The following is a 68,712-nucleotide window of genomic DNA, read 5'->3' as shown; positions in this document are numbered from 1 at the left end:
GAATACACCCAACAACATTCTTATCTATTTTTTGTGTGAGTACTCACTGCTTATAAGCATTTTTGAAAACCTTAAAGAATATGAAAAAAGCCGGGCGGTGGTGGCGCACACCTTTAATCCAAGCACTCAGGAGGCAGGGGCAGGCAGATCTCTATGAGTTCAAAGCCAACCTGGTCTACAAGAGCTAGTTCCAGGACAGACTCCAAAACTACACAGAAACCCTATCTCGACAAAAAAAAAAAATGAAAAAAACATAAAATATCCTTCCAAGCATGATTTATCTTTACAAAGGAGAGAGATGTCTAATATTCAAATCGTGTGCAGAGGAAGGGAGACAGCGCCAGGAAAGAGATAACCAGGAAAGGAGATGCAAGCTACAAATTCCTTACTGAAACTGAGTTGCTATTGAAGCAATGCAGGCTTTTATGAGACGGTATTAGCTTAATAATGTTCCTTCAAAGATATAGTTTATAACCCAAGTTTCTCTAATTCTCTTCAGCATTTGGCCAGATTTTCCCCTTTCATGAGAATTATTTTATCAGCTACTTAGTGATATATGAAAAAGAAACTGTTGGAATATTTTAAATTATATATGGGAATTGATTTTCAGGCCAGGGTGTTGTTCCTATGCTGGCCAGCAGAGGGCTCTGCCTGTTTTAGGTAATCATCTACCCAAGACAATGCCTTCACCTTCTTGATGCCACAACACGCTGAATTCAGGAAAACCACTGTGGAGAGGGTCCCTTCTGCATGTGGTCCTCAACTGAAGACATCATTTCTGGCCACAACTTACTGTTCCAAACTTCCTTATATATGACTCAGCTGAAGAGGACTAGAAATTGAAATTTGCTCTGAGATGAGAACCAGTATTACATGGTAAACAGTTCTTATAAGCACCAAGGTTTGTACTTTGGTTCCCACCAAGAAAAGAAGTAGAGAAGATAAGAAAAATACAGTCAGTTCTTAACGACTTAGCTAACTGTTTAGCTCTTCAAATACATTTAAAAAGGAATCAGTACATGTCACTAAAAAACAAAACAGCATTATTTTACCATCAATATTTCATGTCATAAAGATAGCAGATATAAATATATTTATATTTACTTATTTATTTTATGCTAACCACTTTAGTTTCACTAAAATATAAACAAAGTTAAACAAAAAGAGATAATAAAATTCATAGTATAGCCAAATCTTCATCTTTTCCTGAATATTCCATTTTTCTTTCTTCATCATCCTGACATAAGTTAACTTAGACCACTGAGTGCCAATCAGATTGAACACACCATGAGGCATCGATTCAAAGGTAGCCAGTGGTCAAGGAACATCATGAAGACTTACTTTAAATCTAAACTATCTGTTCCTGGTTGAAAAAAATCAAGAAATTTAGTTTTTTTTCTACATCCAGTGAGCAAGAAAAATTTATAATTGAAATTTTATAGATGAGCCAGGAGAAACATTAGGCATCACAAATGCAACTGATTCATTATAAATTTGAAAACAACTAAGAAGAAATTGGCATGCTATTTTATATTTCAGTGGAAGTTGATGTTAGCTACTAAACGCTGCTTAATGCGTAAACACTTTAATAGACATAGTAAAATACAGATTTATAGGCTTGTCTTTTAATTACCCACTGAATTATGAATAGCAGCAGAAGAGCTACAAATTCCCCCAGACTCTCATAGTTCTTCATTAGTTGCTAACTAAGTAGGTCTACCAGTAAGATTAGGTAATAGGCTGTCTATGAAGACAACCTTTGAGTGCAGCTTTGGGACTCTCACTGACTAAAAGGCATCTCTCTCTCTCTCTCTCTCTCTCTCTCTCTCTCTCTCTCTCTCTCTCTCTCGTGCACACACACACACACACACACACACACACACACACACACACTAAAATCTATAGATTCAGCACCCAGGGCCTGGATCTTGTACCAGAAATTGTGTCCAAATGTGGCCAGTAGTTAAAGATCTCGTAGGCAAATGGGAGCATAGATATTGATTGTTATGGAAAATCCATTAGGATGCATTCCTTTCTATGTTCTACCCCATGGTTTACAATGGATCGTTCTTACTCTCAGATAAAATATCTACATTCTTTTTAAAAGGTGATTTTTCCCATAGTGGTTACTCAACACATTCTATTGCTTTTTATGAGGCATAAAATAAGCCTAAAGAGGTGAGGGTGAACCAACCCTGAGGGCGTGGGCAAGAGAGAGTTGACTCTGACCCCTCACCTGAGGCAGGTGGCCCCAGTGGTCTGGACTGAACATCTCAGCCACGGCCCAGGCCCACATCTGGGCCTTGATTGGCCCACTCTAACATCTGCCCTGTCTAGGAGCTTTGGAGCTCATGTCGGGACTGGCCCTGTGGAACAATGCCTGCAGGATCTCCAAGACTCGGGGTGATCACAGGATATCCCGGAGGAGTTCGAGTGAGGATCTAGTGACGATGGTGTACCAGAAACCAGTGACTCATCGCAATGAACAATTGCTAGTGAAGCTGAATCAAAAGCACACGCTATGTGACACACCGAGGCCTCCATTGCCACCAGGACGAATGAAGAGGTGGAGGAGGTGTTGGATAGGCAGGAAAAAAGGAGAAGTGAAGTTTTTGTTTGTTTATTTTATTTTCGGGGCTCTGTAGGGGTGAGGGGAGGATATGGAGGGACCAGAAGGTGCTGTGGAAATGGGGTGCATGGTATGAAACTCCCAAAGAATCAATAGAGAAGTTATATTTTTAAAAAATGAGCCTGTAGATGTTTTTAAAAAGGGAATCGGGTTTCACCATCAAATTCCAGGCATTTTTGTGCAAAATATTCAAAAACAAGCGTTACCTCATTCTGTTACAGTTGGGCCCCTAATAGGTGTCCTGCCCTGCTCTTTGGGCTAGGGTCTTCTACTGGTTAGTCTCATTCCTAAGCAAAGGATGATTTCCAGTCATTCTGGAGTATAAACATGGAAACCCAGAACCAGAAAATAACTACACTGCTGAGGAACAGCTTTCCTGCCTGTCTTGGGCACCTCAAGAGATCAACTCAGCTGTAGAAAGTTCTACAGACTAAATCTCTGTCCTGTAGTATCTCTAATGAATAAGCAAGCCAGAGCATGGACCAAGGACAGAGGGCTTGTGAGAAAACTCCAAGAAAAAAAAGACAAGAGTCTTGTGACCTCAAACTTGTTTCTTCAAAAACATTGAGTTGTCTTTGGACTGTGCTTTCGTGCCCTCCCCAGGGTAGCAGATACGAGTGAGTTTTCAGATTATTAGTTACCATTGTTATTTGTTTCTACGCCTCTATGGAAAGATAGATATAGATAAATTAGTTACAACATTTATAGCTAAGACTAAAAAATTCCCTTGCAACACAGTTTTCCAAATCATTAGCCAAACCAGTTGAAGACAATGCCAATAAAGTCAGTTATAAGACTGACTTCAATCTCTACTCAGTTTCCTTCATTATTTGTGCTTTTAGGTGTGAAGAGAGAGAAATGAAGAAGAAAGAGGTTTTAGCTTAATTGTGGGACTGTAATTTTTACTGTTGTTTAGAGCTGAATGGATTTCCCTACTTGCAGTCTCCATAATTTTCAACAGACCTGCATCAGGTCCTATAGTTCTCAAGCTCAAAATTTATGTAAGAAGGAAAATACCCAACTGGCTTCAGTATCTGAATATTAAGACAAAATATATAATATAGATATTATCACAATTAGCATAAGTACTTAAATAATTTCACCTATACATTGTTAATAAAAATTACAAGTGTTCTTATTAATAGGCTGAAAATGCCTTTGGTGACTTTTGTTGAAAACGTATGCATTTTTGTCTTCTGTGCATTTTTACCTTGAATCGAGAGCACCACCCGAAAGTGTCAAGTCTGTTCCCACCTCCAACACACTCCCCTTCCTTACCCCCCCCCACATAAATATTTGGCATTTTCTTTTGGGTAAAATGCATTAAGACATAAAATAGAAAGGCAATATGTCAACAGCATAAAATAAATATTTATTCAGAAAGCATGGAAAACTGTAGTGAACATGCATTTCTCTGAGAATCTAGAAGCTACCATGCATGGGTGGATCTGCTCCTGTCACATCTGTTGAATAAGGCATTCTTCTCAAGATCTTAGACTGACCATGAACTGTCAGGCCGGGAGGTTTATTTCTCCAAACTGATTCCAATTCTACAATTGTAATTCTCACTGTATACTAACTCCATGGTTGTAGCATTTGAATGACTTTTCAAACCCATCTCTGGCAAGTCCATGTGCCCATAAACACTTTCTGTTTTACCTACTTCATTATAATAATTTAAAACTACATTGACTACTCCTATGACTTATAAAGACATTTTTATGAAATACTGAAGCAAGTGTGTGAAAAAGATTGCTATTCTACTGCCAAGCATGAAGAACCACTGGTCTCCAGGGAGACTGAACCTTAAATTCAAAAGTATTATAGAACTTCTGAAGAAATGCTTTTAGCCATTTTGAGCGAAAGTCCATTACTGGTATCACTCTATTGTTCCTACCGACATGAAATAAGTTTTTTAGTTTCCTTCGTCTAGTTTCTCAAAATTCAATTGATTTTACTTCAAATCACTGCTGTATTGTGAGCTGCAGGCATGAGAATTTCTCAGCAACTAAGTTATTGATTAGGATTGGAGCTTCCCCCACTGTATTCCAGAACTACCTCCAGGATGAGTGCAATTACCTGCAAGGATTTTTTGTCATTTAACCATAATAAAAAGATTCAGAAGTTTAAATGACATAGGCTTTTATAGAGTTTAAATTCTGCTATTTTACACAGCTTTATAATTCCACTACTATTTCAAAAACAGAAGAATCAGAGAAGAATTCAATTCCTGAACATGTAGTTACTGAGGACTTGTGTTGGGCACATCACCAGGTCTGTGACTACAAAAATGAGTGAAGCCCTGGATTTCCTGTGATCTCCCAGAAGGGATAAATGAAAAAGGACAATATGACTATTATATGCCTTATGATGCAAATTATATTTGAAAGCATATAGATAATCTGATGTTCATTCCTGAATTTCTGCGGTGAAAAGCTAAAGGGTGATCTACAAGGCCACAAAAAAAATAGATTTCTTAGAATTGCTGTTTTAAGCATAATATTTAAATGAATTCTTGGGGCAACATTGCAAGAATGAGATCATCACTTTTGATATGTGAGAAAACTTTCTTTTCTCAAGAAGACAAATGAGCACACTCAGACTCAGAGGATTAAGGAGCTTGTACAAGATATTAAACTAGATTGAGAATCAAGCTGAAAGCATGATGAGAAATTAGGTTAAATTTCTATATTTTCTTATCCTATGTTTTTCCTAATATTATTTATGATGGGCACAATACCCTGAATATGCTGAATCTTACCTCATATTCCTTTTCATATAGCAATAATTATACTTAACATTTCAATAAGCAGTTCTCACCAAATTTTTATGAGTCAAGATCATGGAATTTGAGTGAATGTCTATAATTGCTGCCTGCTGCCCACTCCCCACTCCCTACTCCCCGCTGCCCACTGCCCAGCCTCCCCACCATGATGGACCCCTATCACTTAGAAACCATAAGCCCAAATAAACTCTTTCTTGTGTAAGTTGCTTTGGTTATGGTATTTTGTCAGAGCAACAACAAAGAAATGAAAACACATATGGATGTTATAAAACTGATATTTCCTCTGATTACAAATCCAATCAGTGTTTTAATTTTAGACTGAATACTTCAAAACTATGAGACACAATACTTAAAACTGTCACGTCCTGTGCTTGTCCTCACTGGGCATTTTCCATCTTCAACTACAATGGCTTTGTAAGGCATGTTTCCTATTAATAAATGAGCTGTTATAGCCCTGGCATAAAATGAACTCTACCACTAGTGGTGTAGGATTCCTTCTGTATTTGTGTTGTTTTCATTGGTTGAACAAAGAAACTGCCTTTGCCTAGTTGATAGGGAAAAACTCAGGTATGCGTGGAAGACAGAACAGAATGCTGGGAAGAAGAGAAGTGTGGCAGATGCCATAGTTCTCTTGCTTGAGACAGACGCTGGTTAGACTCTTTCTCGGTAAGTCACGACCTCATGGCTACATACAGATTATTAAAAATGGGTTAAATCAAGATGTGAGAGTTAGCCAATAATAGGCTAGAGATAATGGGCCAAGCAGTGTTTAAATGAATACAGTTTCTGTGTAATTATTTCGGATGTAAGCTAGCTGGGCGGCTGGGACAGAACAAAGGGGCCCTGTGCTCCTACAATACACTAGTACTTTGGGATGCCTGTGAAGGTTACCCAGAGGGGGAAAAGGATATTTAAGTCAGAACTAAAAAAAAATGACCTGTTTATCTAGAACACTTCCATAATTTTTATACTCAATTAAATTGTCATAAAACTCTTTTTGAATGCATAGACTAACTCTCAGGAAAGCAAAAGAACATTCCATGAAGAAAACAGGGGCCAGGAAGATAAAAAGATCTCAGCAAGTTGTAGCAGGTGTTCATATTAACTGCCCCAAATGTCCAAGGAGAAAACACAAGGTCTTCCTGTGACCGGGCATGAAAAAGCTCAGAAGCCACACACTACTGGGTACCTTCATATTGCACCTTAGAAAATGTGTAAAATCAAGTACAATAAAAGAGGAACCTGTCAAAGAAATTTGTCTACTTCTGCTTTGCCTCTGAGTAGAAAACAAAAATGTTTCAGTCGAGAATATGACTATGGGCTAAGCTCGCACAGCTTTGGAGACTAAATTCTTAGGCTCTCTCTTTTTGTAACATATTCAGGTTGAGCATATTCCAGTGAAATTGCATGAGCATTAGAAGATCTAGTCTGGAGGAACGGCAGCAAGTCGATCCTCTAAGAATCTTCTCAGAAGAGTTCAAAGCCAAGATTTCACATGCACCAGAGGTCAAACAAGATGTCAACTTATAACAAAAGTTATAGCTTGAAAAAAAGCCAGGTAAGAAATCTGAACAGAGATATATAGAGAGAGTAGGTCGAGTCAGGGAGGCGCCATGTAGCTGCTGCATGAGAAGGACATACTGGAACCTTAGGAACCTTACCAATAGGCCACACCCTTGTGGCAATGCACAGATTGGTAGACATGGGTTAATTTAAGACAAATAAATGGTCACCTGTCATATCCTTTGCTAAAGTTTCCAGAATAGTGTGTAGGATCATAATAGGTATAATAAATAATAAACACTTCAAATGGTGAGTGATTGCTTGGGAAGGAGAGGTGCCGTTTGTAATTCTGCACCACTAAAAGGCATTCCTGCTTCCAATAATTGAGATTTTTAAAAGTTAGGCAGGGAAAAAGTGATAAACCTATTTTTTTACCCCATATAAGTAGGTAATGAGATAACATTTCTCATCAATATGTTTATGGAAAAATAGCTTCTATAAGTGTGCAAAATCCCATAAATTTTAACATTGTTTAATTTTTAGTGAGCTGCAAGTTGATTTTAGAGAGACCCAATTACACTGTTACATTTTAGAAATAAATTTAAAACTCAAGCCTTTGTCTAGTCTCCATCTTGTCTCACTCTATAGGCGACTACACAATGCCATTTCCTCATCACCGAGAACATGGGTGAGCAGCAGATGGGAACTGTCTGCTGCTAGCCTGGTTGCTCTTGTTTCTCCATTTCTTTTTCCTCCACGTACAGCAGCATTTTTATACTTTAGTCTTTTGGAATATTACTGTTTTTCCCCATCTGTGGGAACTGATAGATTCAGCATCAACAATAACAGTAATAGCAACAACTACTACTTGAATATTCCCATAGTCCACATGCTAAGAGCTACCTCCTTTACTCTCTACAGCGGTGCTACAGTAATTCTTACTCTAGCGACTCATTAGGTTTGCATGGCAGTAGGTAGAAGAGACAATGCCTCAGCAAGCAACTATAAAGGGTGGTTTTCAACCTATGGGGTGGCAAACCCCTTGGGGGTCCAACAACCCTTTCACAGGGCTCTCATATCAGACATCCTACATATCAGATATCCACATTATGATTCATAACAGTCGCAAAATTACAGTTATGAAGTAGCCATGAAAATAGTTTTATGGCTGGGGTCACCACAACATGAGGAACTGTGTTAAAGGGTCACAGCGTTAGGAAGGTTAAGAACCACTGTATTAAAAGATGAGATTATTTGACGACTTTCTTTGTGTTCAAATCGGCTACAATCTTACAGAGCTAGGAGGGTGTTTCAGGTTACCATAGCAGTAAGGCAATCTCTCTACAGGAATCTGAAGATACCTGGTGGTGTGAAGGCACACTTTCAACAGTCTGAGTTTTCTCTCAAACCTCTTTAAAGTATGTTTCATTTCTAAAACCACTCAGATGTTGAAAGGCTATTCTGCATCAATTTGATGACCTGCACATGAAGATTTCAGGGCCTAGATCCTAATTTATTTGGGAACATGGAAAAAGTGACAAGCAACACGTTCATCTTTTTAAGCTAATGATCAAAAGAGAAAGAATTAATAATGAAAAGACCTCTGTAGTGTTTTAAAATTGAGAGCTAAGAACTGAGGTGTCACAAGGAACTTACTGGAAGAAATACTTACTGCTGCATGTGGAATCTCAAGGTTCATGCTGAGGATCTCCCTTGATTTCTCTCCACCTTGTATACTGAGGCAGAAACTCTCGCTGAACCTGAAACTCTCTGTCCTGGCTAGTTTGGCTCACATCTTTTCCTGGGGATTCCATATCTAAGTATGAGGCATGCTAGGTTCAAGGTGGGCCCCATGTCCATCCTACTTTTAAGTGGGTTTTGGAGATCCAAACTCTGATCCTGACATTTGGGCAGCGAGCACTTTACTTCTGAGCCACCTCTAAGTTGTATATTTAAATATTCTTCTAAAGATCCCAGAACTCAGAATATATCTCAGTGGTAGAGCACTTCCTGTCATGGAGAGACCCTAAGTTCAATTCCCAGCAATGAAAAAAAAATCCAATAATTCTTTGTATCTTAGTATGCCTTTATAGATTACTAAAACCTTTTTATCTGTTTTCCCTACATCTAATGATGAATCAGCATGCCTCCATTTTAGGCTTAAAAGCCATTTTATAGAAAGGAACAACTTGGCTCATTCCTGTTTATGATTAAATCTCTGTTTCTCAAACATTGGTCTATGTTCCGCCTGTAGCGTTAACAACAAATGGTTCTGTACTGCCTCTTCCAGGAAATGGCCACCATGCCTTGTTCCAAAAAGTTGTTATAACCATCTTGCAACTTTGCCTTTGTTTCAAAAGCTTGTTATGTCTATCTTGTTATGACCACCTTGTTACGTTCTGTTTCTGAAACCCCACCTATTTTGCCTGCCAACTCCCTCATCTGGAACCCCCCTACGCTTGAGCTATAAAAGCCCTGTCTTCCTCACATCTAAGGCTGACCTCTTAAACCACACCAAAATTTAAAACACTTGCTCTGTTAAATGATGAAATGACAAAGTCTGGATCCTGGTAGCCCAGTACTAATCTGATAGTATTTCATGCCCCTCATTTACTTCAGGAACCACAAAGAGTCCCCAACTTGAACTTGAAATTTTTATTCTCATAATATTTTATTTTTGCTGGTCCAGTGTAATTCCCCATGCTCCCTCAAGTTTGTTGGAGGTTTTTTACTATAATTACCAGAGACTAGGTGGCGGACAAGATAGGCATTCATTTCTCAGAATTCCAGAGCCTGAGGAGTACAGGATCATCAGGCCAGTATATTTGAATCATGGCATGTTTTCATTGTATCTTCATATAAGGCACAGAGTACAAGTACTCTGTTACAAGTATGTAACCCAATCTTGGGGACTCCCTGCTAATTGGTGAGTACATAACAGCCTAATCTCAATACTCCAGGCACTAGGGTCCCCACATGTGGATTCTGAAGTGATATGTTCATCCAATCCAAGCATTCATTTAAATAGCCATTCTTGCTCTCAAATTCTTTTAATCAGTCCAACTTTCCTCAGAATGTCTTTCTCTCCATGACTCAAATTATGCATATGTACTTGATGACAGTGAACTGTCTTGCCAATAGAGGTGGTTGACGGTGAACTGGTTTGTCAATGTTGATATCAAATTATCTTGTCAATAGAAGGGGTTGATGATGAACTGTCTTGTCAGTGGAGGTTGGCTACTTTCCTTATTCAGTCTTTATTGAGTACAAACATATTTATTAATTATTATACTCAGTGTCTGTGCTACTGGGGTTCTATTTGGGAAGTGGTCTCCTGTGCCAAAGTGTTCAGGTGTACTTCCCACTTTATCTTCTATGAGGTTCAGTGTGGTTGGTTTTATGTTGAAGTCTTTGATCCATTTGGACTTAAGTTTTGTGCATAGCGATAGATAAGGATCTATTTGCATTCTCCTACATGTCGATATACAGTGATGTTAGCACCATTTGTTGAATATGCTTTCTTATTTCCATTTAATATTTTTTGCTTCTTTGTCAAAAATTGGGTATTCGTAGGTCTTTAGATTGATAGTTCCCTTGGTCCTCCTATCTGTTTTTATGCCAATACCAGACTGTTTTCATTACTGTAGCTCTATAGTAGAGTTTGAAGTCAGAGATGGTGATGCTTCCAGAAGTTTCTTTGCTGTACATGATTGTCTTGGCTATCCTGCTGTTTATTTTTTAAATTTCATATAACTAGAATCATTAGTATTTATTTCCTTATATTGGGTTTCTTTTATTGTTTAAAGATGTCTTATTTCATGGATATTAACTATACAAGTACTATATTTATAAGTTTCCACCCCTTCTCTCTCACCCCTCCAATGCTCTCCATGTCCCTTCTCACCTCCTACCACCTTCAAATTTGCTATCTGTTCTTTAAATATATATATATGCTTATATGTGTGTATAATACATATATTTATGCTTGTATATATTTGCATATATATATTTGCTTGTCCCTATAGTTTTGCTATTGGGACACAGTGGAACCTCCAAGAAATGAGGTCAAGGGAAAGGTTCTTGGGATTTACAAGTAAGGTAGTTATCGTGGGATCCCAAGTTCATTTATAGGACAAGGTTGTTATAAAATGAGAAAGTCTGGCTCCTTTCCTTGGAATGCAAATGAAGTGTTCCCCCTGACACACATACACACACACACACACACACACACACACACATGTATAAATACATACTCACGTACACATGCACACACACAAAGGCTTTTGATGAAGGCTTGGTCACCATGCGATGACACTATTGAGAGGTCACTATTGATCATTCAGGAGGGTACTAATGTTATCTATACATTAATCCCCTGATAAGTTAATAGCCACATGAGCTTCTAGGGTATATTTACTGGTTACTGGGAGTGGTCACTGAGGGTAGGAGCAAGGTTTTAAAAGGTCTATTGTGTCACCGGTCATTCTTCTGTCTCTTCCCCTTCTCCATCTCTTTATCTTTTCTTACCTGCCTCTGGACTACTATGAGGTGAATGGTTTCCCCTCTTTATATACTTCTACATTATACACAATTGCCACAGGCCCAGAAACATTGGCACAAATGACCATGGATTAAACCTTCCAAAGCTATGAGCTTTCAAAAAAGAAATCCTTTATTCTCTTAAGTTACTTATATGAGTTATTTCATCTCAGTGAGAGGCTAGTGTAATTTCTCTTCAGCTTTTGAATTGGTCCTTCCATATCTTCAACACTTTTGCCCTCTCGCTAGAGCCTGAACCAAGATATTTTGAGCATCAGCCTTGAAACTTGTGTGCTAAACAAACTTATTTTCTTCATGTACAGCTTTTCCTGGGTAGTCTGTTGTTATAATAATGCAAAACAGACTAGTACATTTTGAACCACTAAAGTGTACACTATAGATATTCCAGAAGGGGCAGAAATATGTTCTAAGCCAACTTCCTTCATTATCATAATCACACACGTTTGTTAGAGAAATTCTATCATCAAAATAAATGATCCTTGTAGCTGTTTCTCCAAATCTTTGCAAAATGTCTTGGGGGCAATTAGACCCAAAATCTCAGGTTCCAACAGGGACCTAATTAAACTCTCCTCTTCAAATGGCTGAGAACCTTACGGTTTGAGATGTCATACTGTTTTCAAATTCTGGAAAGCCCACAATCTTACATTTAAAAAATAATAATAATGTAGATTTTCTAACATCTTTTGCAAGTGTAGATTTTCTAAATTGGGATCTCTGATATCTTCTTCAGAATTGCCTTGTCCATTGAAGAAAGCCAGAGACAGACAGAGGTGAGTATATCACAGATGGAATCTAGGGGGCAAATGAATCAAAGTGGACTATTGGTGAAGAGGATGAAGATGGGGGGTAAATACAGGTAATGGGGAAAACAAATACGATCAAAGTGCACCATCCTCATGTCACAGTGAAGCCTTCTGTACAACTAATGTGCACTCAAAAAGCATTTGTCTAATGCTTTATTTTTAGTGGGTAGCATAGACAATCTTCAAGTCTTCATGTTATGTTCCTCTCTAGCTTCTATGATGAGATTTCCCCCTTCTTCCTTTCTTTTTCTCTTTTTCTCTTAAATTTTACTTTGCTTTATTTTAGGGTGAGGAGAAAGATGACTTTGATTGGGAAGCATAATGTAAAAGATACAAAAAATAAATTAAAAAAATAATAATAAAAAAGTTGTTTATAGTCATCTTACAACCTTACCTTTGTCTCAAAAAAATTTATGACTACCTATGACTACCTTGTTATGACTGCCTGTTGTTATGACAACCTTGTTATGCCCACCTTCTTTGTTTCAGAAGGTTGTTAGAACTGACTTGTTTTGGCTATGTTCTGCTCCTATAACCCCACCTGTTTTTGTCCATCAAATGCCCAGTTTGGAAACCTCCCACTCCTGAGCTACAAAAGTCTTTTTTTCTTCTTATCAAATATTGACTGCTCAGCCACTGCTTAGAGGGAGGCAGTCATATACATAAGTAAAAGAGCTTGCGTTAATTAATTTGGCAGTGGTTATAGTATATTTAACTGAAAGCACTACCTAGCTTTTTACATTTCTCTTCTCTTGGCATATTTATCAAATGAGAGAGTAAAACCAAAAGCTTTGTAACATTTAAAATGTACTCCAAATGCAAGATTAGTATTCTAAAAAAAAACCATAAGCATGAAATAGTAGCAATCAAAACTGGTTTATAATAGCAAAAGCAGTCAAAATAGAAAACTTTTCTTCCAGAAGTTTAAATGACAAGTTTGAACAAGTCACTATAAATCCTAATAGCCCCCTTTTGTCTAAAGAGAATTCTAAGCCTAATACAAAACTATATATAATAAAAACAAATATCAAGTATTGTCCAGGATCATACCCCACTCAGATGCAAGAGACTCCTTTTCATTCTTAACAGCTCCTCTTTATACACTACATATAGTGAGGCCCCATATAAAAGAAAAAGGCAAACGAAAATGTATTATCTTCTTGAGACCTAAATCATTAAAATTGGCTTCCTCTTGACTAAATTTAATTAACAGGAAATTGTCCTCTGTACAATCTGCATAAGGGGTAACAGACACTCCTTGTTAACACTTTATTAATGAATGCTCAATGAAGTGACCACTATCTTCCATCGTCTTTATAATCAGGTAGAAGACACTGAGGAGGAAATCGCTGTCCTTTATTTTTAGCCATTTGTGGCATTTGCTCTCAGACTGGAAATTACTAACTGCATGTTGTTGCAGCTTAACAGGATAGGAAGTAAGTCAGCTTACACTAGTTTAGTCAGAGAGTGGTTCTCAATATCGATGAATCTCCATTTAGCAAAACTGTCACATTTTATACTTCCTTTTGGAAAATTCCCTTCTCTTCTGATAGCATATCTGCAGAAATTCTCAGAAGTTAGGTTATCCTGTAATACAGCTCTCTGAATTCTGACTGTCATCATTTCTCCAGATGCCTAAAGGTACAATCCTTATTTTCCTTGATCATCCCCTTTTATGTGCTGAAAATTATCCAAAAATCAAAAACTTTGAATTACGTGGACATGACAAAATGCTTGGCACTTCTTACTTTCCTTAAAAATCACATTCCTCTGAGGGGCTCATTTCTGAGACAGTACTATTTTCTCTCACAAGTTTTTATGGCATGGCAATTCTACTAAATTTCCATGCTTATTTATTAATCAGTTGATTTGAAAATCAACTATTAAACTTTGCTCTGGGCGACAAATACCTTTTATCCTGAAGTCAGAAAATTGCAGAATGCCTGCTTCTTTTCTCCTCTCTACAATGTAGTAGTATAAAGGAGTTCCAGAGCAGACTGGGATGGAGTATAGCAAAGGTTTATTTATTTGGGGATAAACTCACAGCAAAGGTAGAAATCGGAAGTCCTCTACATTTGCTGGGAACTGGAACTGAATCCAGCAGTTAAAAAGGGGAAGGGGTAGGGTATGCTCATTTCTCATTTACACTGATAGTACATGAGACCTATACCTAAAAACATTTTTAAAGTAGAATTTAAGTTGGAAGAACACACTATTTTTATATGGCCTGTTGCCATGACCTATTGGAACCACACAGCTTCATACTAAAGTGAATACAATTAGAATAACTAATATATTTCTTATAGTAACAAAGACTTTGTCCCAGCTACACAGTACCAGGTGCAGGTAAATATTCAATTTTCACTGTGTCAGATTGCTCAATGAAAAGTCCATGGTTCAACTAGGGTGTTCTGTTTGTCTCTTTAAACTGTGCGGGCAAATAATACAAACTAAAAATTAGAAACTAATACTACCTGTTGAAAATAAGAAAAGAAGCTTAACCCACAAAGCACTTTCTTAGAACATTTACCCAAGGTCAATGGGCAAGGGGTTTTGATCCTACTTCATGTTCCGGCTTGGTTGGAGCCTAGCTAGGTTGGATGTTCANGGAACCATGACTGCTCTTCGGATTGGAGAGGGAGGGGGAGAGGAGTGGGAGGAGGGGGAAAAGAGTGGGGGAGGGGGAGAAGAGTGGGGGGAGGGGGAGGGAAATGGGAGGCTGGGAGGCGGCGGAAACTTTTTTTTCTTATTCTCAATAAAAAAAAATGAAAAAAAAAAAAACATGTAAACTCCTTCCATGATTCTTTGAGATGTATACAAAGTCTTGTTTTAAAAGTAAGGTCAACTTCATGTTATCTTTACAATTTGGGAATGATTTTTTAAAAAATATCTGAAAGCTATCTTCTTGAAATTTTTCAACAAAAAGAAGACAGCTCTCCTAGTGTCTCTGGAGAAGTGGCCTAATGTCATCATATACTTGCTCTGAAACACCCTTGATGTGGGAATCCCCTCTGTATGCTGTGATTACCATTCATGAATAAAGAAACTGCTTTGAACCTATATCAGAGCAGAACTTCCCTAGCTGGGGAAAACTAAACTGAATGCTGGGAGAAAGGAGGCAGAGTCAGGGAGAAGCCAGGAACCCATCACCACAGACAGACGCAGAACCTTGCCAGTAAGCCACAACCACACGGCAATACACAGATTAATGGAAATGGGTTAAATCAAGATGTAAAATCTAGCCAATAAGAAGTTAGAGCTAATACACCAAGCTTAGTGATTTAAATAATAATGGTTTCTGTGTGATTATTTTGGGGCTAAGCAGCCAGGAACTAACTAGTGGCCTCCTTACAGCACATCCTCCTATCTCAAAATAAAAAACCTTGGTTTCTTTCTTGGAACACTGAGCTCCAGCAAAGGGGTTCCAGATCACAAACACGACAGAACTCCCTGTCCACTACATTGTCTTCCTCGGGGACTAGTCACTACGTCTCTCGAGATTGTGCCTACAATGGGATGTGTCTGTCTGGCTGTGCACTGGGCTAGGATTTCTTTCTGTCTTTTTACTCCATGCATCAGACTATCAGACTGCCTGGTTTCTTTCTCTTCAGCTTTGGTGAAGAGCTCTAATATTATGGATATGGAGAGTATTTGGGTCTTTTATTATATTTTCCCAACAATATTCGCTATAGCCTTCTCATTGCATCTTTTGTTGTCAACGACAGTGAAGCAATCATCCTTCAACCAGCAGCTACTTCAGGAATTATTTGGCACTGAGTGCCTGGGTCTTAAGGCATTTATACTTCAGGAATGATTTGGTACTGACTCCATATGTCTTATCACAAGTCCTGCTAGACACCGAGCCTGGCACTTCAGTTGATGCTGTCTTTAGCTGCCTCATGATTGAAGTAAGGCTTTGTGCCTTGGGCCTTTATCTGGAAGAGACTAGATTATGATTGGGAAAATGGTCTTTCTCATTCTTTCCACATGTCTTTATTATATTATTTCAATGTTTCCAGGCTCTAGATGTAAAAGAGTAAACCAATTAATTTTTGTTTTAAATTCTGCTCTATTCTAGGGAAGGAACATAGGAAGTAAGTAATCATTTTTCACATCTTTTTGTTGTTTGTTTGTTTTTTGAGATAGAGTTTCTCTCTGTAACAGTTCTGACTGTGCTGGAATTTGCTTCATAGAACAGATTGGCCTCGAACTCACAGAGATATACCTGCCTCTGAATCTTGATGTGTGCCATCAGTCAGGTGGTGGTGGCACACGCCTTTAATTCCAGCACTTGGGAGGCAGAGATAGGCAAATCTCTGTGAGTTTGAGGCCAGCCTGGTCTACAAGAGCTAGTTCCTGGACAGGCTCCAAAACTACAGAGAAACCCTGTCTCAAAATAAATAAATAAAAATTTAAAAAAAAATGTGTGCCATCACTTCCCGGCCATATCATAACATTATAAACTTTTTGAAACTGGAGTGCAATGGCTGCCAAGATTCTGACTAGCAAACAGGGACTGCGTGACAATCCTGCTTCAGTTTTAAGTTTGCTTGCTTCAGTCCTCATTAGCCAAGGGTTTTATCACAGTAATGACTTTTCACAGCTCAGCTGGTACCTGTGTGAAGACAGACACTTAAAAGAAATTCCACACTAGCTCAGAACTGAGTATAATAGAGGGTCATTTATTTAGGGGTAGACTTACAGATTACAGTCCTCTGCATGAAAGGGGAACAGGAACGAAAGAAAGACCAGACCCACGTTTTACATTGGCATACATAGTATAAGAGGCCACGCCCAAGTGGGTGGGTAACTTAAAGGCTACTGGCATTAGGAATTCCTAACAGCACCTGTGTCAGGATAGTTTCAGCCTGTTTGCCACACTGGGTCAAGAGAAAATGAAAACAGTGCAAAGACATGCAGCAGAGCTATGATGTTTTTGCATCAGCTGACAGCTGGCTGGTGGAACACCATTGCAATGATAGCGTAAAAGTGAGCTGACTGAAGCTCAGTGTGGAGAACTCTCAAAAATATAAAACGTAATTCTGCCATATGGTATAGACATAGAACTCCTTGGCTTATACACAAAGGACTGGGCACCCTACTCTACAGATGCTTGATCAGCCTTATTTACAATAAAAAGGAAATGGAAACAACCTAAATGTCCTTCAACTGGTGATAGATACTGAAAATGCATTATGTAAACATATAGAATACAGATGGGCAGTGGTGGCACACACACCTTTAATCCCAGCACTCAGAAGGCATAGGCAAGTGGATCTCTATGAGTTCAAGGCCAGCCTGGTCTACAGAGAGAGTTTCAGCAGGACAGGCACCAAAGCTACACAAAGATACCTTGTCTTGAAAAACCCAAAAAAGAAAAGACAAAAGAAAAACACTACAATACTCTTCAGCTGTTAAAAAAAAATGAAGTCATGAACTTTGCAGGTAACTGGGTAAAACTGGAAGAGATCATATTGAGTCAGGTAACCCAGATCCAAAGAGCAAACATTGTGTGTTCTCTCTCATCAGAGACCCTTAACTCCAAATCTTCAGGCGTAAGTACATATACATATGCCGGAATAACTACCGAAACCAGAACAGTAGAAAGGGACCAGTGATGGAGTCTAAGGGTAGGGGAGCAGTAGAGAGGGGAACAGCTGGGTACAAGTGATTTGATGTAGGAAATGGGGGAAAAGGGGGGAAGAATATAAATACAGAAGAAATGGGAAGGAGGTAAAATAACAGTAAGGATATCTGAAAAGATCAAAAGGACTCATTCTATTAACTCTGTACCTAAAAATCCCTGTAATACACATAAGTCTGTGCATACATATATAGTTTAAATGAGATCCTTCAATTAGGCTGACAATGCTCACCCACCAAGAGCTACAGGCCACCTGACAAAACCCCTAACACCAGTCATGAGAAACCTTGGTTTCAGTTGTTAGAGAAGGTGTTGAAGAGACTCCCCCAATACACAGGATACGGCTTCTGCCCTTAGTTGCCTCCTAAAGGACCTCCGCACACTTCTATGGACACCGCACACTTCTAACCATAGCTCAGTAGTTGAGCTTAAGACCCACTTGAGAAGTGGGCAAACATGCCTGGAGCTGAGAACGGTTCAGCCATCAAGTAGCTAGTAAAGTCGTCCATCTCGGAGGGGAACCTCCAGCAACCACGTTACTACCCCAGCACAACCCTAACTTATCTGTCCTTATATCCACTGAGGAGCATAGCCTGCATTTCTCGCCAACGAAATCTCTCTTTGCAACAGATAGAGACTGTTCCATAAAACCACAACCCATCAAAATCCAGGGCTGGGGAGTCCAGTCCCAGTGGATACATCTGAAAACAAGTCCTGTATCTAAAGTTCAAGGAACACTGTAGATGATGGAAAAACTGTAAGGACCAGAGGATTGGGAGTTTGGTGCAGTAACGTCAGAAGCTATGTACAGAAAGCTTCACCAACATGGCTGCCCAAACATGAGCTGAGCAAGAACAGTAAAAACAAGCATTCCAAAGTGGGTGGCTGAAAGACCATGAGGTCTAAACCTCATACAAAGAACTAAAGACTCAGCAGTGCTCAGCAGTAGGAGGAATAATCTTACCCAGGGAAGAGCGAACTAATTGTTTTCTAATACCAAGTGGTCAGCCCTGGAGACATATGCATGCAAATAACATTATACTGACTTAGCAGGTTACATTTAGGAATATATATATATATACATATATATATATAATTATGGGGGAAGTGGCTGTGAATTTGAAAGAGAACAAAGAGGGCCCATGTGGAAAGATTTAAAGCAAGCAAAGGGAATGGAGAAATTATATGATTATATTATAATCTCAAAAATAAGAGAAAAAAGAATCAGAAAAGTGGGAGCTGAGAATCCATGAAACTACCCAATACAGTTTTCATTTATACAGTTCATACAATCTTGTGCCTTATATTAAACCTAATATGTCACGAACAAGCCACATTGCCCATCGCTATAATTTGTCCGAGGCTATTGAAAGCTCATTACTTTTCTCTTCCATCACACATTTTAAATTGCTTTAACTCTCACAGAACAGTTCGCTCCCTCCAGGTTCCTTTCCGAATGAGATCACGCAGACATCCGAGGGAGGTCGAAGCCTTTCACCGCACAGTGGTACAGTGGTTTACCATAGCTGCTGACATTGGCTGTATTTATAATCGGGTAGAGAAGCACCAACATGTTCCAGATATTTTCTTCCTTGCCCCTGCTGTACAGTCTCCCTTCCATGGGTAGTCAAGACTACTCCACCCCTACAGTAAAACCTTTATTTACTCTCTAAAGGTTCAGTGCTACTAGGAAGGAAAGCAATAAGAGGGGTATGGCAGAGTCGGCTGACAGCATTTCCTGATGGGAAACAGGATTCTGCTTCAGCAAAGCCAGAGAATGGACAGCGTGATGCTGAAGGTAGAGTGCTGGTGAGTGAGACCCATTCTCCCAGCATCCTTTCGTATCTCACTCACGTTAGAGGCGAGTATGCCAACTTTCAGTTCAACGCATACACCTAATTCTGAAAGACAACCTCAAAACTAGTGGTCAGCGAAGTGACTTCTTGCCAAATTCATTTCTTGTTCTAGGCTGTGTTTGAACTTGGATGACTTTCAAGTCATGATAGATGAGTCAGAAAAGTCCTCCAAAATGCATTACAAGTCATCTCTAAAGACGTTTACTAGGGACGAGGGCTTTGTAAAGACAGAACTCCTAAAAGCTATACTTATACTGGAGTTCTCTGAAACTTCCTGAGTTTGTTACTAGCCTGACACTCATGATCCCTAGATAGCAGTACACATCCACTCCCACTCAGCACATCATGATGGTCTAATGGCGTGAGAGAGTGGGCCAGCATGTCATTCTGCAGAAGGATGAAAACACTGGGGTTATGAGTACTATACTGTCACCAAGACACAGAGAATGAACATGTCCCTGGGACAAGATAAAGGCTGCAGTGACTTTGGGGTAATGGCACTGAACTCTGATTTTCCCTCTCCCAGCAGCCACGGATGGCCTGTAGCTCTGCATGTAGTGAACACGCCTTGTGGAGTTTACCCATCCACAGTCCCATGGCAAATGGTGTTGTCACTGTGCTGGCTTGTGTGGGACTCTTTTTGCTGAAGCTTCATCCTTGTCACATCTAGAAGTGGGCTCACCTGGCTCTTACAATCTCTCTACCCCACTCATCCTTGGTGTCCTCTGAGCCTTTGGTGTAGAGATTATGTTGTGACTACCAATTGGGACTGACCACCCAACAAAACTTTTCTTTTTTTTCTCTTTGAGACAGTGTTTTTCTGTGTAGCCTTGGCTGCCCTGGAACTCACTCTGTAGAGCAGGGTGGCCTCAAACTCATAGAGATTTACCTGCCTCTGCCTCCTGAGTACTGGGATGAAAGACATGCACCACCACTGCCTAGTCCAACAATGTTTAAAACTTGGTCTTGGTCTAGGGTGTTTATTACAAAATGGTTTTCTTTAAAGAAGAATGGACTACTCTGCCTGGCATGGTAGCACATACCTTTAATCTCAGCATTCAGAAGAAAGGTTCAAGAGGATCTCTCCTAGTTTCAGGTCAGATAGATTACATAGTTGAGATCCTGACTCAAAAAACCAAAACAGTGGGTCAATTATGTTTAGAAGTGAAAGTTCTTTCTTTATGTTTACTGGAGGACCCTGAGTAGCAAGATACAGGTACTACATACAAGTAAGAAAAAAAGAGGATTGTAGGCTTATTCGGGTATAAATGTATGTATGTATGTATTATGTATGTATGTATGTATGTATGTATGTATATGTATATATATATATATATGAGAGAGAGAACACCATATTTTATGTCCTTAAAAGGAAAGCATGGAATAATTTGCAGTGTTGATACCTGGAGGTCATTGTGTTAAAAATGCAGGCACATATAGCTAAATACTGTGTGATTGCTATTACACTTAGCATCTAAACTAAACCATCTTCATAGAAGTGGAGTAGAAAGGTTGTGGGTATCAGAGGATGGGACTGGAGGAAGAGAGGCTGGAACATGTTTCTCAAAGAATACAATGTTTCCGCTAGTCTAGAAAAGTACAATAAGTAGTCTGCTGTACTGCATGGTAACTGTTCTTAGTCATAGGCATTTCCAAATGCTAAATAGATTTTAATATTCTAAATAATGCCTTAGGAGGTAACAAATAGATTTAAAAGGTAGATATCATAAAACATTAATATCCATTTCATCAGGTATCAGACAAACATTCTGATCGTGCATTTAGTAAAATAGGGGGACTCCGGCAAACAGAGTCCCAGGAAGGAGGTTGTTGCTACTGGAGTAAGGTATCGGGGACGTTTTCCCAGTAGTCTTTCACAGCGTCAGATGGATAAAGAACGTAAAACCTAGGAGCCACTTGGAGAAGAGAACTGTGATAGAATTCAAGAATGGCCCTGCCTACTTCCTCTCACCATCCATCTTCCCTGATGAGGAAGAGAATCCAAGGTTCCTCTAAAGCTTATGGAAGGACAGGAAAAAAAGAGAAGCAGTTCTTTTTTTTTTATTTTATTTTATTGAGAATAAGAAAAAAAACTATCCGCCTCCTCCCAGCCTCCCATTTCCCTCCCCCTCCCCCCATTCTCCTCCCCCCACTCTTCTCCCCCTCCCCCCTCTCTTCTCCCCCTCCCCCCACTCCTCTCCCCCTCCCTCTCCTATCCAAAGAGCAGTCATGGTTCCCTGCCCTGTGGAAAGTCCAAGGTCTTCCCCCCTCCGTCGAGAAGCAGTTCTTTAATAAATTCTTTAAGATTTATTCATTTGAATTGTGTGTGTGTGTGTGGTGTGCATGTGTGTGTGGTGTATATGTGTGTGTATGTGTGGTGTGTGTGTGTGTGCCACATATGTGCAAGTGCCCGTAGAGGCAGATAAAGCCATTGACTCCTCAGGAGCTAGAGTTATATGTTGTGAATTGCAGAATAAGAGTTTTGAACCAAACACCAGTTCCCTGGAGAGCAGCAAGTACTGAGTCACCTCTCCAGCCCTAAATAAATTATTTATAGGAAAAAATATGCCTGTACAAGTTCACTGTTCAAGTATTTAAATAAATTTAAATTTAAATAAATGTCTATTTCTGCAATAATTCATCGATGTCTACTACTGTTGCTATCGCCAGACTGAAGTTTAATTAGTTTTAGTGTTTTTTTTTTTTTCAGATTTTCCTTCATAACGGATTTACTACCAACAATTGTCATGTAAGGTTTTGTTCCGGCCACTTAGGAGTATTTTGGCTCTAGGATAACAGTATAGGGTCATCTCGTAGAAGATTAAGAAGTGAAATGGATACATCCATGCTGATTTCCAGCTGGAAAAACACAGACACATTCAAGAGGGGAATGTTGGCAGCTTGCATAAAGATTTCTCAAGAGTGTGCCTAAATGAGATGTTGTAATTCTTGCAACATGTAGTTTATCATTAAACATCAGGAGTGTATTTCCAAAATACAGACAAAGTTACAGTTTTTTTAAAAATGAAGATATGAGCTGGTCTTAAATACTGTTAAAAGCACTCATGGAAAAGGGTCTAAATATATTTTTGAAAGAAGTAATTATGATAACATGACTGAAATAGTGAGTGGATTCTAAAGTATATTTACAGTGTAATCTAGACATGAAAATTAGAAAAGTATATAAATGTGTTAATATTCATACTGATGATGTCTGTGTTCTTGGTGGTCTTAGCATTTGGGGACATACATTTTCAAATAGTTTGTAGTTAAGAATAAACCCCTCTTTAACGTTCACAAAGGAAAGAGAAATCATGAAGATTTGTCTTAGACATAAAATTACTCTTTAACCAGGGCACAGGTACTATGTGAGCAGGAAGCTGCCTCCCATGTGTCTTCACCAATGCTTCAGGCCTCTGCTAATGTCTTCTGCTGTGTGGGTTCCCACAGGTTCTACAGAAATAGTTCCTATTTAATCCTGCACCATTAGCTTTTCCAACTAGCTAGACTCCATTTTCTGCATCTAAAACTCATGCACTTTCCGTATGGTCAGCGATCCGACTGAGAATCAACTGTTTACTGTGGTTTGAGATGTTGGTGGACTCTGCCTGCTCAGTTAACCTTTAGTTACTGAATTGATTGCTAAGGGTATTCACAGGCGTCTATCGCTAAGAGCCCAGACATAGGGTTGAATTTTAAGTCTTCAAATGGAATCTAGGTTTCAGAGGTTCCTATGACGTCCATAGACATTGTATGGTCATTGAAGGGTTCATTGAAGGGTCAGTGAGAGTGCGGCAATAGCTAGAATAAAAGAAGTAACATCAATGCATGGGAACATGAGTTGGGTGCCCTGCTAAGCTCTGCGCATGACTTAATTCCACAACAAGGAAGTGACAGAGGAACTGAGTGAACAGTGGGCCTAGAGAGGAAGAATAAACCCCTACGTTTACACAGCTTATCAAGAATGTGGTTCCTGAACCATGGGTGCAGCTGACACCTCAGTGCAAGGTCACGACCTGACACTCAGGGACAAGGAACAGGAATATGAAAACCATAGATTTGGTGTTCCAAAAGGTCACTGTGAGTTCTCAAGTTATGCCAGCATAAAACACACCCGCCACATCGTGGTTGAGGGAACTCTAGATCATCTGCAGTGAGTATAAGGTTTTCATATCATGTGTGCGTGTGTGTGTGTGTGTGTGTGTGTGTGTGTGTGTGTGTGTAATGGAAGGTAAGTCATTGACCATCTCCATTTGTTATTCTCCTCACTTTAAGGACCACTCTAAACACCCATTCACAGGCTTTAGATCGAGTACTATAACACATAAATACAAGGCACTATGCCACAGAAACTGTCCTATGACATTAAACTCATGGAGTTAGGGAATGACCATAAATGAACAGGCTTCCTGTTCTTTACTCATCTTATTGCTTAAAGTATCTAGTCTGTGATGGTTTAAAGTAATGCTTACTTGCCATAGACTTAAAGAGAGGAAAAGAGGGAGACAAAGAAAGGAAGAAACATAATCCCCAAATTTTCCATCCCTACATAAAAATGGTAGAGTATCCAATATATATATTTATATACACACATATATCTAATGTAGATCTATATGTATATCTATATGTAAATATAGATATAGAGATTTAGATATAGATATAGATTTTTTTCCTCTACACAGAGGAGGAAGTTTGCCTCTACCAGCACATTAAGTCCATCCAGTGGAAAAAACTGCAGTGGGAAAATATCTTATGCCTTGGCTCTCTTCACTGACAAAGTTAATGATTAAAATTTCCCAGACGTTCCTCCACATTTCCCCCGGGGTATCTATTTGCCTTGATGATGGTATTATTTTCTCTCTTTGGGGACAAGGCTGACTGTCCCTTGCCTCTGTGTGGAGATTAATAATTGATGAGTTCCTAGTTAGGAGCATTTGTAAAGGCGACCGGCAACTGTCTGGCCCTGTCCTTTGCATGGTGGCCCGCAGACGAGAGGAGGTGCCGCAGAACTCCCGGGACACAGCATGAAGACCGTCCTAGTACTCCTGCTGGCCTTAGCACTGGGGCACGCTCTAGAGCGAGGTAAGGCTCCCCTTGTGACTGAGAGCCATCGCTCGTTTAATTTTCTAGTACCACTGAAAAACTGCAGAGGTAGCAACAAACAGACCAAATTGGTGGGGGCGGGGGGAGGGGGGTGACTCGGAAGGCAGACTAAAAGAAGTTCAAGGTAGGGTTGGTCTGAGCTCAGCTGTGCCACGTAGCTTTGGAAAGGTAAGCTCCTCGCGCATAACAAATAAGTATCTCAGAAAAGACGGAGCAGGTGTGGCGGCGCATCCTGTCAGCCTCAGAAAGCAGGAGGCTGGGAGTTCAAGGCCTACTGGTGAATTGGCTACACCGGGGGTTCAAGGCCAGTCTGGGCTACTTGAGAGTGCCTTAAAACAAACAAACAAAAGACTCTTAAAAGAAAATAGTTATATGAACTTTCAGTTATCCCTCACACACTGGATAAATCAGATCCATAATGTAACTGGAGACTCTGATACACAACTAAGCATTTTTCCCCAAATGTTTATCCTCCTTGGCAGCCTCATACTGTTGGTGGTGCCGGGAGTCAACGGAGAGACCTCGTTGATTGTCGTTAAGGAATCTTACTCTTCAGCATTTGGAAGGAACTGAACTTTTTAAAATACTCTCACGCTCAATAAGAAATTTGGTCACTGTGTAAATAAAATGAGTAACAAAATAACGGAGCTCGGTTCTCATGGAAATCAGCCTTAGAATGGGATCTTCACCTTTGCAGTGTGTTAACACATAGCAAAATCAGCAGACTACATCCTGTGTATCACGCTATAAATTCTGCAGCTTGAATGTTTTCCATGCTAGTTTAGATTTGTTTTTCTGCTGATCTGTTAACCTTAGTTTAATTCTTTATTGCACAGGTTTGGTTTTATTTTATAAATTTTAATATGAATAATTTTCTTCTCTGACTTATTCTAGGGTGCTTATAAGGGAATCTGTATACACTTTGCTTTGTCAAATTAAAAGTTCCAATCAGTGCTCTCCCTTAACAACCTTATCCAAGTCATCTGTTTATACTCATGGTAGTAACATACTTAACCAGTGTTATATTCCTTCCCAGGAATTATCACTTACTAAATATGGCACACATAAACTCAGTCTTGACTTTATCTTATTCTTTCGCACATTTTTTAAAAGATTTATTTATTTTTGTTTTATGTGCATTGGTGTTTTGCCTGCATGTGTGTCTGTGTGAGGGTGTTAGATCCCCTGCAACTGGAGTTACAGACAGCTGTGAGCTGCCATGTGGGTGCTGGGAATTGAACCCTGGCCCTTTGGAAGAGCAGCCAGTGCTCTTAACCACTGAGCCATCTCTCCAGCCCCTACATTCATATTTTTCCATGTTATTTTTGTTATCCTAATTATGTTAAATTTGGTTTTCTTCATCCACAAGTCAGATATAAGTCCTTAGTTAAGACTACAAAGTCTTAGAAAAAGAGACAGAAATGGATAAATGAGTCTTGTAGGTGTCGCCCCAGGGAGCCCTGAAAGTGTGTTTGCAGCAAAGTTTCTGGGAGACAGATAACCTTGAAAAATCTCACGGAAGCTAGTTCAGACCGAACATCCAAAAATCCTAAGTCCAGCAGTAGCTAGATCTTGGAGATGCGCGGTGGGGAGTACAAGGAATCCTGCTGACTCAGCAGGTGGCCCCGACTGCCTCCTGTAGCAGAATAACAGATATCCTACTGCAACAGGGCATTCTCTCATCTTTATTGTAATATTCTCAGCAGCCACGGTCCCAGAGGAAATAAATGCCAAATCAGTTCCCTCAAGGATTCTTACATCAGTCTTACAGACCATGTCCTGTGACCATACCATATCCAGAGTCACGTAAAAGTCAAGGAAAAGTCACTCTCAGAATTTGCCAGACGCTTCACCCAGAGTTCCCTTCTGTAATATCCAGTGTGGCCTCCAGAGGGAGCCCTTCTAGGAAATGCTTTTTTCATCGGGTCCCTAGTCAATCCAGAGCCATGCTATGATCCTTTAGAGACTGAGCATGCCCCCTGCTGGTTGAGAGTGGCGGAGCACAGACGAAGGAAATGCTGTACGTGCTCCCAGTTCACAACAGCCACAAGCCAAGGTTTGGGGTGTAGGTTGGGAGTGGCGGTAGTTCTTTATGTCTATCACATTTTGCCACTCTTAACAGTTTCCTAGAACCCTGTTCCAAAGACCATGTGCTGGAGACACATCTGGAAAACTGATTTTATGGGCTAGCATATTTAATAACTAGCCATGAGTCGCTTCTCCGTGGTTCACCACCAATGACCCTACTGTCTTCAAGGATCTGATAGCCCACAAGAAACTCTATTAAATTAGAGTTTTCTAAAGACTCTGGACTTTTCCTGAGTGCTGGTATCTTTGGAGCTGTCTTTTGGGAACCGAGTCTGGAATGATACTTACTGCAGATGCCCTGTTCTGTTCTGCCAGAGAGTATTTGGGAACTGCACACATCTTGGGAGAAATGGACTTAGCAAATCTGCCAAATTATGGTGATATCATCAGAAAACAGCCACCCACTTCTGCTGGTCGAGGACGCGGAGAGGCAGTTTGTTGGGAGCCTTGTTCCCGATGGCTCTAATGTCCCAGAACAGATGTGTGAAGTCAGTGAGACAAAGAAAATTCTGACCATCTGTCTCATACAAGTGGACCCAGATAGCCTGAGCCGTTTTCAGTTATACAGTTTCAATAGCTCACATGAACAGTTTTACAATCAAACTTGCTTCCTTAAGTTTCTAATAATAGCAACAATAATTGCCAGTTTATTCCCTTACCTCATTCCCTTTCCGTCCCCCAACTTCCCCACCGGTAATCATTAGCTACTTGATTTGTAGCTTTAATATGAGAAGCATACGCAGTACGGCAAGCAACAAAGGAAGCTTTCTAACTAGGGGCTCCTACAGGTAGAACGGTGTGCCTGGTGCTGGTAGCATTTGCACTTACAGCATCATGCAAAGTAAGAGAATTTGGCCTCTAACGGTTAACGTTTACCTCTAGTCAAATCTAATCTCTCAACAGTCAGCCAAGGCTAAGCCAATTCATTCTTCATTCTATACAACTCTATCTTCTATGCGGGATATACCAGGCTTTATCCCCCCTATCATCCTGTAAACTTCATAACTTAAAAGCTTACTTTTAATAGTTGACATTGTTTATTTATTGTTCTCGTGTCCTTCTCTCAACTTCCTACAGTATTGGCACAGATATTAGATACTGAGGGCATTGTGGGCTTCTATGATTCTGCTTCATTCCCTGCCTCTAGACTCCTGATATTATCTATTTATTAGCATTTCTCCTAGACTCTTGCGGTTAAAATCATTCTCTCCAGAATAGTTATGCAAATCTGTAATATTGTCAGAAACTTCTGTGACTCTTTGAGGCTAGTCTCAAGGTGTGTAGAAAATGTAACACCCTGTTCCTGAGAAGCCTGAATTCACGGTCACACCTAAAACATCAAAGGCTTTAGGAGCTGAATCAAGTCCACTGCATATTTTTAACACATCCCCTCTGGCTCACCCAGAGGAAAGCCATCAGGGGAAAGTTTTCCTAATGCAGTAGCCATTTCATGTATGGCTCTAAGAAAGTGAAACTAGACACAGCCAGCAATACGATTTGTGTACGGAAATCAAGGAGAGCCGATAGAACTATGATCCTGGGGTCATACCCAGAATTATTCAGCAAACCTTGCCACCAGCCTTGCCAAAAAATGGGTTAAATTCCCCCAGGCCTTGCCAAAGGAGAACTTGTTCATGTTATTCTCGGGCCCTGTCCCCCGAGGAAGCACATTATTCCCAGCAGTAGTTCTTGTTGGCTGATCTGTGTTCTTTCTCAAGAACCGAAACAGAGCCAGCACCGATTTACAGCTGTCTTTCTCCCGTACCCCTCCCAAAATACTTAAGCAAACTATTTATTACTTCATAGTTACTAAGGCAAGGATTGTCAATAGGAAACAAACAACTGTAGACTTCTATACATTCTACATACATATTTCTATTAGGTATTTACTCCAGTGCTACTCAAATCATTGGTACTCACACATTAGCTATTATGATATTAACTATCTTTGAGCTGAACATTCATAATGTACAAATTTAACAGTTAACACAATTGAGTATCATGAAAATAGAAAAAAAAATGCTCCATGAGATAGCCTATAGCCTTCTGTAAAATATCAACTCGAGTCATTGTTATTCAAGATTCATTCCCTACATGTGGCAAACAGTGTTCCACAAAGGACAAAATCGGGAGCTAGTGAAGTCTTTACAATATCAAAAGAACCCAGAGTATCCTTCTTGGTAAACTTTGTAGCGAAACCGGGAGCCTTTCATTGACTGTTGCTATCAGAATGAACAATCCAGCGGGTGAGGCTGCACCTGCTTCGGCCCCATCGCATCTCACATTCAGTGTGAACGCCATGTCTGGCAGAGAGTAGCGCATGTCACAGAACACAACCGTGGCACATATGAAAGAATGAATAATGTCAGATTTGTTGGAAGAGTTTGTAATGGGCGGGCATGAAGCAATACGATTTCCCAAAAATAAGCACAACTCATTTTCAAAAGTCCAGGATTTGACAGGATTTATCAGAATGTTTCACAATGTAGATTAAGTTGGACGTGATGTTAAAACCGCTAAAGAAATTTGTAAACATTTGGCACAAAGAGGTCGCTTGGTGTGAATATGATTTCACAAGAGTCACTCACTAGCTTCATGCCAATAATGTCGGTTACCACACTGAAGTCTACATCATTCTTTTTATCAGTGATATATTAAAGGACAAAGATGTGATGTTTATCAGTCACTTGCTGTATAAATTTAACTAACTTTAAATGAGTTTAATTAGTGTAAAAATACTTTTTATGCTAGAGAAATGGCTCAGGGGTTAAGAGCTCACACTGCTCTTGACGAAGACCCAAGCTTTAATTCCAGCACTCCCTCCTGGCTGTGAGAGAGAATATACCACTAACTGCCTTGAAGCTTCTGGCAACCTACACACAAGTAGCATGCACAAGCGCGCACACCACACACACATACACACACACACAAACACACATACACACACACTTGCATGCACACGTGCAAACATACAAATAGTAAAATAAATCTAATTTTTTTTTCAAAAATATTCCATAGGTATGAGAAGTCAATCAGCAATAATTATATTACAAATCAATTTCAGTACTGACTGTATTTTATTGTGTGCAATAAAGAATAGTGGAAATAGCTATCCACACTAGATATTGTCTCCTGAGTAAAATATTTTTTTTTTCTAAAACACATCCAAGGCTATCCATCTGAAAGATCACAGTAATGCCTCTCTCTGTGGGTTATGTCTTTAAGATTATTCTTTGTACCTTAATGCTGTGCCAGTGCCACCCACTGAGACTTCACTTGTGTCCTCTCCCACCCTAGGCTAAATGCTCCAGCAAAGACGCTTCCAAGATGACGTTAATTCTCACACAGACCTGTTTCCCACTTTTCTCTCAGCAGTATTCCCCCTTACTAAAGCAGTGCATAGTTCCTAGGAGTTACAAAACACTTGTGTGCAAACAAGTCTATTTTTATTTACTCAAAACATTAGCAATATCAATATTAGTAATGTACTGCTTATTTACAGTACTTTCTCATGCATACTGCATTCCTGCAACATGTAAAAGAAAACTCAACGTATTTAGTGAAATGAGAATTCTGAAACTGAAAAGCTAGAAGCAAATTATTTCTCAAAATATTGATCAATAGTACCTCACTTTCCTATAGAATTCACTTTGCACATTACTGGACTGTCACAAAGTTCCAACAAAAAGAAGACTAGTTTGATAGAGGGGGTTATTAAAGAACAGTTGCGTGCATTAAAGCAAAAACCATATTTTACCAGAACTATTTTGTGATTTCTGAATACTAGAGGTTTAGGGGAAAGGTTCCACATATACAATTTGTACATGTGACTAACTTCTTAACTCTGAGAAGGGATCATAAAGATCACAAGGACATTCTTGTATTAAATATGGGACCTTGAATAGTCATGACTATTCAAATCATTGCCAAAAGTATTTTCAGTGCCAAAAAATTTTCAAAATGCTACCCTTTCTGTTACTCATGAGCCATGTTTAGAAGAAGGTTTTTAGATTGATTAGATTGCAGTCATACAAGCATCAACGATTCCTCCTAGTTTGTTTTAGGAATGACACACAACAGCTCTGCTCAAGTCCTATAGCATAGCTCTTCTGCACATGAGGACAGCTCCACACCGTGCTCTCCAGTGTTGCAGCCCCCAGTCCCACTCACCATCATTAAAGATTAACGAACATTTTCTGCCTTGCTTTAACCTTTCTGACCTGTCACAAACCCAACCTTCCAAACCGAGTGACAAGTTCCAGTAGTAGATGAGTGTGAAGGTCTTTGGCCGGAGCAGAGGCTGTTGGCCAGGATCCTATACCTCACTGACCGTTGATTGGCTGTACCCTCCCACTGTCTCATCCTCATTTTCAGGATTTAATTCCAAATAGAAACCTATGGGTTCTTGTATAGCTTGCATGAAATATTGATGGCTTGTGACTTTGTCCCTCGTTATAAAATGACTTGAGAGGCAGAAAGACTGTGTGTGAAGTCAAAGCCAGTCTAGGATACGAAGAAAGACCCTCCCTGTCTCAAAGAAGACTTTGACAACTCTCAACTCTGACCTTTCTTACACCATTGATCTATTTTGTAAATAAAAAATACAACAGATTTTTATACAAAATATTTTCATCAAAAATCTGTTAATACCAAAATAGTATTCAAACACACACATATAAACTCCCAATAAACATGTGTCCATCACCAGTGCCATTCAAAACAAAATCCCACAAATAAACAATCAAAAACTCCAAACATTTTTTACACAAATTCCTCCAGTCTAAGGAGAACTTTGACTGAGAGGTGAGGCCACCTTTAAGATAACCTCTAAGATGGCTTCCCTAGTACCTTAAACCACGTGGACAAATCACTTAAGGCTATTTAGAACAGAGACAAGACCATTTCTATACTTGTTAAAAATTATTCAAGGTGGTAGTATCCAGTGTGCTGAGAAATTTCTTGGCCTCATTTTTACAAATGTTGAATCACAGGAGGAGAAAACTGATGGGTTTCCAGGTATCCGTCTTCAGATACCTGAAATGTATGCACAGAGGGTCTTCTAATCAGCAAGAAACTCATTTTGAAACACACAGAAAAAAATTGTGCCTTGGAAATGTGACTATTCCAGCTGCTGGAGTAGACTTTAGACCAAGTCTTGTACTTTTCTCTTCATTCTTGAAATCCAAACAGGTCCTCTTGTACTTCTGAACCCTGAAGAACAACATCATTGCAGACTTGAGGTCATAGGTTCACTGATGTTAAAGCTGCTTTCCCAGTCAAGCCTGTGATAGGAAAAGGAACCTCTCCTTTTCTCTCCCACTCCCTTTTGCGCTTCTTCACAATCTAAGCTACTCCCTGCAGTGGTTCCATGGCTTTTCCTTGACTCCGCCTACTCTCTCCTTCTCTATCTGCTTGGAATTCCTGTCATACCCTATTCTGCACTGCAATAGGCCCAAAGCCGCTTCTTTATTAACCAGTGGTATTCACAACACACAGAGGGGAATCCCACAGCAGCCCACTGCCTTACAGAATGCCCTGTGGTTTTGCCATTCTTGTTGCTGTTCTGGGGGGGGGGGTCAAAATAAAGATGCCCCCAGGCCTCCTTCCTCTCTTATTTGGTCTGTATCAGATCTGAGGACTACTGGTTCCACCAGGATCATCTTTGTTCCTTAGGTCCCTTCACCTGCCCCATTGCATAGTTAGACTTCTGGAGTCGAATCAGATACCTGTCCACTGCAGCCCAAACGCCAAGGAAAGCCTAACAAGAACTAGTGGTTCTGAAACTGTTTTCACTACACCTCAAGCGTAAAGGACTATGCGACACTGTTCCCTAGACTACCCATTTCCCTAGCTGAAGTCCTTCTGGGGTCTAGAGTGGTAGCAGAGTCAGGCAGCAGCTTGGCCTCTTTTAAGTTCAAACCTAATACAACTGGAAGCTCACCTTGGAGTAGAGAGGCTTCTCTATTCCCTTTCATTCTCCATCTTGTTGAAGCCACAAGACAATAAAAGGAAAGGAAAGAAAAAAGGGGAAAGTAGGGGAAGAGAAAGGAGGAAAAGAAGGGACAATCCCCTTCAGCATTTTATATGGACTGAGAATAGTTTTCATGCTGGTGATTTTAACTCACTAGTTGATGTATAACATTTAGCTTATCCTTAGCATTATTTTAGCCTTTCTACCTTTTTTCTTGCTACATGATAAAATTTAACAACAACAAAACAAAAAAAAAAAAACATAAAATTGAGGCTCCTTGTGAGGAAATAGCTGAAAATATATCTCCAAGTGGAACTGTACACAGATGTTAAGAAATGCCTTCACCACTGATTATGTTGAAGAGCGCTTTACACACACATGTGTGGTGTTATATTCGTAACAGGAGAAAGACACCTATTTTCTATGTCTGCTTTCTAGGCCGAGACTATGAAAAGGATAAAGTTTGCAAGGAACTCGCCATGCTGGGGAAAGATGACTTCAGATCTTTGTAAGTTGCAGCAGCCATGTATTCCCCTTGGGTACTTGACCATGAACGAAAATGAGCACACGCTAACTTCCATATGTAGAATGCTGAGTGTGTCTCTGAGATGAAGAAAGAGCCTTGGGCCACTATAGAACAACAGATCAAGCAGATGGAGGTCAGCCAGAGATGTCAGCTGAACTACAGTTACTGGGCTCAAAGAAACTATCCCTGGTAAATTTAACGAATGAATTTGTATTAGAGAGCAAATACAGGTTTCTGAGGGAAATTAGAACTGTCTGTTTTGGGACTCTAGAGAACACAAGCAATGGCCTACATAGTATGTTCTTTGGGGTAAGCTCAAAACAGACTCCAGGCTGCTCTGATGGGAACTAAAAATCCAGTTTTTACTGTATACAAGATAAATTTTCCTAGAGGAAATTCCTGGCATGTAACCATATATTTCCACCATTAGTCAAATAAAAAAGTGAATGTTTGAAATATCTTATTTAAAAGTTGACTAGATATCCTATTTAACGTGAGCCAACATGCCAGAAAACAACGAACAATTCAATTCTTTCCATCACTAGGTATTCAAGTCCCCCCCCCCCCCCCCCCCCCCCCCCCCCCCCCCCCCACAGATCACTAATCCTATACAGCAGGAAGTTTTCCAGTGGCACATTTGAACAGATCAGCCAGCTGGTGAAGGAAGTTGTTGCCTTAACTGAAGAGTGTTGTGCCGAGGGGGCTGATCCCAACTGCTATGACACCAGGGTAAGTGTGTGTCTAGCCATCTCCGCCCTGGCCCAAAGAAAGAACGGTCACAGGCCTACATGTTACCTATCCAAGACATTCTAGGGGCCAAGCCATCTACTCCTAGTTGCAAGGACAAATGAAGAATATTGTTTTTAGCTCCCATGTTTATCCCTCATTGTTGCCACACGTTTCAAAAGAAAAATAACTGGGGTAAAGGAACTAAATGACTTACTAAATATACACTGTCGATGAAAGGTGTGTGGGTAGTTGTTGGATGCTGAAAAATGATTTAAAATCATTTTTAAATCACGATAAATTTGAATCTCATGAATATAAAGTCATCAACCTCTTAAAATAATCTAAATACATGATGTTTAGCTTAAAATCCTGCCAACGTCTTTAGTACTAAGCCAAGGTTAGGACTAATGGCCATAGAATAACTAAAATGTTGGTCCCAAATTATTTGAGTCATGCAATTATTACTATACACACAGTTTGCATATATATTAGGTTCTGACTATTAAAAAACACGTATCATGTGTGTACATGCATGTGTGTAGTGTGTGTGTGTGTGCCATTTTTCTCTCCTATAACACGCACACACACACACACATATATATATATATAAATCCTGAATAAAAAAAACTACAGTTAAAAGTTCAGACAGAAATTGATAAAGGTGGAAATAAGTAGACAAAATTTTATTAATATGGTCTGGCCCATAAACCAAAGACAATAGGTGGATTTGGCGGCTGCGTGCCTTGCCAAAGTGTGCCTGGAGCTTTTGCAGGAGAGAACGTGGACAGAGTTTGCCTGACACTTCTATCCTGCCCATTCTAAGCATTTATTTATTATTGTGTAATATCCTGATATTTGTTTAAATTTTATTTTCATTTTGGGATAACTTAAAACAGGAAAACCCTGAGAAGTTTCTAGGGAAACTGATGAAAAAGGAAAGGAGATTGGTTGGAGAGAGAGATAATTTTCAAAGGCATCTTAGTTCATAATTTCTAAGAATCATGGAAGGAAGGTATGCGTGAGTAATGAATGGTTTGAACGACTCATCCAGCATTTTCTTTCCTTCGCTGGTAGGAAAGGTCTTTAGAAAAATGCACCTTAAAGAAATAATTAAAATATACCAAATTACCTTTTCTCACATAAACATCAAAGTGACTTTTCCATGGTAAGTTCTACTTCTTTTTCTCTGTATCTATTCTTGTATACAAGTTTATTTCAAGTATCAAATGACGTCCAGTTTTTTTTTCCCCTAAAAGTGCTTTGGTGGTGTCGGTGTCCCATCCTAGAATGAAAGTAGCAGGCCAGAGGCTGTAAATGACAGTTACTCTTGCTTCCTACCACTTGCTGAGGATAAACCCTGGAACTTAGGGGAATACAGATTTTCTTTACACTGCCCCCTTCTCTCATTCCAGACCTCAGAGCTGTCTACCAAGTCCTGCGAAAGCGATGCCCCCTTCCCTGTTCACCCTGGAACTCCTGAGTGTTGCACCAAAGAGGGCCTGGAGCGGAAGCTCTGCATGGCTGCCCTCAGTCACCAGCCACAGGAATTTCCCACTTACGTGGAACCAACAAATGAAGAGATCTGTGAGGCATTCAGGAAAGATCCAAAGGGATTTGCTGATCAGTAAGTGATCTTTATAAGTCAAACTATAGTTCTACACCAATGCAGATGCCTGCCACCAGGAAGGCAAGGGCAGGGTGACCACAGCAGAGACCAGTGTAGTCTCACTTCCTGGGAAGGCTTTCTCTCCAAAATGGAAAGGAAGGAAGTAGGAAAGCAAGAAAACAAGCAAGCAAGCAAGCAAGCAAGACTTGGTTGCTTGGAACTGAACTAAGATCTGGAAAAGCAGAAAGGACACTTAACCATTGAGTCATCTCTCCAGCCCTCAGAATGTCTCTAGGAACCCCAGGAATTAATGTTGCTAAAAAACAAAATAATCGCTCTTGTCACATAAGCTGACTATGCATAGGAACTGTTTAGGATCATAAAATCAAATAGAAAATGAAGAGTAGATCTTCTAATTTATTCACTATTATTAATTCAACAAGCAGCTACCATTGATGATGCTCTGAGATCATAAATAAATAAAATTTATTTATAATTTTATAAATAAAATTAAAACAAACAAGCAAACAGATGGCCTCTCATTTGAAACAGACAACATCAGAACTAAAAAAAAAAAACCACTTTTTCAAGCCAGGTGGCGGTAGCGCATGCCTTTAATCCCATCACTCAGGAGGCAGAGGCAGGCAGATCTCTATTAGTTTGAGGCCAGCCTGGTCTACCAAGACAGGCTCCAAAGCTACAGAGAGACACTGTCCTGAAAAACAAACAAAAATCACATTTTTTTCAAAATAAATATATTTTTATAGTTGCCAGTATAAATGTTATTTATTTAAATTCATAGTGATTTCATGACCTAGTTGGCTGGGGAGATGGCTCCATGGGTAAAATGCTTGCTCTGCAAGCATAAGGACCTGGATTTAGATCTACAGAACCCACATGCTAGAAGAGGGCAAAGGCAGCCAGATCTCTGGCACTTGCTACCTAGTCTAACCACAATGGTAAGCTCCAGGTTCAGTGAGAGAGCCTGTCTCAAAAACTAAAGTACAGAGCAATAGAGAAATCTGATGTTAACCTGTAGCCTACACACACACACACACACACACACACACACACACACACACACTCACTGCACATACATACATGCATGCATACATACATACACACACTATACATACATACATACACACACTATCGACAGACAGATAAGTACATGGATAGATAGATAGATAGATAGATAGATAGATAGATAGATAGATAGATAGATAGATGATAGATAGATACAGAGATACATAGATAGATGGATACATAGATAATAGATATGAACCAATATAAAATATATGCTTTCTTAACTAAAATACTAACAAAAGTTCGATTTGGTTTTCCTATCATTTATTTAATCAATCCCATTTCTCCCCCAGATTTCTATACGAATATTCCAGTAATTACGGACAAGCTCCTCTGCCACTTTTAATCGGTTACACCAAGAGTTATCTCTCTATGGTTGGATCCTGCTGTACTTCTGCGAGCCCAACTGTGTGCTTTTTGAAGGAGGTAGGCTCCATTTACCTACTACAGCTATGTATTGTTTCTCCTTCGTAAACTGGCATTTCTGTTAAATAATGCTGGAAGTTGGGATTTTATAATTAGCAAAAGTTTCTAAAATAACTTCATTGCATTTGTTAATTGGAAAACATTCATACCATTAAGGAGCTCAGCATCATATTGATTTTTAAATGTCAAGCAACTAAAACATCCCTTCTGCTCCTTATGCACACTCCGTGCCATTGGTTTTGATTGTCTAATATAGTTCTCTCCCTGTTACTTTCTAGAGGCTCCAGATTAAAGAATTGTCAGTTCTCACCACTATGTCGAACAGAGTCTGCTCCCAATATGCTGCGTATGGAAAGGAGAAATCCAGGCTGAGGTAAAGATCCCACCCCATCTCCAAGGTTAGAAGTCTGCTCCTTCACTCACCCTCTGTAACCCCGTGAAACACACCTGTGAAAGAAGCAGGAAAACACGGTCCACTAAAGAACCACACAAATACCTGGGCACTTGCCCTAGTCCTTCCTCCATGCTTCTTGTACACTGAGAAAGCATGTTTTCCAAGTATCATACACATAATCACAATACAGAGCCAGCATGCACATTGCTTAATTAAATTTGGGTTATACTTGCGTTAGTGTCTAGGAACTGACTCAAAGAGATTAGCATTTGGTGAGAATAAAGATTAAATTTCAAAATATTGCTGCCATATTTCCAATAAGTGAAATTTAGACATTCCCTAAATGTTCATAGAAGGGAAAATATTTCAACTATAGTAAATAAATGTAAAATATATCACTGTTTCAAAATTATACTGTAAAAGCATGCTCAATGAAAAGTATAATACTTTTCATTATTATAAAAGTATGAAAGAAGGTACCATAATTGGATAGGTGTTCCCTGCTTGTGGTTTGAAGACTTAAAGTTATCAAAGTATCATACTAGCCAAGTGAGGTGATTCACACCTACAATGCCAACACTTGGGAGGCTGAGGCAAGAGGACAGTCATAAGTTCAAGGCTAACCTAGGATACATAGTAAGCTCCAGGCTTGTCCTGGCTACATAGTGAGACCCTGTCTCAAAAAAGTAAATTAATAAATATTAAAAATAATAAATGAAGTAAAATGTTGGACTATTTAAAGTAATTTATGTAATTAGTCTAATCTCTTAAAACCATAATGCCACTTTTAAAGAAAAAAGTCTTTGTTAATCAGCTTTTTTTTTTTTCATTACTGTAACAAATCCCAAAGCTAATCAACCTATACACAGAACTCTCTATCTGCAACTTCTAAGGTTCTGGTCTATAGTAAGCCAGCCCCATTGTTCTGGCCTCTGGTGGTGCATTGGATGGAAGCATATGGTGGTGCAAACCACTCACCTCTTAGCTAGAGGCAAATGGCAAGAAGACAGAGGAGGTTATACTATGTCTTTTGGAAGTCAATTCCCAATGACCCAAAGACTTCAGAAGAAGACCCATCTCGCAAGGCTTCCAGCACCTTCCAGCAGCATCACCTGAGTTGAAACAGCTGCCATGTGGTGGACTTTGAGCTCCAAACTTCACTGCGATCCAGAAATTAATGTTATTCTAAGGGAACCTCAAAGGACTCCAGGTGAACAAGACACTTGTGAAAAAAAGCAACAGTGAGGCTTTAAATAGTCAAGTTAGTGTGATGTTACCATGAGAAGAGTTATGTAGACCCTGGAGCAGATAGAAGGCCTAAATCAGTGTATTTGGTCAAGCGCTTTCCAACAAAGGTGTTGAGATGCAGCAGAGCGAAGGCAATTTCTCTAACAGTGTCGAGAAACTAGAGGCTCCATGCAGAAGAATGAAGCTGGATCCTTACCTCACACCATGAAAAACCTATTAAAAACTTAAATATAATATCTCTAATTATAAAACTCATCAAAGAAAATAGGGAAATCTCCAAAGTATTGGCTTTGACAATGATCCATAAATATGATTCACAAACAGAAGAAAAGCAAAACCAAAATCAACTGTATCAAACTTGATAACTTCTATCAAAAGGATACAATCAACAAGGGAAGAGGCAACTAGGAAAGACACTGGCAAAATGTATTTGTTAAGGAGGTAGGATTCAGGATACACAAAACATTCTATAACTCACTGACAAAAGTACTGAGCTAGAAGTGATTTTTTTAAGACATCTTAAAAGATAGCAAGACTGCATATTGGCACAATGGACTGCTTCCCATCCAATGTGTGCGAGCATCTGGCTGAAAGAGAAGCCCTGTCTTGGGGCTGAATGTTTAGGAACCTTCTCTGGGGATGGTTAAATCCTGAGGACTGTAGTTTTGCTGTGTAGCACAGATCACATGGCTGGTGTGCTCCATTCATGTCTTGATGCCAGAGACTACAGTATTCCTCGCGCTAGCATGTCTGCCATGAAAACTAAGAAACTTAGAAAGGTAAGGATATGACTGAGCTAACAAATTCATTTCTAATTATCTAGCCATCTCATTAAACTAGCCCAAAAAGTGCCAACTGCCAATCTGGAGGCTGTTCTGCCACTAGCTGAAGATCTTACTCAAATCCTGTCCAGATGTTGTGAGTCCACCTCAGAGGACTGCATGGCCAAAGAGGTAAGGTGGTTCACGTGATCACCATCATGTGATGTACTGCGTCCTGTGAACAGACCGCCAGTCTTCTCGGCTGCTTTTCCTGTGCATTGTTCTGTCCTCCTCACATGCATTTACAAAGTACAAATTCATTCTTAACTCTGACTCCCAGACTCATTGGAAGACACCCAACCAGTGACAAAAATCCGCATGCATACAAGGACAAGATTCCTGGATTCCCAAGCTCTGTACTGTGCAGAGTATCCATTACCCACACGTGGTTATTTAAATTTAATTATAGTTTCCAGTATTATATCTAAATTGAACACAATTTAAAATTGGGCTATGGCATAAAGTCTTATTAGTGCTGACACTATCCAAGCCTGGTAATGTTTTTATTATACTTTGTACAATTTGGTAAGCACATCAGATTTTTTTTTCTACTTTCTCAATTTGCATAATTTTCTCTCGCTGATGCAAATTCAGGTAATTACATTAGATGAAGATCAGTCTCCACGATCTTATTGACATAGTTAGCATGGTTGCATTGTGCTGTGTAGTCTTTTTCCATTACAACCACACGATTGTGTGTATAGTTGCTTTTCTATAATGATGCATGATGTCAGTAGGACTACATGGGATTGTCAGTTGTCTGTATTACATCATCTCCCCAGGTGCATCATATTTTTAACTAATCTTCAATTATTGCATTTTAAACAATGACATGCTTTATAGCATTATAGCTAAGTATTCACTTTATCCTAATTATTTTAAGCATAAGTTATTCTGGGTTTTTTTGCTAGCATGAAGTACTAGTTTCAATATGGAATTTTCATAAACAGCATTCTCTCTCTCAATGTGAAATCAGACTTATGTGCAATAAACTTTCATGTATTAACAAGCTCCCTTCCTGAGCACCGTATCCCATCCCTTTGTTTTCTAAGGGCATTCTCACTGACAATTGTAAATATCATATCAGGGTTCGAAAGTCTATGTTTTCTTTTTAGTTAGACCAACAAGAACACTAACTGCCCGACTTCACCATTCTCTTTGTAGCTGCCTGAACACACGTTAAAAATCTGTGACAACTTGTCCGCAAAGAATTCGAAGTTTGAAGAGTGCTGTCAGGAGAAAACACCCATGAACATTTTTATGTGCACTTACTTCATGCCAGCGGCTGAACCAGTTCAATCGCCAGCCATCAAGTTGCCCACAAAGACAGACCTGTGTGGTCAGCGTGCCACTCAAGTCATGGATAAGTAAGTGGAACAGTACGTGGTATGTTCTGCCCCCACAGGGCACCAGACCAGTGTGTGGTATGTTCTGCCCCCACAGGGCATCAGACCAAGGGAAAGCAAGCTGCCCCTCTTCTCAGTGCAAGTCTCTTTATATGGCATCTGTGGAGTTTAAGTATTTGTTAACTGATGTTAAAATACTCCAAGCCGTTAAACTTGGATAAGGAAGGAGCCTGTGGTTCCTAAGTCTGTCCCCTGAGATTAGTGTGCAGTGGTAGAAGGGGCTTGGCCTTTCTGACCTAGATTTCTCTTTAGCTGACTTGGGAATGATATTACTGCCTTACTTAGCACAGAGACGGCCAGCAAGAAATACATCTAGATAAACATTCAGTACAGTAAGATGTTCCATGCAAATCATGTAATATATATCATGGCAATGTAAACATGTATCATGTTGTTGCCCAGTTTGACCATATTCTATTCCAGATCTCACACCCACACTCACACCAACCAAATGAAAGTTTATCAAGCTTTCAGAGACTAATCATTTGATGACAAGCAAAACCTGATCTTGTCTCAATTAAGTAAGGAGAATCAAAGCAAATACACAATGTGTTATATATATATATATATAACATCTTCACACTTCACAAAATTGATTTACAGCTTGAAAAAAATGGTTAGACTGTCAGCTACCTATATAAATAGAATTTAGACAAAACAAAAACTAAAGTGCAGTTTTCTTATAAATACTAATTAATCTGGTAAGTTCATAGATAAGATGGAGTGAACTATTTTGTGTACATTTTTGTACAAAAAAAAAAAACTTGCTCTGAGGTACCCAGCTACCATTAGCTGTGGGAGAACTGTGTTATGCTCTCACAAAGGACATGTCCATATGAGCTCAAAGTAAAAAAATATGTTCACATGTTCTGTTGTATATATAGTATATTACAGTTATTAAACCAAGCATTAATAAAATCTTTTTATGAAGATGACATCTATTCTAAAGTCAGTTTATAGGGAGTCCGTTTGTGTTAAGTCATTTTTAAATTAAGTTACATAAACAATAGTAAATGAACTCAGTGGGTTTTATTTGGTCACATGCACGCATATTCATGTTACAATTCTAATTACAGAAAAACATGCCACGAATTTGAGACAGAGTAGAAGAGACATGAGAGGGGTTTTAGGAATGAGAAGGAAGGAAGAAAGATGTTATTGTGTTTTAAATAAAATTAAAATAAATTAACAGAACCAAAAAGCCAGGCATACTGGTCCATGTCTGCAACCCCGCACTAGGGGGATTGAGGCAGAAAGTGAAGTGGGAGGGCCCTAGGCTGAAGGATTCACCCCCACTGTGAGTTACGGAATGAACTGGGCTGCAGAGTAAAACTGTCTCAAATAAAACAACACGACAATCAGAAACAAGATGCCAGTTCTGCCCCTGCAGACAGGTAGAATAGTAGTAGACAGTAGATGGGTCCCATTTCCGATTCTGAACCACAGACACATCTTGAAAAGCCTCCTCTCCTTTTCTGCCTGACACCAGGTATACATTTGAACTAAGCAGAAGTACTCAGTTGCCAGAAGTATTCCTCAGCAAAGTGCTGGAGACCACCCTCAAGTCCCTCAGGGAATGCTGCGAAACCCAGGACTCCGCGGCCTGTTTCAGCACTCAGGTACACTTCCCTAAGCTTCTTTATCAACAGTGTAAGTCAGAATTGCAGACTGGAGCTTATGGGTCAAACCTGGCACGCTTGCCCTACAAGTTAACAATGAAAAACATGGCTTATGGTATTCTTGCACTTACTCAGGGGAAAAAGTCAAAAGAAGATCGAAATTTCATTGTGTAGAAATTAAATAAAATTAAAATTACAGTGGCCATTGAGTTGCATTAGAACACCACCAGGCATGCTGTTTGTCCATCATCTGTTACCACAACTATTTAGGGTGGAATATCTATAATAGAGATCATATATGACCTTCAAAGCCCAAAGTAATTACTAACTGGCTTTATGTAAAAAAAAAAATTGTTTGCTGATACCTGGTGCAGGGACTTGGAATTCTGATCAAATGTCCTCACTAGGACAGTGTTTCCATACAAGGAATGTTGATGTGCAATATTTTTTTTACAGAGTCCCCTGTTGAAGAAGCAACTTACTTCTTTCATTGAAAGGGGGCAAGAAATGTGTGCAGATTATTCTGAGAACACATTTACTGAGTACAAGAAAAAGTAAGTGGCTGGCTTAGTGGCTTCATCCTTCAAATGTGTCTGCCCTGATTGTCTATCTAATTCTGTGACTGAAAAGCAAAACTGAAAACTCAGGATGCCCTGAGTGGACGATACAGAAGGCTGCAGTTTTAAAAGTTAGCCAATTAAAACACGGCCACAAGAATATAAATTATAAGTGATCAGTTATATTTGATTTGACTCAAAACAGAGACATGGGCACATAGGTGGTCAATATTCATGCCCCTGCAGTTGCCCACCAATGCTTGTTCTCCAAGAACCAAATTTTCATGCTGGCTTGGTCTTTATCATGTGATCCTTATGAACTGGAAGTAAAAATGCTAGTTATCAACAAGACAATACAACAGTTATTTTCTCAATGAAAGGGAAGAGGAAGCATTTCACTGTAAATAGAAATTAGCAATAAAATAATTGGTCGTAATAATGAAAGGCATCGTACTGGGTTCTTGGGGGAAATCTCTAAAAAGATTGTGGTGTTTTCCACTTTGCTTAATAAATTTCCATTTTAAATCAGTTGGGATCTAGGACTCAAGTAAGCACACAGATTCACAAAAAGATTTTCTTAAAGAATCCCAGAATAGGGCATCTTCTCGATGACCTCCATGAAATCCTCCTTAGCTTGTGAAAGTCCTGGATTTGGAAGTGTCTTTCCCATTTTCCCCTTACTGCTCACCACTGGTCTAGGAGTGTATTTCTTGAAGAAAGTAACAAATCACGCTAAGTGAGCCACTGTGGCGGTGAAATGGCACCAAGATCATAGATAGTGCAAGCTGGAAAACAGTGAGAGGCATCAAATCCTGTTACCATCTTAAAAATGAAGGTGTAAAACCCCTGAGAAAAAGGGCCAAAGGACCCCACTCCTATTTCAGCATATCCACATAGTGAGTTCCCAAGCCGGCAAACTGTACAACAGCAAAGAGAATGCATAAAACTGAAATCACGTCCCGTGGAGGTGACATTCTAAAGGAGCTTGAAACCTAACATTGGAGAAAGGTGACAAGCCAGGAGAAATAGAAAAATGCATCGTTTATGCTGAAATAATGAGCTACCAAAAGGGGGGTGATTGGCTTTCAAATTCAGTGGCAATTTCTATGTTTGCTTGTATGACTTTGAGTGAGGCATAGATTTCAATTCTAAGCTCACCATGGCTCACCGAAAATCCATTCTACAAATAAGGTTTCCTGAGACAGGCGTGTATTTCCACGTCCATTGTACATGTTGGGAAATAGCTGTCGTCTTGCTTAAGCAGTGACCCTACAATACCTCCAGCAGAACCTAACAGAGAGCTGTTTTTCAGACTGGCAGAGCGACTGAGGACGAAAACACCCAACGCCTCTGCAGGGGAGCTGGAGGACATGGTGGACAAGCGCTCAGACTTCGCCTCCAAGTGCTGCTCCACAAACTCACCTCCCCTCTACTGCAGCTCGCAGGTAGGAGAGCCTCGCCTCTGCCCCTCAGCACAAAAAGGTTCCAGAGCACCAATGTTTCATCCCTGTTCTAAACGTTCCTGAAGTGTGTGCACGAGACAGGCTGTCCTGGGGTGGTGGTGACCTTGCTGGTTGTCTCACTAAGAAAGCAAGAAAAATCGTTTCCAGGTTTTACTCAATCTATAGGTTAAAATTCAGAAACAGGTTCTAAGACTGAAAGAAGAAACAGTGTAAGTATTAGAGTCCACTTTACACAGAGCCCATGTAACTTTATAGCATTTTATGACATGCTTACATGTGTGTGTGTCTAAGTAACAGATATACATGCATACAGGCAGGTAGGCTGATGAACAGAAATACCTGTAGAGAAATGGGATAAATTCATATCTTGTATTTTAACTATAAAATACTACATTTAATTTGTTTTAATATTATAAGAAAATGGTCACATAAGTGTTTATTCAGCATAAGAATTATTTTTATGAAGAAATATTTTTTAACGTTACGTGGTAATCATTTTTAAATATCAACTTTTCTTTTAAACACTATCACTTGGCTCATATTCTTCCTTTGTCCCTTCCTCTTCTCTCTTTTCTTGAAATAGCCTCTACATCATTACTTATTTTTTAACTTTGCACAAAAGATAACCTTGTATGTAGTGTAGTATCTCCCTATTTACTACCACAAAGGTGGCTCCTGTAGACTTCAGTGGAAGGCTATACTGTGTGTTCTCTCTCTCTCTCTCTCTCTCTCTCTCTCTCTCTCTCTCTCTCTCTCTCTCTCTCTCTCTCTCTCTCTCTCTCTCTCTCTCTCTCTCTCTCTCTCTGTCTCTCTAGAGACTGAGATATTAGAGAAGGGAGCCCAGTTTAGCTGTACTGCCTTACTGATGTTATACCTGAGAGGCACTGATTTCCAAGACACTGAATGATTTTACTTGTATCTCAGTCAACAAATCAGCACCCACGCTACTCCACCAGAAGGCATGTGTTGGTCATTGTCAGAATACAGGATCCCATTTGCTTACATTTCTCATTGTACCTATCACTCTCCAACAGCCATTTAAGTTATTTAGAAGAGACCAAAGTCAGAGCCACACTGCATTTGTTTTTGCCTTAATTGGAGGGTATGATAGTTCTGAGACCTTTGATGTCCCCACTCCATTTTGGATCCTGGTGAGAATAATTCAGCAAAACGCACCTGCCTCATGGAGTCGGAAAACTGCTGATGGAGTTGCTCACTATAATTTAGCAAACAGAAACAGCAGCCAATGCCCAAGTAGGAGTTCAGCTGACAAATGTCAGCAATGCTTGCTTTCCACCTGCTCTTTCCCAGTGCATACTCTACATGGCACACCCACTTTAGGTTAGCATGTTTCCCAGCAAAGATCACATGACATGTTAAACAGAATCAATAGCTCTCTGCGTAAACATTTTATAGAACAATCTAAAATAACTATATACATTAAAATATGTGTTATGAATGGACCAAATTAAATGAATCCTATACTGTTCTGGAAACCATGTGTTTATTCGTGTTAGCTTCCTGAGGCTTTTCTTCACGCCATTGTCATAGGCTGCAGCTCCAATTTCACTAGTTATGACAAAAAGCCAAGTCTTGATGCCAAAAAAATTGTTACTGACTGAAAATCCAAACTCACTGTTGCTAAAATATTAGCTATTAATCTGGTTGGTTGTATCCACTCTAAATCCCATCGGACTCTTTTCCTTGAATCCATCCCTATCCTTTTTGCTAAATCTTTCGAATTTATACTAAAGTTGTTTTTTATTATATCAAAACTAGCAAATATGATACTTTAAACACTTCCTTTGAGTTTTCTTTCTCTCTTTTTATTATTATTATTTTTTGGTTAAACAGTATGTCCTCTGACTCTCTGTACTTTCCACTCAATTCTTGTGTCAGAACGTTGCTGAGACTGTACACCAGAAGCTAGACCATACCACTGGCTAACCTTGACAAGCATCTTTCGGTCCCCATGGGCCTCCTCTGTAAACATGTATGTGGTACCCACAACTACTCCTTCCTCTTTGAAGTAGTGTATTGTGTGTGTGCTCATGTGTGCATGCACATATATGTATTCTGGTGTCTACGTGGATGCACACACATTTTGATTAGGCTACACCGACTGGCTAACAAGTTCAAGGATCCCACCCATCTGCACCTTCCCAGTCTGGGATTTCAAGTACACCACCATATTCAGCTTTGCAGACAGGTTCTGGGAGTCAAATCCAAGTCCGTGTGCTTAAGTGGCAAGCACTTTCTGTGCTGTCTTCTCAGCCCCTTAACACACTTTCTGTTGCATCTGTGCTGCCATTTTCTGTTAGCCTATGGTCTTCCTGTCTTGGTCTATCTCATATTTCCTTCATTCTCTACTCATTCCTCAAATTTCCATTTTGTACTCTTTGTCTTTGATTTTCAAGTTCATGATGCTTTTGAGTGTTCTCTCTGTGAGTGTCATCAGTGTCTAAATGGCTACCTCTTGCATGTTGTTTTGCTCTTTTGACTTTTCTTGTGGAAGGGCACCACCCAACTCCCAAATAAATCACACACGGAAACTCATTCTTAGTTATGAATGCCTGACTTTAGTATGGCTTGTTTCTTCCCAGCTTTTCTTAATTTAAATTATCCCAACTACCTTTTCCCTCTGGGCTTTTATCTTTCTTCATTTCTGTATACCTTTTTTGGGATTTTTCTCCAGGACTGACTGGGTGGCTAGCCCCTGATCTCCTCTCCTTCTCTTGCTCCTTGTTCTCCTCCTCATTTCTCTTGTTATACCTCTGCCTGTAAGCTCCGCCTCTCCTTGCTCCTGCCTCATTGTGGGCCACTTATCTCTTTATGAGGACCATCAGGTGCTTTAGACAGGCATGGTAACACAGGCTCACAGAATGAAGCAAATGCAGTGTAAACAAAAGCCGCACACCTGAAAATAATAGTCCCCTGTACACAGTAAGAACAATTATCAAGTAAGGGTTACATTCACAATGTACTGAATTCCAATTAATTTGTGTCTGGTAAATGTAAAGAAAGTACTCCATAATCTACCCTATTTTAGGAAATCCAAAATTTTATAACTAACTTTTGTGCTATCATATATAATAAGTAAAACTGCAACTATAACTATCTAGTCTTCAACTTCAACAAAGACACCAGAAGGATATACTATTATTTAGATAAACAAAAAATGCATTGCAAATGACTTTCAAAACCTCTAGATTTAAAAAAGACATCTGGCTGCCAGGACAGTCACCCAAAGTTCCTTTGCAATGTTGGGGCGTCCATCTTCAGCTTACAGGACCATAGTATCTGGCAGACTTTTCAATAAAGCAAGAAATTTGAAAGATTGTCTCGCCTATATTAGCAGTTTGTTGGTCGCTTTTCTCTGTGTTCTGCAGAATGTCTGGCAGTTTTTTTGTGTGAAGCAGGAACCCTGGTGGAGCATCCTGCCTTTTGTAGTCTAGCAAAGTTCACTGGTCCCTTTCCTGTGGGTCCTGCATGTCCAGTTTATACAAGTAATTAAAAACTGTCTGTCTAAAATATATCTCTTTTACCTAGAAAACATACCTAACAAATCTACAAATTTGATTGTTATAAATGACTAACTACTGGCCCGTGTTTGTTGATTGTCCTATATGGTTTATAATAATAGCTTTCAAAAACTAGAACTTCATCTTACATTTTTTTTAATGAACTGCATAGGTAAAATACATAAAACAAGAGATTTGCTTATAACACAATAAACTCACACTCAGTATGACCAAAATTCTCCCGTCTAAAACCTTCTTGCTTTGCAAGTTCATGAATCATATCAGCATCAATTACCCACTGTCTCCAAATGAAAATTTAGTGATAGTTAATTTCTCATCTTTTTCTACATATATAAAATCAAATCCTAAGTCCTGCCAATTCTGCCTTCTAGATATTCCCCAGTCCCTATTATATATTTTTCAATATTTTTGGTCCTCATTTTCTGGATTACATCTGCACAATTGACCTCCCACATCCAGGCTAATTCTCCTGCCTCGCGCTGAATCCCATCTCTATGCTGAGGTCACAATAACCTCTATAAAAACACAGAGTTAATATATTCCTCCTATGGTTCTTTTTTTTTCATACCAAGGTCTGATTTTCTTTTCTTTTTACAATCAAGAGATTTTGATCCTTGATTTCTCCTGCAGCCAGACCTCCTGTGACAGTTCCATGCCTCTGTGAGACTCTCCTGAACTACTTTCAACCTTCCAAACTTTAAACTTGCTCTCCTCCCTCAACCCATTGTGTGCAGATAATGACTAACCTGATTTCGTGTTTCTTTCACCAGGCTTTAAGGTTAAGAATAGAATAATCAGCTCCTCCAGGACTCTATGTGCACAAAGCCAGCTCCTCTGTTAACTGTTCTGTTCATCCATTAATGAGCATGTCCTAAATTCTATGGTTGTTCTTATCCGACTGTGGACGGGGCTATACAAAGCTAAACAAATAAGAGCATGGCTAATGAAAATTACAACAAAAACATGTGTTTTCATTATAATCTTAGCCCCGCTGACAAGGTTTCAAAATGCTGTGCATATTCTGCATGACCTAGTAGCCTACAAGTAGAGGGCTTGATAAACTGTGGAGCATTCTTTTTCATCACCAGATTGATGCTGAAATGAAGGACATCCTGCAGTCCTGATACAGTGCATATGTACTGTCTGGGGTAAGTACATTTAACACACATCATCAAAGAATCCAGAGTTTTATCACGAATTTTATAAACCTTAGAATAGAACACAAACTTTAGCCAATTTCTCTATCCTATTTATTATCCATTCCAATTCAATTTTCAGTTGAGCATACTAAGCCTGGAGGAAAGCTTCAGTGCTCACAGAAATACACAGGTAACTTTTGACATATTTATAGATTAATTCCAGATTCTCGGGTACCCAGCCTAGTACTTTATCCATCATAATACCATTATCCAGGATAATGATAGCATAAATGTCATGGGAGGGATCCTGGTGCACATCAAGAGGAAAACAGGTTAAGGATGGGGCCATCCGGCCTTAAGATTCACAGCAGAGTTCTCCAGTTAGAGTTCTACCTGCTTTCTTCAGATATTATGCTTTCAAACATTTAAAAATGACCAATGAATCTATTTAGTCTGCAAAACTCTAACTGTACATAACCCACACTTTAATCTGAAGGTGATCTCAACTCTGCACATTTCCACAGAAGATTTTTTTGACAGTTCAATCGTGTTCGTTAAAAATTATTACAGCTGAGATTTTTAAAATGTTGTGAACAATGATTTTGATTTGTGTTAGGTTTTTTATGGAGTTAGGCAAAAAAAAAAAAAAACACCTCATCTCTAGAATCATCTAATCTAAACTAAAATCCCCACTCCAGTTATCTGTCTTTGCCAGCTTGAGCCAACTGATCTGTATGCTCTACAGCTTGCATTTCATCCTTTATAAATGAGACCTTCAGCATCTACTTCAGCGTTAGTGTCTATTAAAACATAATAAAGCAAATATCAGCAGGGACACTAGCAAGAGCGTTCGGTGCCATTGTTGCTTCAACTCCTAAAATTCAGAACCCAGACTAACAACAAAGTAAATTCTCTACCTTCTGAAAAATAAAAGTCAAAATAACAAGTTATTCATGGTCTTCTGAACCATTGCTGATACATTATCTACACCTCTATTTAAGTGAACACAGTCTCCCTTTATCACAATATGTACATAAAGTAAGCATCTCCATAGACTGAAACTTCAAGTACATCATGGCTTCTTCACAAGCCACCTTCAAGTCATCGGAAGCTTTAATTAAGAGTCAGGGTTGTTTAAAAAGCCTTAAGATCATTTCTGCTTGAATTTGTTTACACCAAGCTGTTTTTTCCCGTAACTCAGAGAACATTTTCTTAAAGTTTTAGGAAAATACTTTTAGTCTCTCAGAGGACACATTGAACCAGAAGAAAATAACCATTTAAGAAAGCTAAGTAGGTTAGATGGAATGGTTCCGCACCTAAGGGCCCTGTGGTTAACCCTGACGACCCCAGCTGATCCCCTGGCCCAGCATGGTGAATCTCCTACAAGTTGTTTTTTGACCTCCACACAAATGCATCATAGTCCATGAGTGCCCCATACACACAAACTATATAAGAATATTTTGAGACACAAAAGGAGGGCTGCGGAAACTAAAAGTTTCGGGGCCTCCGGCTCGGGGCGCGCGGAGCAGAGAAAACCTGGAGAAGGGGTGGGTAAAAGACGCTTCCAGAGCGTTCGGGCGCAGTATTGGCAATGAGTGAGCTTCTGTGTCTGGAGGGAAGAGGGAAATAGGGAGGGGGATCCCGAGCTGCAGGCCCCAGTGGCCCCAGTGCCTGGCCCCCGGTAGCCTAAATGCCAAGCTCTCCCGGACCCCCTGCAGGGGATCCCCAAATAAAAGCGATGTTTGGAAAGTGAAAAAAAAAGAATATTTTGAACAGAAAGTAAGTAACATGAAACTAATAAATTTTAAGAGAGTTCTTTTTAATCTAACAACTTTCAGGAATATTTTAATGCTTACAAAATCAAGAGATAAAGTCAATTTTACCACAGTAACACATTTATGACAATTCTAAAATACTGATTAATCTGGATGATAATAATTAACTCCATCTTCTATGGGTATTTTGTGCCATTTCCCCTCAATTAGTATTTTTCTTTAACCTTAAATAATCTTTCAGCTTATGTACTCTCAAATTATTTGATCATTGGAATGCATTTTGATCATCTGAATAGAAAAATCAAAAACCATTTATATCTTTCTTGCATACATTTCTACAAAATTGAATTGAATATTTTGAAGTCAGGTTTAGCCATGTCCTGCTGGTCATGAACACAATCTGGGAAGAAGAGCTACTAATAGTCAATTGTATCAAAATGATTTTTTGGCACTGAAAAAGAATCCCACCTTCTGCACAAGGTTACATGGTTGAGACATCATGTCTAGAATACAATACTATGGTATAAACTTTTCTATTAAATTTCAAATAACAACCCGTACACTGTGATTCTTGGGCTCCAGGAAAAAATTCTGTGGTACCATGGAAAAAATCCTGTTAGTGGAATGACTCCTTAAAAGAGTTTCCATAACTGGAATATTCACCTTGATGTTTATGATCTCAGGCAAGCCTTCAAGGCCCCAAACTGATATTCTACTGGGGAAGGAATAAGATTTTCAATCTTACAAAGCATGACATTTTTTTCCCTGAAAGAAATTAAATTACTGTTCCCTGGACTCCAAGATAACGGTGTTTCTTTAGCTTGTAGGTGGAAAATGTTTTAGATAGAGGAATCACCCTGCACAGACTGTTGCAGTGTGACAGAGACCTAATAAATGACACTAAGAGCATGCTCCTATGTTCTGTCACGTCCTCTCTCCAAGTCATAAACTCAGAGAGCCAAGTAGAAGATGAAGATTTTCTTCCTGATATCCTACGAAAGAAAAAGAACAAGGACAAAAGAGTTTTGCTAGAATACAAACAAGATTTTTTTTGTAAATATACAAAAAATTAAATCCAACAACCTGACAGCAACAACAGCAAAAACAACAAACCTCAGAAAAAATACCCATTTCATACTCAACAGTGCCTTCCTCAAGTAAAAATCACTGAACTGCTCTCTCAATTCCATGACCATGAGCATTAATATCCAGCTTTTCATAATTGTAACAGAATGCCCAAAATAATAAACTTATTTAAAAAAAAAAAAAAAAAAAAAGGTTAACTTCATCTCACTGTTGAAGGTATTCCATTCTATAAGTTTTGTGCTGTCCCACTGCTTTTAGGCCTCTAGGCAGGTGTCAGATGGCAGTGGTGGGAAACATGGGCACACTAAATTGCCCATAGTTAGGATGAAAGGGAAAAAGAGAGGATCGGTCTAGTGTGACACACATATCCTCAACGACCCAAAGACCTCCAACTTCACTGCACCTCTCCGAGGCTCCATCTCTTTCCTTGGAACCTGTGTAGTTAAGATTTCTACTGCTGTGATGAATGCCTTGACCAAAATAAGTTGGGGAGGAAAGGGTTTACTCCGCTTACGTTTCCACATCACTGTTTATCGTCACAGCAAGTCAGGACAGGAACTCAAGCAGGGAAAGACCCTGGATGCAGGAGCTGATGTAGAGGCCATCAAAGAGTGCTGCCTACTGGCTTGCTCCTCACGACTTGCTCAGTCTGTTGTCATATCGCACCCAGGACCTATCAGTCCAGGAATGGTCCACAAAGGGCTGGACCTTGTCCCATCAATCACTAATTAAGAAAACGTTCTACACACTTGCCTACAGCCTGATCTTAAGGAGGCATTTTCTCAATTGAGGTTCCCTCCTCTCAGATGACTTTAGTTTGTGTCAAGCTGACATAAAACTTGTCAGCATAGGACCACATGACCTCTGTAGGATAGTCAACATCCAAACCATAACCACAGCTCATTTATCCATTGTTTCTCTTTTGCTCTGACAGTGATTATTCCCATAGAATAGACAGTCACACAGCCCACCCTGGATTTTGTACTATGCACCTAGGCTTAGCAATAAGGATAAATTTTTGCTTTGAGTATTGGGAACTTCTTAAATTCTGGCCTCCCCCAACCCCAAATAAAGGATGAACGGGTCATGCCAGACAGTTTTATGGTCACTATGAACATAAAATGAATATGGTCTTGTATGTATCTGATGTTTCTCAAATGCACCATTTATTCCTATTTTCTCTCAGACCTAGAACCGGACCACCCTGGAAAACAGTCGCTGGTAGCCAAATCTGAGTCAAGCCACTGAGCTTCCAGGAAGACCATCAAGATGATTCTATTTTTCCCAGCTACAATGATTGTGATGAATAAAAAAAAATTGAAATATAGTTTAAATCCCAAGCACAATGGAGAGTGATGTGATGCTGATCTTCAGATTCGTTGTGGTTCTCACCAGGCAAAGAAGCCAGGCTTCTGGCTCCATCTCTGCGTTTCCCTAAAACACTCCCAACATTAGCACCAACTCTACAATCCCCAGCGGGCTCAACTCCATTCTCTGACTATTTTTCAGACTTTGTAGGTACCATTAAAGGTTAGCCTGCTTGCTATCAGGCAGCCTGGGATATCGTACTTCTTAAAAGAAAGACCAAACACCTCCTGGGTCCACCCCCTCATGTCCAGCTGCTCACTGTAGAAGTTAGTTCTGTAGTATCTATCTGTCTTGCAAATGAAAATTCTCCTCGGCAGGAACAGGTTTAGGTGTCTTGTTTGTTTTAATTTTGGTTTAGGCTTTTACTTTTGCAAAAGGCTCCTGAGAGCCATTTAGAAGGGTAAGTTCTAGAATATCACATATTTTCAGCTTAGCTTGATTTACCATGTACTTACAATACTCATGAATTTCTATGTGTACATTCTTTGCCCAGAGAAAATGAAGGTGCCCTGATTCTATATTCTTCCTGGAAGACAGATATATTTTTGGAGCAAATATATCTGTAAAGCTAATAAAATCCAAGGAAAGTTTTCTCTAGTGTTAATTGCACTGGGAAATCCGAATTCACCTCATTGCAGATATAGTTATACAGTAAAAACGGAAAGTGTTCTCTACCATTTATAATGGGAATTAAGTTAAGAGCAATCAACCCTGTCACCTGCCAATATTCTAAGTCCTGCAGGAGAATGTCATCGTTCAAACCAAGTGAAGAACCTACACCTTTACCAAGGGAATGAGCCAGTTGTCGTCTGCACCTTGTGTGGTGTACCAAAATGAGAAATTAACTTCAAATGCAGTTCTTGGGTGCCACAATGTCAAAAACCAACTATCCATAGATAGACAACATTTCAGACTTTTGAAAATTTATCTCACGAAAACAAAGCCTTACTAAAGTTTCATATAACTCCAAGTAGCAGATCATTGACAAAATATGAGAAGACAGACCCCAAAAAGAACTAGTGCTCAGCGGGACAGTGGGGGTGCAGGTCTTTAATGCCAGCTCTTGGGAGACAAAGGCAGGTGGGTCTCTGAGTTCAAGACCAGTCTGGTCTACAGAGAAAGTTCCAGGACAGCCAGAGACACACAGACAAACAAAACAAACAAATAAATACACAAACAGCTAGTGTTCAAGGTCATAGGAAGCAAAAAGCAGGGCAGATAGACCTCCAATTAACATCCCAAGGAAGGTGAGTGGGCATGTTTGAAGGACAGATTCTTGAATCAAATTTGTTTGGGAAATTTACCTCTCCTTTGGCAAGCCATAATTTACTGTATATAAGTCACCATTTCTCAAGTTTATTTACCTACCGGCCCCTTTGTGTGAGTACTGCCCAGAATCACTCTCTGTCAATTTCCGAGAAATCATGCCCTATTTTTAGATGAGACATCGCATTCACAAATTATTTACGCATGAACTGCTGCAAACTGCTCCAGTTCCCTCAAGTATTTTTATGCTTGATCAGATAGAACTGAGTACTGAGCACTTTTGGCACTAAGTAGCCAATAAATCTGGCGTGGCTGAGTGAAATGGTATTTTCACTGGCTTTATCGGGCTCATCTCGACTGTGTCTGAGAATCACTGAGTCCAGTGTTCCATCACTGTTAGAGGAGTTTTCGGTTCGATCTTCTGACTGTAATCACGCCACTGCTGTTCCACGTCCTTTGAAGGAGTCGGCTTGTTAGGGGACTCCCTAAGCTGTCCAACAAAAGGGATGGTTTCTCATTTTCATTTACTGTCAACCATAGATGATTCCAAGAGATAATTTTTATAAGCTCTCAATGATTTATAACTTTAGTTGTCAACTTTATCTGAGTCCTCACTGTATAGAAAGGAAACAAAACTCGTGTTTCTAAAGATGATATAAGTTGTACACCAGGTTTCTCCTAGGAAATGACAAGATAGATTGGCTTTAAGGCTTTGACTTATCCCATTGTGAAGCTGGTTAGTCTGCCATCCATAGGGAGGACTTCCATGCTACAGATGAGGTAGAATCCTTCCATGCCTGGGACTTTCTGTTTCTTGTCTTAAGGCCTGCAACGAATTGGATGTCCATCTTCTTTAATTTGGCTCATGGTAAATGTTAATCACACTACAACATCTATCTCTGTCTTTCACCAATTTCTCACCAAAGCCTGCTCAGGCTAATGTACACACTTCAACTGGCAGGCACACTCTTTGTTGCTGTCCTTTGTAAAGTCTTTTGTATTGAAGTACTACCCCCCACACACACACACACGCTTTCTGGATGCTTAGGTCATCGCACAGATGGTTCTTATACGTGAAGTTAATGATCCTAAACACTCTCCACAAGAATTAGTTTATTGTTACCTCATCACAAAATTCTTCAGAAGCAAAGTTCCCTATTCTGGAGATTTAGCTTTTGAAACACGGGGAAAACATTTATGTCATTTAATTCAAGGATGGTAATCCCAAGTAACATGAGAATTTGATCAGATTTGACATTTATCAGTTTCCATTGGGAAAGAGATGGCTAGACAGAAGCAAGGGCTTGGAAAGAAGGGTTTGGGAGGTTGTTTGTTAAGTCTCTGGTCCCCCTTCACACAACACATTAGCATCATATGGAGAATTGTATGGGAATACAAACTCCTCTCTCCCAAGCATCACCTCCGAGTCACACTCACTGTAGGGCCATAACCCCGAGAACAGCCAATTCATGGCTCTCACCTGTTGGCTGATCACACTTCAGCAAAGAGGAACTGATACGGCTGCTGTTAATGTAGCTGCTACTGCGTTTTCAGCATTTTCCCCTTAATGACAGAGTGACACCTTGATCTTACACTAAGCATTCCCAATCATGGGTAATCAAATAAAAATATTCCCTTTTCCAAAGGCTGATTCATCCTTGTTTATTTCTTCCAAGATTTGAGAAAAAAAAATCCCACTAGAAAGGCGCCTAATTACAATTGCTCTCTCCTCCCACCACTCCAACAGCGCCCTATCCGTAGCGTAAGCTTACTAGTAAGTATCTGCTATTTGTCTCTAGGTCGCGGTGGAGGTTTTTATATTTTTCAAGCCCTTAAGAAAGTTTTTAATGTCTAAGTTAAATGCCTGGCTCATCAGTGTTCAATATCAGAAGAATGGATTGCTGTTGGATGCTGGACTACAAAGAACTTGCCTATTTCAAATAAAACCCTTTGCCGCCACCCTGTGGATGACATGTCTAAATGCAGGTAACTGCAGGAAGGGATTCTGAAATGAGATCTTTTTCATTATTCTAGATTTTACTTATTTTTAAAATTATTAGACAAACTTGTTTTGTGGATTCTCCCCTCTCCTCTTCTCTCAGTCCCCGTGGCCTGCCTAGTTGCCTGGTACCTTTCCAATTTCAGTAACCACCCTTCAGCTTCCATGCCATACGTAGTCTGTTCTCCCTACTTCTTTAATACCTCGTTTTATCCTCTCACCATCCTTTCTAGTTTCATAACCTGCACCCATATTTATTCGCGCACACACACACGTATGGTTTGGTGTTGGTTGTTTTATTAAGATCTGTTTTAACATTTATATAATTGTGCTGTGCATATATATATGTGTACATAACATATAATATATGTTAAAGCAGATCTTAATAGTCAACACTGTTTACAAAAGCATGAAAAGGAGCTAGAAAGAAATTTTCAACTTTTATTATCTGCGATTCATTTTATTTTCAGTTTGATCACTTTTTACACATAGACCAGATTGTTCCACTCAGATTTTTTACTTCTTGCTTCTGAGACTGCTAAAATTCTGATTAAAGCATTAGATCCATTTTGTCTTTAAAAGATAAAACTTCTTGTCCAGGGAGACAGACAGTGGTAGGGCATCTTCCTAGCATGCAGGGCCCTAGGTTCAATTCCCAGCACAACAATGACAACATTCCTGACCAGTTTAAGATAATTTTTTAAAAACAAATATTTTAAGGCAATACTAACACTTCACTTTTTATAGTCTTCTCCAACCTGTGACCGCATCTAATATTCATCACAGAGACTGAAGATAACCCAAGTCCTATCACATGGAGTGAAATCCTGCCCAGCATTCCTAGACTGCACCCCTCCCCTGAGCTCCACACTAGGGTCCTCAGCCCCGCCCCCAACTGTACTGGAGGCCAGAGCAGTTCTAGGAACCCCAGGGAAGACACCACCCACTGCCTGCTAAACCCCTTTAAGCCTGACCTACAATCCCAGACTGCTCACACACACTTCCAACCCCCTACCCAACTCCCCTCGGTTCCATATCCTGCTCTACAACTTCAGAAGACTCCACCTTACCAGGGGCTAAAGGGAGAGGAAGATGACATATCACATAATTAAAAATAAATCATACTGCCACTGTCTACCAATCAGGCTCTGAAAAATCTCCCTGGGAAAACAGAAAGGAGACCAATGGTAGCTTTCAGGCACCTCTCCCTTTAGCCTTGGTCTCTCCCTAATACTGTGGGCAACCCTGCTTTACTCAAACTTCTTCATAGATCCTAGTGCTTTGATACATGGCTATAGTGCCCTAGTTTTCTGTTATCTTCAATTCTTTTCAATGCATTTGTATTACTACATTTGATATTAATATCCAAATTGGTCTAATAATTTAAAATGATTTCAACTTATTGTTCTCTTTCCCAGAAATATTTGCTTTGGGGGAAAAACAACATAGTGGAAGCCAAAGGAATCTATATGCTATAAGTTTTTGATGTGCACAGATGGGAGAAAGCATTCTATACCAGGAAATTCTCTCCAAGTCCAACTTCCAAGAGATTCACAAATCCTTTCTACTCAGCCAACCCTGCCAGCATCCTAGCCACCTTACAGGGCTCCTACCTCAAACAGAATTGATTGGGAACTCTCTAAGGCAGTGTCCTTGAAAATGTCAATTCACTGAAACACGTAAACAAATGGGAAACAAATACTTCCCTAAGTTGTGTGGGGACAGGAATGATGAAGGTGAAATTCAAAATACGTATCAACTGGAATGACGTCTGTGCTCACTAATGGGAGTAGGACACTGGCGAGCGCTTCCGTCTTAGGGTGTGTGCACGCCTGAACACGGCCTGACTGTTGGGAAACGGAATAGCTGAAGGAGCTGGGGAAATCCTTGATGAAAAGAGGGCAGAACACAAGGTGGCAGGATCTCATACACTTCATTCATTTGATTTAAATAAGTTCACTGTTCTTTTTCACTGGCCATCCCAGAGTCAGTTTTTAATGCCACAGCTGCATCGCAATACGTTTCCCTGGGTCTTGATCAGAGATATAGTGGACAAGTTCCCGGCAGGTGAAAATGGTTTTAGGCAGCATTGTCATCAATCACAATTTGGGTATAACACCACTTATGAAAAGAAATACACAACTCTTCTCGTTCTTTCATTTTTTATTATCCCTGAAACACAACTAAGGCATGCTGTGGTCTAAATACTTGTGTAAAAAGAAATTCCAATTATCTCAGAAGTTTATCTATGACACAAGTCACTCTAGACTCTGCAGCATGAGGAATGGCAAATGGCTGGGGTTAGGCACAGAAAAGCGGTCTCTCAGGGTGCCTCCAGCAAGAGCAATATCCACTGGTGATCTCCCTTTTCACCCCAAACACACAAGCCCATCATTATCACCTTTCAAGAATTTGAGACCCAGAAAAAACAAACAAACCAAAAAAAAAAAAGCCCTATAAACTCATCCCAGTGCACACTTTAACAAATTAGGAATAAGGTTCAGATAACACACCCCATCCCCACCATACCTCCTTAAGATCAGACTCCTTTCATCCTTTACATAAATTGTAAACAATATCAATTGCTGTGGGACAATGGTTTGTACCCTGTCAATTGTATTTTAATAAAATGCTGATTGGCCAGTAGCCAGGCAGGAAGTATAAGCAGGACAACCAGGTAGGAAGTAGAGGCAGGGCAACAAGAACAGGAAAATTCTGGGAAAAAGGAAATCCTAGTCTGCAGTCGTGACCCAGCCACAGAAGAAGTAAAATGTGATTGCCTCGCTGAATAAGATACCGAGCCATGTGGCTAGCATAGACAAGAATAGTGGGATAATATAAGTTATAAGAGTTAATAAAAAGCCTGAGATAATGGGCCAATCAGTTTAGAACTAATGTAGACCTCTGTGTGATTTCTTTGGGATTTAACTATTGCAGGAACCGGGCAGGACAGAAACCCCGGCAACAATCAATGATGACGAGATTTGCATAATTAGGAACTTTCATCCCTACCCACATAATTAAATCAATACATTATTTTCTTTTAAATTCAAGAGCAGTGGGTTTTAAAGCAGCTAACTGTATTAAGCGAGGTTGTGACTAAAGGTTATCTCTTTCCCCCACTGCCCAGATTCTATTTAAGGTTGCTCCACTGTCATTAAATAGGGAGCTTGAGTGCCTATTTGCATGGTGTGGGAAGAACAGAACAGAAAGAGATTTCTAAGGAGATGTCTCTTCTCATGATTTACAGTTCATTTTACTCCCAAAATAGAAAAGTCACCTCCGTACCACCTCAGGCAGCAAATGAAAAGAATATGTCTTTAGTGTCAAAAAGGAATATTAGCACCCAACCCACCCCTATGTTAAATGCAGACAGAGCACCAGCTCTGGGCAACCCTGGGAAGTCTATTCCAGTCTCCCTCTAGAAAGGACCCTCCCAATGAGTCCAGACATCCTTAGAGAAGTGCCGCCCTTAAGAATCCATTCTTCCTCCTTCCACTTTAGTAGACAGAATTCCATGCAAGCTTCTAGCCACTGCACAGGCCTCCTCTTCACTGTGAGTGAACAACACTAGACACCAAGGCCACCAGAGGCACTTTTTAGTCTGTAAGACAGAGTTTTTAGGTGTATGGGTCAAGGTTGACACTGGGATTACATGTAAAGTCCTCATGGAGATGGGCAAAGTTGGGACTTAGAAAAGAAAGAGACAGGCCATTAACTGGAGGCTGACTCATGCCCTGCTGTGAAGGGGCTGGTACCCTGACAACCTGAGCTGGATCTCTATAGCTCACATTGTGAAGATCCAGAATCAACTCCCAAAAGCTGTCCTCTGCCTCTCTGTCTCTCTGTCTCTGTTTCTCTCTCTGTCTTTCTCTGTTCCCCCCCCCTCTCTCTCTCACTCACTCACACACACACACACACCACACATACACACAGGGTGGGGTGTGATGCTCAGAAGTAACTAAGGATTTGAAACTTGAATTTCCAGATTGTTGCCACTGCATATTTGCCCACTTAGGGAGATGTAAATGTCTAGATATGTACTGTGTGACCCTTATTTTATGCTTTTATACCAGGGCCTGCAGAAACAGGGACAGGGCTAGAGTTTGGAGATACTGAAATGGATAAAGAACATGAGTGGCCTTCCCACTAGAAACAAATATAAAGCCCTAACCACCTATCCAAACAGATTTATCTGGGAGAGGGAGCTGTTCCATTGGGAATAGAGCTTGCCTAACATACAAAAGCCACAGATTCAATCCATAGCATTGCAGAGAGAGACAGAGACAGAGACAGAGACAGAGACAGAAACAGAGAGAGAGAGAGAGAGAGAGAGAGAGAGAGAGAGAGAGAGAGAGAGAGAGCAGGGAGAGCGAGCAGGGAGAGAGAGAGAAGAAGAAGAAGAAGGAAGAAAGATAAAAAGATAGAAGGAAAGAAGGAAGGAAAATAGATTTAACAAGTATGCAAATTACACCCACAGTTTTTTGACTTGTCTTAAAACAAGGTGATGACTAACTTCCACCAAAATGAAGTCCCCCAAACCTGAAAATAGTTAGAAGAATGTGTCATGATAAAAACATGAGAACATTGAACCTAAAAGATCTCGATCTCTCTCTCTCTCTCTCTCTCTCTCTCTCTCTCTCTCTCTCTCTCTCTCTCTCAAAAGTATTTTGGACTTAGTGACATCCATGTATGCTGAGGGTTAGAACAGTGTGTGCACACAGGCACAGGTGTCTGCGAAGGCCAGGAGAGGATTTCAGATCGACAGCAGCTGTAACAGTTCCCGGCAGTTGTGAGTCTTCTGATGAAGTGCTCAGATCCTCTGCAAGAGCAACACACACTCAACCGCTGAGGCATTTCTCCAGCCCTAAATTGGAAAATCTCTCCTTTTTTTCTCTCAAGCTTAGCATATTTCTTACAGACTTGGTAGAAACTGTATGTCAACCACACAGTGCTAAGCATTTAAATATATTGACTTGATTACATACAAAAATAGTTCGACATACTGGCTGTCACCACAATACAGATGCAGTAACTTCAGCCTTAGAAAAACAAATGATATAAAGATGTCTTTTCAAAAATATTTTCATTGTTCTGGAAAGATGACTTAGACACTAAATGCTAAGGTTTCCAACCAAAAACTTATTTTTATTAATTTTTTGAAATTGTCATCGTTACATGAACCCCAGACTGACAGCTGTGGAGCCTCTATGGGACAGAACTAGGCCCTCGATATGTGGGAGACAGTGGTGAAGTTTGGACTATCTGAGAGGTCCCTGGCAGTAGGACCAGGATTTATCCCTGGTGCATGAGCTAGCTTATTGGATCCCATTCCCTATGGTGGGATGACATGTTCAGCCTTAATGCAGGGGTTTGTGAGGGGGGAGGTGGGGGGGTGGAGACTTGGTTCTTCCCCAACTTAATGTGCCAGATTTTGTTGACTCTCCACGGGAGCCCTCTCCTGTTGGGAGGAGTGGATGGGGGTTGGGCTGGGGAGAAGGGGGCCAGAGAAGGGGCGAAGTCTACAGTGCATCCAGAGAAATTTAAAAATCATAAAAACTACAGAGATCACCTGACTAATGAAGGGAGAATAGTTTTTGCTCCTGGAGTAAATAACTTTAATATAAAATATTGATTCTGTTCAAATGCCTCTGTAAATTCAATGAGATTCCTATTAAAATTCCAAATAAATTTTTCTGAGCCCCTCAAATTCTTATTTGAAAATTACGTAAAAATACAAAGTTTACAACAAAGAAAGCCTTAAAAAGCAATACATATGAATTTTCATAACCAGATGTTATTGTGGCACAAAACTCAAAATCATATGAATAATAAGTAGCATTAAATAATATACAGACAGATACGTGGAACACATAGAAAAGAAGAAATATGTGGGAACTTAGAATGCTGTTATGATGGTACCAGATACCAATTAAAAAGCTGATTCCTTTTCATAATTGACAGAAAAAAATAAATTGAAATTCTATAAAGCAGAACATGCAGGAGGGAAATGAAACTCAATGACAAAAGTTGTCCCCTGGAATATTCAAGGCCCAAAGTTAAATCGTGAGCAGTGAAAGCCAGGAGCATAGGTGTGGCCATCTCTGAGTTACAGAAAATAAGATATACCCAGGAATGGGTATGGAGTCCTTGGTCATCTATACATATAATCTGGATGGTTCTCAAATCACATCTTAAAAGGTTACTTCGAAAAATTTCCCCTCCTCTCTCTTTTGGCAAGTGAGATAAGTGAGGTTGATCTCGAGACCTTTTGGATGGAATGATAATCAGATAAGGTGAATCCAATAAACCTATCATTACACGGAGGTCTACGTCCTCTTCCTGCAAACGCGATCCTGGTGAGATTCCTATAGAACTGCAGGTTTGTAGATAGAAAAGGGGAAAAACCTCAAGCAGTTGTTCACTTGGCTGGAATTCTTGCCTCACTGCTGGCCAGAGGAGAGAAGGGGAGGGTTGATAAGAAAAAGAGGGAACAAAGGGAAGGAAAGACAGAGAAGGAGGGAAGGAAGGAAGATGAGAAAAGAAAGTCAAAAAAAGACACAATGCATGCCAAAAAGACTGCAGAAAAATTGAAAACTTGAAAGATAAATTCTCATGAAAAAAAAATCTGTAATATGTGTGCAAGAACATCTACTTAAAAATTCAGATTAGCTTCATTACATAAAAATTAAAGTGCTCAAACCAACAAAGGATTGCAAGGATAAAGTCCACAAGCAAATTCAAATATGGAGGACACCTGCACAATATTACAGAAGGGAAAGCTTATAATATCTTTAATATAGAAGCAGATTGAGAAAACCAAAAACCGATCAGGGGAAGAAAAGATTGGTGGGTTCTGTCAGCAGCAAAGGGACAGAAACACAGCTCCCCACTGCCACCTTCAGCAGCTTGGAGAGTTTTAGAGACCTTGGACTGAGCCCACTTGGGGTTTGTGACTTTGGCACTGAAAATGATTCCAGAACTAGCCAGGTTATGAAGCAGAATTGGAGATTTTAGTGAATACATATTTTAGCACGGGCTTAAGCAAAGCACGGGTCAGGAGCAAAGAGAGAACGAATATATACCAGAGAGCTTGTGTCTGGGCTTCCCTGAGAGACCTTCAGGAAACGAGACACAGGCAAGAATGGGGATGGAGTCCTCGGGGGAGAATCAGCGTTGACTCAGCGTTAGCCGCCAGCGTATCATTTCATCTCGACGGCTTTCAGTTCACATCTTCCGGGGCTGCTAAGAAAACATTCCCCTTCCTCTCTCTTTTGATAAGTGAGCTACGGGAGGCTGCTGAGGAGACTCTGGGTGGAATCCTAACCTGATAAGGTGAGAACCAAGAGCCCCTATCATTGCACAAGAGGTCTGTCTAGCCTGTGTCATCCTTCTGTAAATGGAACTCTGCAGAGATTCCTAGACAATTACAGGTTTACAGCTAGAAGTGGGAAAGGCCTTAAGCAATTTGTTTGGCTGGAATTCCTTCTTTACACCTGGTCAGAGACTTGAACTGGACTCTACGGTGAAAGGCTTCGTTTCCTTCTCAGGTTCCCCAAATTTTCTCTGCCTTTCCATCCTGTCTCTCCTGCACCGACCCACTGCTATCATATTGACGGGGTACAGCTCTAAAGGATGGGGGCAGCTACCCTTTGGGGTGGGTGACGGTGAGAAAGCCTGAGGTTAGCGGTAGGCTGACGGTCATATACCAGGGAATCTGGAGCCAGAGGCGTAAAGGAAAGGCTGCTTCGGTGTGAGAAGTATGGAGTGTGCAGGAGCTGAAGAGAAGACTGAGGAAGAAAAAAATAAAAAAAGAATCAGAGTCTCAGGTGTGAACAGTCTTTACAAAAAAAAAAGGGCTGGGGTGGAAGGAGAAAGGGAACCTTTGGCAACGGAGGAGGAAAGAGAGACCTCAAAAGCTAATCTCAGCACTGGGAATCGACGTCTAATCAAATAGGAATGAACACTGAGAAGCACATTGAGGAATTCCCTCTGTCCCACCATTCTGCAGGACAGTGACAGGAAGCTGTTTGGAGAGGCTCTGCTATGAGGCTCAGCTTTGAGAGTCAAACGTCCCTCAGCTAGCCTGTCTCCACAAGTCCGACCAAAGGTCAGCCACTGACCCACCAGTAAGACTGAGAAGCTGGAGAGCTCCGTGAGCGGGGGTTTAGTGGGTGAGAGTCAGAAGTTGCTATTCATCTGACATCCAGTTCAGAGGCTTAGTAGAAAAGCTGCCAAGTGGTTTCCAGACAGCGAATTGTGAACAGTTGAAGATCCTCCTGGGTGCCCAGGGGAGTCTCTGTGTCAGTAGGGAGCACTGCATCCTCTGGGGGCCTCCTGATGCCACATCTGGGTGCCACACTGGAGTGTACCAGAGACAAGGTCGGATCCCTGGGAAGCTTGTGTACCTCTGGGTCCTAAAATCAGGGCAACCCAGAGAGATGACATTTGGCTCTGCACAGAGAACAGACCTTTGAGTTGCCCAGTGAACACCACAAAGGAAGAGATGAGAAGCCAATTGACCAAGACTGCTCCCACCGGGTGCCTCACAGGCCAAGTGGCCACAGAATGGTGAGCTTGCCCAATGGTAGACACCCACAGGGCTGGCCTCCTTAGCCCTCAGAAGACTTGATACTGTCACCTCCTCTTTTTAAAAAATATTTTTAACCCTTCTCGTTCAGTGCTATGCTTTGGGGTGTTTGCTCTCTTTTCTATAGCAACTGATGATTTTAAATATTTACATATAAAGTTTTATTATATTTTTGTAGCTTCCTTTATTCTCTTTTGTCATTTACATTTTTCTTATTCCCCCTTAAAAGACAGGTTCTTATCTTGTATTGTCTTGTTCCCGTTCCCTCTTTTTAAGTTGAAGCTGTTTGTTTCTTCTGCTTTGCTCTGCAGACTACATACATCTCACATCTCCAACATCGTGGAGTTTCCACGCAGCCTCACTCCTCATGTTCATAGTCACCATGTAGGGCCTTGTTGTAGGAACTCTACATACTGTCTACATCCTGCTATGAATTGTTTACACCCCACTACATACTGTCTACTTCCCACTATGTGTTGTCTACATCCCACTACATACTGTCTACATCTCACTACATATTGTCTACATCCCACTACATACTATCTACATCCCATTACATATTGTCCACATCCCAGTATGTATTATCTATATCCCACTACATATTGTCTGCAACCTACTAGATATTTCTATATCCTACTACATATTGTCTACATTCCACTATGTATTATCTACATCCCACTACATATTGTCTACAACCTACTACATATTATCTATATCCTAGTACAGATTGTCTATCTTTGACAACTCTCTGGAACTATGACGCAAAACTCTGTGACCCCTCAACATTGCACCTTTTGTGCCTATAAAACTAGTACCATGTAGCTAATGCTCAATGCTGCCACATTCTGCTCCAGCTAGGGGTGGAGCCTGCCCTCCTTGGGCTACAGTTCCGCTAGCTTTTGCATGCTGACTTTGGGGAAACAATTCCCTGTACAGTTGTTTTGAGAGGGAAATGCTTCAGAGCATTTTCAGTTTAGACTCTCTTTTCAAATTTGGGTTTCCACAAGATGAAACCACCCATAGATGGGGTCTTGCTCCAAGGGTATCTTTCCTATTGTTCCAGTGGAAACCATGAGATTTTCCTTTAGTAGTGTTAACTTCTTTAAAAATTACAGATACGTTGACATCCATATTCTCCTTGTCTAAAAGTTTAAACCTCCTCAGATATATCACTAAACCACATTTTCCATATCTTTCTGCTCCTCATCTCTCTTTTCCTATAGACTTGAGTGAGGAAAGAGAAAAGTAACCATAAAGTAAACAGTAACCAAAACACATATGTGTGGTGCTTTGAATGAAAATGGCTCACCTAGGCCCAGAAATTTTGAGTCTTTGGTCTCCAATTGTTTCCTGGAACTATTTAGGAGGGTTTAGCAGGTGTGGCATGGTTGGAGGAAGTGTGTCACTGGGGATGGGCTGTGAAGTTTCAAAAATCCATGCCAGGCTCAATCAGTCCCTCTCTTTCTCTCTCCCTTCCTCTTCCTCTCCCTGTCCCCATGCCTCTCCCACTTCTCCCCCGTTTCTCTGCCTCCATCTCACTCATAAGATGTAAGCCCCCCGCTCCTACCAACATGCTCCCCACCATGATGGTCATTACCTAACATAAAACTATAAGCAAACCCCCGATTAAATACTTTCTTTTATAAAAGTTACCTTCATCATGGTATCTCTTCACAGCAATAGAAAAGTAAACTAAGACACCTTGAAACAAACTAAAAGCTTCCCTATCTTGAGAAATTTCTTCCTTCAAACAACCAAGTCCATTACTTTAAAGTCCAGCCTTCCCCCAGCCCTCAGATGCATGGATTAAACAAACACATTTGTGATGGACTCTGAGTCACCAAAAATGTGTCTGTGCTCATTAAGGAGAGACAGCAAAGCTCTCCCCCTCCCCTTTAGAGTCATTTAACCTAGACAGTTCAGATTTGAATTCTCCGTGTCATGTTGTCTGTGTTTTCTTTCCTCTGTTGCACGAATCTGATGGCAAAGGCTTCCTTGGGCGTTCAAGAGTGAATGTTGACAGCATGTGCAGTGTGAGTCAGGCTTGGTGGGCTGTGAAAACCAAAGAGGAGGACAAGCAGCTTCGGGGTTCTGAAGGATCTAGGAGGAATCAGAGGGAGAAGTGGAGAGTGCATATGATCAAAAAACACAACGCACACATGTGTGAAATTCTCAAAGAGTCAATAACAATATTCACTGTACTAAAAACCAAAAAAAAAAATGAGTGTGTGCCAAACATGATTTGACTAAAAACAAGAGAAACTGCTCCAAGTCATTACATACGAGTTAGTAAAATTCTTTCCTGTGATGACATGTGTTAATTTTGAAACTGACATAGGTCTTTATTGAAATTGAACACAATGTCAGTGGATGTGGTCAGAGTAGGGATTCTCCTGACTGTAGTGAGAATGAATAAATAAACAGACAGTAGAGCTTGGACTAAGCTTCTGGTATTGTGGTAACATTTTCAAAGACAGAATCAAATGAAAACTATATATCCAGCCCCACCATCGCATTCAACTATGATGTGAAAGATATACTCTATGTATTATAAATAGTTAAAAGACACCAGAAGATGGACATATAATAAGATGGATGGATTTTTAAATTGTAGGGTTAACAATAAGAAGAAGAGCCACAAAACATTTTAGATGTTATTAACACAAATTTAAAATATGGCGCTGAAAAGATGGTTTAGTAGATAAGAGCACTTTTTCATGAGCATAAGGACATGAGATCAAATCCTTAACACTAATCTAAAAAGCCAAACATGGCTTTTTGTACCTGTGCTTGTAACCCTGATGGAGGTGGGTCTTGTAATAATAAAGAAACTGCCTCGGCCCTCATAGGACAGAAAATTAGGTGGGTGGAGAAAACAGAAGAGAATTCTGGGAGAAAGAAGCTTAGTGAGTGAGTCACCATGATGCTCCCACTCCAGACAGATGCAGGTTAAGATCCTCTCTGGTAAGCCAGCTCATGGGCTACACAGAATATTAGAAATGGGTTAGAACAATATGTAAGAGCTAGCCAATAAGAAACTGGACCTAGCCGGGCCAGGCAGTGTTTGAAAGAATACAGTTTCCGTGTAATTATTTCTGGGTATAAACTAGCCATGCGGGCGGCC

The 68,712-nt window shown here is 40.0% G+C and overlaps 1 protein-coding gene across 2 annotated transcripts; it reads left to right on the top strand.

The window, feature by feature from the left end:
• Positions 1-24,660: 24,660 nt before the first annotated feature.
• Gc (GC vitamin D binding protein) lies at positions 24,661-53,711 on the top strand. Of its 2 annotated transcripts, XM_050149841.1 has the most exons (13): positions 24,662-24,862; positions 33,381-33,450; positions 34,065-34,197; positions 35,610-35,821; positions 37,183-37,315; positions 37,594-37,688; positions 39,781-39,910; positions 40,943-41,145; positions 42,674-42,803; positions 43,260-43,357; positions 44,673-44,805; positions 49,454-49,513; positions 53,552-53,711. In XM_050149841.1, exons 1-12 carry the CDS (start codon positions 24,805-24,807, stop codon positions 49,487-49,489), a joined length of 1,431 nt encoding a protein of 476 aa, XP_050005798.1. In that variant the 5' UTR covers positions 24,662-24,804; the 3' UTR covers positions 49,490-49,513; positions 53,552-53,711. The 2 variants fall into 2 exon arrangements, with proteins under 2 accessions (XP_050005799.1, XP_050005798.1); XM_050149842.1 differs by lacking the exon at positions 49,454-49,513 and having other exon boundaries at positions 24,661-24,862.
• The last annotated feature ends 15,001 nt before the right edge of the window (positions 53,712-68,712 follow it).

The sequence above is a fragment of the Alexandromys fortis genome, unplaced genomic scaffold (genome assembly GCF_014885135.2).
Source record: "Alexandromys fortis isolate MF-2015 unplaced genomic scaffold, M_Fortis_MF-2015_v1.1 scaffold_0, whole genome shotgun sequence".
Lineage (NCBI taxonomy): Eukaryota > Metazoa > Chordata > Mammalia > Rodentia > Cricetidae > Alexandromys > Alexandromys fortis.
The sequence above is the reverse complement of the archived record's forward strand: the minus strand, read 5'-3'. Positions and strand labels throughout refer to the sequence as shown.

Coding starts and splice junctions, on each gene's coding strand:
- Gc (XM_050149841.1), top strand. CDS start 24,805: ATGAAGACCGTCCTAGTACTCCTGCTGGCCTTAGCACTGGGGCACGCT. Junction 43,358..44,672: donor TTTACTGAGTACAAGAAAAA/GTAAGTGGCTGG, acceptor GCTGTTTTTCAG/ACTGGCAGAGCGACTGAGGA. Junction 44,806..49,453: donor CCCTCTACTGCAGCTCGCAG/GTAGGAGAGCCT, acceptor TTTCATCACCAG/ATTGATGCTGAAATGAAGGA.